Source organism: Elephas maximus, chromosome 7 (assembly GCF_024166365.1).
Source record: "Elephas maximus indicus isolate mEleMax1 chromosome 7, mEleMax1 primary haplotype, whole genome shotgun sequence".
Taxonomy (NCBI): domain Eukaryota; kingdom Metazoa; phylum Chordata; class Mammalia; order Proboscidea; family Elephantidae; genus Elephas; species Elephas maximus.
Window position 1 is genome coordinate 125,240,229 of NC_064825.1, and position 70,341 is coordinate 125,310,569.

Sequence of the window (70,341 nt, forward strand, 5' to 3'; positions counted from 1 at the left end):
AGAAAAGATTGAAGTTGTCAAAGGTTTCATTTTACTTGGATCCACAATCAACATCCATGGAAGCAGCAGTCAAGAAATCAAAAGATGCATTGCATTGGGCAAACCTGCTGCAAAAGACCTGTTTAAAGTGTTGAAAAGCAAAAATGTCACCTTGTAGACTTATGTGCGCTTGACCCAAGCCATGATATTTTCAATCGCGTCGTATGCATGTAAAAGCTGGACAATGAATAAGGAAGACCGAAGAACTGACGCCTTCCAATTGTGGTGTTGGCGAAGAATACTGAATGTACCTATGGACTGCCAAAAGAACAAACAAATCTGTCTTGGAAGAAGTACAACCAGAGTGCTCCTTAGAAGCAAGGATGGCGAGACTATGTCTTACACGCTTTGGACATGTTGTTAGGAGGAACCAGTCCCTGGAGAAGGACATCATGCTTGGTGAAGCACAGTGTCATCGAAAAAGAGGAAGACCTTCAATGAGATGGATTGACACAGTTGCTGCAACAATGGGCCCAAGCATCACAAAGATTGTGAGGATGGTGCAGGACTGGGCGGTGTTTCGTTCTAGTATGCATAGTGTCGCTATGAGTTGGAACCAACTTGACAGCACCTGACAACAACAACAACAATCTTCACAAATGCATATTGCCAGGCTTTTCTTCATGGAGTTGCTGGGTGGGTTTGAACAGCCAAACTGTAGGTTGGTAGCTGAATGCAAACCATTTATGCCACCCAGGGACCTTTAAGTAGCTTAAACAAAAACCAAATCAAACCTGTTCCTTTTGAGTCGATTCCAACTCATAGCAACGCTATGTTGTTGTTGTTAGGTGCTGTTGAGTCAGTTCCGACTGACAGCGACCCTCTGTGCCACAGAACCAAACACTGTCCAGCCCTCCACCAACCCCACAATCTTTGTTATGCTTGAGCTCATTGTTTCAGCCACTGTGTCAATCCATCTCATTGAAGGTCTTCCTCTTTTCCGTCCACCCTGTGCTTTACCAAGCTGCAACCCTATAGGACAGAGTAGAACTGCCCTATATGTTTTCCAGGGAGCGCTGGTGGATTCCAACTGTGACCTTTTGGTTAGCAGCCAATTTCTTACTTAGCTTAAAACTATAATTCTGGAATTAGTTTTCTTTTGCTACTGTAACAAATTATTCACAAAAGTGGTGGTGTGAAAGAATGCAAAATTAAGATTTTACAGCTCTGGAGACCATAAAAAACCAGCCTCATCATGTTAAAATCAAGGTGCTTGCAGGCCTGCGTTCCCTTTGGAGGCTCTAGGGCAGAATCTATTTCTTTGCCTTTTCTGGTCTCTGCAAGCATTCACTCTGTTCTGTAGCGTCGCTGTGAGTCACAATCGACGCCGCGGCAATGGCTTCAATGGGTATAAAAAATAAACTTTTGCCTAGGAGACTCTTGCACGACGGTCTGTGTTCTATTTTAACTGTTTCTCCCCTCTCCCACCTTTCACAATACTCCTTTCGAATAAAGTCTCTCCTTTCTAAATCCGGATTTTTATTTGAGACGGGGCTTCAAACATCACATTTCGCATTTGTACTAACAGTTTCCAAGGAAACGAGACCTCCAGTCCTTCCCAGCCAGGGTCTGATATTTAGCCCTTTCACAGAGCCGGGCTTTGCTTTGCGCCTGTAAAACAGCCGCTGTATTTCGCCACCCTCCCTCCCCCAAGCCCCGGAACAACCGTCTCTGCTTAACCACTGCGCCACCAGGGTACAAGCAGGAAAGGGCAGATGGGATGAGGTGGACACTAAGGTAAGTCAGGGGACAGGTGCTGCAGGGAACTCAGAGTCCCAGGGTGCCCAGGGAAATAGGATCAGAAAGGAGCTGGCAGAGCAGGGATCCCAGCCAATTCTTCGGACTCCAAAGCCTGTGCTCTAACCGCCCCGCGGCCGCTCCAAATGCTCTCCCGGGAGAGGGACGCGGTCACAGGCCGCACCAAGTCGGCGGCGATAAAAACTAGGCTGGGAGTCTAAGGCCACAACTCGGGAGAAAGTGACACCATACGGGGATCGAAATCACGTGATGTGCATGGGCCAATCCCAAGAATTAAAAAAAGGGAGAGGGGCGGGCTTATGCAAAATTCGCCCTGAAACATACTGACCAAAAACTACATGAGCACAAAAGCAAAGCAGTAAATAGCCCGATTTAAGGTCAGTTTCCAAAAGCCTAGCAACTGTTGCAAAGTAGCAATAATGAGGAATCTATATTAAGGATGGCACATTATTAAAAAATAAGCTAATCGGTGTGCAAGAAAGTCACCATAACTGTAAAAGAGATCGTGAGGGTAAGGCCAGCTGGGTGTAGGCATTATTGTTATCGCTTCTCGGCCTTTTGGCTAAGATCAAGTGTAGTATCTGTTCTTATCAGTTTAATATCTGATACGTCCTCTATCCGAGGACAATATATTAAATGGATTTTTGGAGTTGGGAGATGGAATAGGAGCTTGCTCCGTCCACTCCACGCATCGACCTGGTATTGCAGTACTTCCAGGAACGGTGCACCCCCCTTTCTTGGGGGGGAATTAATTTGTGTTTCAAAAATAAGAACTAACATTTGTGTGGGTTGTTTTTTGTTTACGCGCTGTTTTTCCGAGAGTTAAAAAATTTTTGACTGAAATATAGCAATAGTACTTGTATTTGTTACTGTCCAATTTTCTATAAGGAACGTTTTAAGAAAGTTGCGGTTTATTTAACTTCAAAAGGAGGCAGTTGTTTGTGGGGATGTGATGTGTTCTCTCTAGATTGTTTTTTGTTGTTGCTTGGTTTGAATGTCCGGATTTTTAGGTGGTAGTAAGTACTGCATTGTGTTTTGTGTGGCTGGAGTTGTAGGAGGGTGACTGGGTAGGCCGGGGTTGGTGTTCCATGGGGCCTTGCTGATGTTTTTGTTCTCAATTTGGTTCTGACTCATAGCCACCCTGTGTACAACACAAGGAAACACTGCTAGTCCTGCGCCGTGCCATCCTCACCGTTCAGTTGGAGCCCATTGTTGCAGCCACTATATCAGTCCTTGAGGGACTTCCTCTCTTTCGTTGACTCTCTACTTCACCAAGCGTCCTTCTCTAGGGTCTGGGCCCTGCTGATAACATGTCCAGAGTACTTGAGACAAAGTCTTGCCATCCTCACATCTATGGAGCGTTCTGGCTGGGCTGTACTTCTTCCAAGATATTTATTTGTTCCGCTCCACGACAGGAGCTAAAGATGTAGCAGTGAATTTCAGGGATTAAGAAAGGGCAGAGATGATAAATTCAATTCGGAACCTATTAAGTCGCTCCATAGGATTTTCAATGGCTGATTTTTCAAAATTAGATTGCCAAGGCTTTCTTTCAAGCCCTGTCTGGGTGAACTTGAGTGTCCAGTCTTTAAGTTAGCAGCCAAGATGACTTTCTGCCTTGGTTTCTCGTCAACTTCATTTGCCTTCTTTTCAAAGTGACAGTTCAGAAAACCAGGATTATAAAGTCAAGGTTTCACACCAAGGAAGCCATTGTAGTTCTAGAGGATTATACCCCCAAAAGACCCTAGAGCTAACTTTTAGATTTGTTGCAATAATTTTTAAGACATGGAAAAATTTTAGGTAAGAATACAAGTCACTTGTGTATTTATGACTCAGATGAACCCTTAAATTATTACCAATTAATTTGAAGCCCTGATCCTATTTCTCTTTCTCCTTGGAGGTAAAAATCAAATTCAGGAGAGTATTTTTCAGACTTATGTATGTATTTATACTTGTATGACCTATGTATGTATCTGTAAACATATGGTATTGATTCGTGTTTCAAATTTTTCATGTAAATGACATCATACTGTATCATTCTGAAAGTCTTTTATCAGTCAACACGTTTAAGAGTTGCTCATGTGTCTCAGTTATCTAGTGCTGCTATAACAGAAATACCACAAGTGGATGGTTTTAACAAAGAGAAATTTATTTTGTCACAGTCTAGTAGGCTAGAAGTCCCAAGTCAGGGCGTCAGCTCCAGAGGAAGGCTTTCTCTGTCAGCTCTGGAGGAAGGTCGTTGTCATCAATCTTTCCCTGGACTAGGAGCTTCTCCGAGCAGGAACCCCAAGTCCAAAGGGTGCACTCTGCTTCCAGTGCTGCTTTCTTGGTGGCATGAAGCCCCCAACTCTCTGCTCCCTTCCCTTTCCTTTGACATCTTGTAAGATAAAAGGTGGTTCAGACCACGCCCCGGGGAAACTCTTTACACTGGATCAGGGATGTGACCATAGGTAAGGGTGTTACAATCCCACCCTAATCCCCTTTAACATAACCTAATCTTGCCTCATTAACCACAGGCAGAGAGATTAGGATTTATAACACATAGGAAAATTACAGTCACAAAATGGCGGACAATCACAACCCTGGGAATCATGGCCTAACCAAACTGATACACATATTTTTGGAGGACACAATTCAGTCCATGACATCACGTTAATACATACAACTCTTGTTGACTCATTTTCTACTGCTGAAAACATTCATTGTATAACTATGCCTATTTTTTTTTTTTTATATCTAATAATATCTACTCTGTCCTATAGGGTCGCTATGAGTCAGAATCGACTCGACGGCATTGGGTGGGTTTATACCTATGTCCTGGAAACCCTAGTGGCATAGTGGTTAAGTGCTACAGCTGCTAACCAAGAGGTTGCCAGTTTGAATCTGCCAGGCACTCTTTGGAAACTCTATCGTGCAGTTCCACTCTGTCTTATAGGGTCACTATGAGTCGGAATCAACTCGATGGCGGTGGGTGGGTATTATCCTTAATAATAAAATAATAGTAATTAGTTTGTCTTTTACCTATTAACATGTTTGAATTTATATTTCGAACACTAATCCTTTGGTTATAGGATGCACAAACCCCTTCTCTAGGTCTGTGGCTTATTTTTTTTCTTTGTTTATGGTGCCTTATTGAAATACAGAATTTTAAAATTTCAAAGCCAAACGCATCAATGTTTTCTTTCATGGTTTATGCTTTTTGAATCTTATGAAAGCCTTGTTATCCTGCACTCAAAAGGTAGTCTTCTAGATTAAAAAAAAAAAAAATTTCCCTCCCCACCCCCGGCCCCTGAAGTTATTCATATACGTGGTGCAGGACCAATGTCTCTTTGTGTGGATACATAAGTTTCTCTAAGGCGGAGTGCACATTAGAATAGCCAAAGGAGCTTTGAAAAATACTGATTTCTGGACCTCATCCCAGAACCAATTACATCTAATTACAGCCTCTGTGGGTAGAATTTTACGCCCCTAGGTGGTTTTAGGAATCTTGGTGGCATTGTGGTTAAGTGCCTGGCTGCCAACTGAAAGATCAGTGGTTGGAACCCACCAGCCGCTCTGGGCTAGAAAGATGTGGCAGTCTGCTTCTGTAGAGATTACAGCCTTGGAAACCCTATGGGGCAGTTCCACTCTGTCCTATAGGGTCACTATGAGTCAGAATCCAGTTGACAGCAACGCGTTGGTAAGGTATCATCCTGTGGATCCAAAGACAGGCAGTTCTTGCCTCCTAGTGGACACACAGCACAGGGCGTATCTCTAAATTCAGAGATTAAAACTCAATTCCAGGTGAACTGAAGGAATCTTAAAAAGCCATCTGTTTCAACCGCTTCTCTTTGCAGTTGGAGAAGCTGACGCTCAAAGTCACACAGCTGAACTCAAACTCTACTCTTTTTGTTCCAAGTCCAGGGCCCCTACCATTACATCATCCTGTCACTTTTTTAGGGTACACATACTCCAACTTTGTCACCCGCCAGTCTGTTGTACTGCATTGGTTTGCATGTTGCTATGATGCTGGAAGTTATGCTAGTATTTCAAATACCTGCAGAGTCACCCATGGTGGACAGGCTTTAGCAGTTTCCAGACTAACACAGACCAGGAAGAAAGGCCTGGTGATTTACTTCCAATAAAAAACAATATGGATTGCAACAGAATATTGGAAGATGAGCCCCTGTCATGGATTGAATTATGTCATCCCAAGAATGTATGTATCAACTTGGTTAGGGCATGATTCCCAGTATTGTGTGGTTGTCCTTCATTTTGTGGTTGTAATTTTATGTTGAGAGGATTAGGGTGGGATTGTAACACCATCCTTACTCAAGTTAACTCCCCGACCCAAGGTAAAGGGAGTTTCCCTGGGATGTGGCCTGCACCACCTCTTATTTCTCAAGAGGTAAGAGGAAAGGGAAGCAAGCAGAGTTGGGGACCTCATACCACCAAGAAAGCAGCACCTGGAGCAGAGCGCATCCTTTGGACCCGGGGTCCCTGTGCCTGAAAAGCTCCTTGACCAGGGGAATATTGATGAGAAGGCCGACAGAGAGAGAAAGCCTTCCCCTGGAGCTGACAATCTGAATTTGGACTTTTAGCCTACCTTACTGTGAGAAAATAAACTTGTCTTTGTTAAAGCCATCCACTTGTGGTATTTCTGTTATAGCAACACTATGACTAAGACAGCCCCTTAGGTCGGAAGGCACTCAAAATACACAGAGGCTGCAACAATGGACTTTAGCATACCATCCTGAAGGTGGTGCAGGACCCTGCAACGTTTTGTTCTGTTGTACGTGGGGTCACCATGAGTTGGTGCCAACTCGATGGCATGTAACAACAGCAACCTACTCCATCTGTTTCTATAGACTTCCTCACCTTCTAGGGAACTACCACATTTTACACAAATAAGGAGAGCCTTCTGTGTTTGGTTATCGGCTTCGCCCCCCCCCCCCCCGCCCGCTGCGCCACCCCCGTCACTTTCTTAATGGTGCTCTGCTATTTTTACTTTATAGCAACCTGTGGAAGAATATTGGCATGGTAGCACTTGAGAGGGTGCCTCATGGGCATGAGGGGAGGGGAGGGAGAGCATGGCCAGCAATCAAATGCAGAAGGTGCGCGTTATTTGCATAAAATATCTGAGTTGCGCCCCTCCTCCAATTTGAAGAGGAATAGATGTTGATAACGGCTACGCCTTTCTCCCTTCTTGTCTGGCTGACTCAGTCAGGTGCCTTTCATATTTGTGGTGCCTCAGAAGATCACTCCATGCTTTGCCTCCCGTCCGATTGGATTTGCATCCCGGGGGCAAGTGTTCCCCTCTGTCCTCTCGTTATGCGTCTGATGTAATTATACCTCAGTAAAGTTTATTAAATAGGAGCCCTGGTGGTGAAATGGTTAAGCGTGTATCTACTATCTTAGTTTCGTCATGCTGCCATGACAGAAATACAAGTTGGTGGCTTTAACAAACAGAAATGTATTTTCTCATGGTTTAGGAGGCCAAAAGTCCAAATTCAGGGTGTTGGTTCTAGGAGAAGGCTCTCTGCCTCTCTGTCATCTCTGGAGGAAAGTCTTTGTCACTTCTGAGCTTCTGTTTCTGGGCAGTCTTCATGTGGCTTGGCATCTCTCTTCCCCCCATCTCTGCTTCCTCCTTGCAGGTTTAATCTCTTTTATATCTCAGAAGAGATTGACTCAAGATATACCCTACAGGGATACTGTGTCATTAACATAACAAAGAAAACCCAGTTCCCAAAGGGGATTATAACCACAGGTACAGAGGTTAGGATTTACAATGCATAGTTTGGGGGGACACAATTCCATCCATAAAATCTGTTAACTGAAGAACTACATCCCCCATTAAGAAATAAAGCATCGCCCGTCTTGCTCTCAGCTGCTAAACGAAAGGTTGGCATTTGAACCCACCTGGAGGCTGTAGGAGAAGACCTGTCCATTTGCTCCCACAAAGATTATAGCCAAGAAAAGCCTATGGGGCAGTTCAACTCTGTCACATGGGGTCACTATGAGTTGAAATCAATTCAAGGGCAAGCAACCACCGAAGCTGATTAAGCACACACACACACAAAGAGGGCCAGATCCTGGCATATGGTGGCTTCTCAGAGGTTCTCTGTGGAAGTAATACTAGCTCAGCACTGCCTACTGTATTGATTTCTACACAGAAAGATTTGGCAACCTTCTTAGGAGGCAGGACATGGGCTCAGGAGTCAGCGTCTACAGTTGGAATCTAGCTCTCCCACTTACTGGCTTCACAGTCTTGAGAAAATTACTTAACTTTTCTGAGTTGGTTTCCTCATTCATGAAAAAAGGATAATACTTTCTTTCAAGAGCTATTGAGGAGGTAAAAATGTTTCTAGCAGCATTCTTCATAATGGCACAGATTTGGAAACAACCCAAATCTCAAATGTCCATCAACAGTAGAAAGAATAAATTGCAAATTTTCACGCAATGGACTATTACATAGTAGCAATAAGAAGGAAGGAACAACAACAAAGAGTCCAGCCAAAGATGCCAGACAGGAGCAGACTGGAGGATACATTTTTATTTAAAAAAAAAAAAAAAAAGGCAAACTAAACAGTAATGTTTAGGGACTCATTCTTGGGCGGTAAAACTATAAAAGCAATAAAATCTTTATCATAAAATGTTATTTGTTTTTTTAAGGTGGTTTCTATGGAGGAGGCAATGATTGGGAGAGGCTTCTGGGAGACTGTTATTCTGACTCAGAGTGACCCCATGTGACAGAATAGAACTGTCCCATAGAGTTTTCTAGGCAGGGCCCTGGTGGCCCAGCGGTTAGACGTTTCCTGCTAACCAAAAGGTCGGCAGTTCAAATCCACCAGCTGGTCCTTTGAAACCCTATGAGGAAGTTCTACTCTTTGTAGGGTCGCTATAGGCAATGAGCTTTTTAATCTTTATGGGTGCAGACAGCCAGGTCTTTCTCCCGCGGAGCTGCTGGGCGGGTTCAAATTTTTCTGTCAGCAGCTCAGCGCAAGACTGGCAATGCTTTACTTCTTCACGGGGGCGGTGTCTTGGATAAACCAATAAGCTGTGTTATCTGTTTTGTGCACTTTTCTATGTGCGTGTTTTATTTCACAATAAAAAATATTTTTAACAAGAAAACTTCATTCAGGATCGGCTGGAGGAGTCTTAGGGAAGCCAGCACCGGCAGCACGCACCCCAAGCCCAGGTAGCCTGGCTACACACTACCAAAACTCGCACCCCAGCTCCCTAACGTCCAGGCGGAGAGGGTACAATTCCCGCTGGCACAAAGGACCTGGGTCGCGTCCCCGCCGCTCCGCGCTCCCTCGGCCTACATCCACTGCAAACCCCATCAGCGTCCTGGCCTCGGAGCGCCTGCGCCTGCGCCGGCGCGGACATGCCCGCGGGGCTCGACTGCGCGCGCGCCCCCTGCCGGAGATTCAACGCCATCGGCGCGCAGCGGGTGCTTCCGGTCGCGGCCCTATGGGAACCCGGGAGCCGACCAGGGGCTGCAGGCACGTATCCCTTTGCACCGAGTTACGTGTTCACTTTTAGAAATGTTCTAGTGCAAGGGTCAACAAACGTTTTCTGTAAATGGCCAAATAGTAAATATTTTAGACTTTGTGAACCGAGAGGCAAAATCTAGGATATTACGTAGACACTTAGGTTGTTGCTGGCTGCCTTGGAGTTGGCCCTGACTCATGGAGACTCCATTGCATAATGGAAAGAAACGCTGCCCGGAAACGCTGTCCTGTACTGCACCTTCCCCCGCGATCAGTTGTGGATACAAAAAAACCAGACCTGTTGCCATGGAGTCGATTCCAACTCCTAGTGACCCTATAGGACAGAGTAGAACTGCCTCATAGAATTTTTAAGGAGCGCCTGGTGGATTTGAACTGCCAACATTTTGGTTACCAGCCATAGCTCTTAACCACTACACCACCAGGGTTTCCAGCTGTGGGTAGGACGTTGTAATCCTTAGGGTTTTCATTGGCTGAGTTCTGGAAGGAGAATCACCAGGCCTTTCTTCCTAGTCTGTCAGTCTGGAAACTCCACTGAAACCTGTTCGACATCATAGCAACACCCAATCCTCCGCTGACATGAAGTATATGAGGTGTGTTGTCTGGGAATCAAACCCAGGTGTCCTGCATGGAAGGGGAGAATTCTGTCACGAACTTCTGATGCCCCTGAGCCACCAATCCCCCTTACTTACCGAGAGAGAAGACAAATTTCTGTAAGTTTTTTTATTGATGAAATTCAGAATATAACAATAACTGTGTACATGTATTTTTACTACAGGTCTGTCAAAAAACAAAACAAAAGAAAACTTTTTCGGGAGCAGAGATGAAGAGGATAACATTTCTCTGAATTGTGGTTCAAAGTTCGTGTTTCCTCTCATCAAAACTGCTGTAAATGATCATCTGTTAATACTGATCTGCAATAAGAGTTTTACCTACTTCATCTTTGAAATGTCTTTTCACACAAATACTGACAAATACAGATAGCAGTACCCGAACATGTGATTTTAATTGACCATATTCATCGCTTGAAAGGTACTTATAGAATTCTATTAGATTCTTCTCTTGATATTTGCCTTTTAATGGGTCATTACATTGCTGATTAATCACTTCCAGTGGAAGGGAAGGTGGAAGCTCCTCAACCACACAGTTAAATAGATTTTGAAATATGGAAATTTGCTTTGCACTCACATCAAGATCTGATAAATGCTGCTGAACTGTGATGTGAGCTGGGACAATATATCTGCTGCAAATTTGTATAGGAACGGAGATATCGTTTCTTGTTTCAATTTTTATTTATTTAAATAGGCTTTTGTACAAATGGCATGACAGGGGCATTGTCTGACCTCCCGTAACTTCACAAGGGGGAAGGAGAATCAAGGTCAACAGCCCAAGGCTGATTCCTATGAGGCGGAGGTCAGACATGCCTCCTCTCTCTGCATCTTTACCAACTCTGACACCAGCCATCCCTCCCACGGCACTCTGCTTCTCTGCCGAGTTTGATAATTCATTGCAGTGGCCACACAAAATTGACAGACAATACTCAGCTTATGGGGTGTATTAGGGAAGTAACAAGTTACAACTCAGGTTTAGGAATGCTCAGGACAGCCTCTTCTCAGCTGTGCCCACAGGCACGCCTCTCTCTCTGGCTCCTCGGCCTCTATCCTGCTCGGGCAACTGTTATAAAGCTCTTTTAGCTCTGCTGATAACTGCCCAGAGTCACCCCACTCCACCAGTAAGCCTTGGCCAGAAGGTGCTCAGCTCTAGCTCCCGCAGTTGGCAAACCTAGCTACACCAAGTGCCCAGAGGCACTCTACTGCTCCAGTAAAGCTCTTGCCCAAAGGTGTTCAGCTTTCTGCTCTGTGGGCCAGGAAGGCCATTGTGCTGTTTCCGGCTGGTCTCTCCTGCCGCTGTTTCTCTGCCATGCTTCTCACAGTCTACAATGTTACAGCTCTCTCCCTCACTCTCCTGGTTCCAGGAGCTTCTCAGCACAGGGATCTCGGGCTCCATTCCTGGCTCTTCTTTCCTGGTGATGGTGAGATCCTGTCCTTTCGCCTCTGGGATGGCTCATTTTTTTTTTTTTTTTATTAACTTTCATTGAGCTTCAAGTGAACGTTTACAAATCAGGTCAAACTATCACATATAAGTTTATATACACCTTACTCCGTACTCCCACTTGCTCTCCCCCTACTGAGTCAGCCCTTTCAGTCTCTCGTGACAATTTTGCCAGCTTCCAACTCTCTCTATCCTCCCATCCCCCCTCCAGACAGGAGATGCCAACACAGTCTCAAGTGTTCACCTGATACAAATAGCTCACTCTTCATCAGCATCTCTCTCCTACCCACTGTCCAGTCCCTTTCATGTCTGATGAGTTGTCTTCAGGAATGATTCCTGTCCTGTGCCAACAGAAGGTTTGGGGACCATGACCACCGGGATTCCTCTAGTCTCAGTCAGACCATTAAGTATGGTCTTTTTGTGAGAATTTGGGGTCTGCATCCCACTGATCTCCTGCTCACTCAGGGGTTCTCTGTTGTGCTCCCTGTCAGGGCGGTCATCAGTTGTAGCCGGGCACCAACTAGTTCTTCTGGTCTCAGGATGATGTAAGTCTCTGGTTCATGTGGCCCTTTCTGTCTCTTGGGCTCTTAGTTATGGTGTGACCTTGGTGTTCTTCATTCTTCTTTGCTCCAGGTGGGTTGAGACCAATTAATGCATCTTAGATGGCCGCTTGTTAGCATTTAAGACCCCAGATGCCACATTTCAAAGTGGGATGCAGAATGTTTTCATAATAGAATTATTTTGCCAATTGACTTAGAAGTCCCCTTAAACCATGGTCCCCAAACCCCCGCCCTTGCTCCGCTGACCTTTGAAGCATTCATTTTATCCCGGAAACTTCTTTGCTTTTGGTCCAGTCCAATTGAGCTGACCTTCCATGTATTGAGTATTGTCCTTCCCTTCACCTAAAGCAGTTCTTATCTACTAACTAATCAGTAAAAAACCCTCTCCCACCCTCCCTCCCTCCCCCCCTCGTAACCACAAAAGTATGTGTTCTTCTCAGTTTATACTATTTCTCAAGATCTTATAATAGTGGTCTTATACAATATTTGTCCTTTTGCCTCTGACTAATTTCGCTCAGCATAATGGCTTCCAGGTTCCTCCATGTTATGAAATGTTTCACAGATTCGTCACTGGTCTTTATCGATATGTAGTATTCCATTGTGTGAATATACCACAATTTATTTACCCATTCATCCGTTGATGGACACCTTGGTTGCTTCCAGCTTTTTGCTATTGTAAACAGAGCTGCAATAAACATGGGTGTGCATATATCTGTTTGTGTGAAGGCTCTTGTATCTCTAGGGTATATTCCGAGGAGTGGGATTTCTGGGTTGTATGGTAGTTCTAACTATTTAAGATAACGCCAGATAGATTTCCAAAGTGGTTGTACCATTTGACATTCCCACCAGCAGTGTATAAGAGTTCCAATCTCTCTGCAGCCTCTCCAACATTTATTATTTTGTGTTTTTTGGATTAATGCCAGCCTTGTTGGAGTGAGATGGAATCTCATCATGGTTTTAATTTGCATTTCTCTAATGGCTAATGATCGAGAGCATTTTCTCATGTATCTGTTAGCTGCCTGAATATCTTCTTTAGTGAAGTGCGTGTTCATATCCTTTGCCCACTTCTTGATTGGGTTGTTTGTCTTTTTGTGGTTGAGTTTTGACAGAATCATATAGATTTTAGAGATCAGGCGCTGGTTGAGATGTCATAGCTGAAAATTCTTTCCCAGTCTGTAGGTAGTCTTTTTACTCTTTTGGTGAAGTCTTTAGATGAGCATAGGGGTTTGATTTTTAGGAGCTGGGATGGCTCATTTTAAGCCTAGTGGAATGGCAAAACTAATTCCTTTGTTAGCGTTCCATATAGTTTATTTGAATAGTCCAACTCAATCATTGTGTGTGAGTCACAAAGACTGTGGCTAGAAGAGCCATATTAAGTAATTCAATGCACCACAGCTTTATAGAGCAGTTTTAGGTTTACAGAAAAGCTGTGTAGAAAGTACAGAGAGTTTCCATATACTCTCTTCCCCCTATACAGTTTCTTGTTTTAACTTTTGACAGCAAGGAAAGTGTATAAGGCATGACTTGACTTGTCATTCAAATGTCATCAAAATGACTTTATGGCAGTATGTGTTTTGCATATAAGTGCTGTTTTGTCATGTGATTTTTAGCTGAATTCATTAAGGAACGTTATTAAGTCTGTGTTGTTGTTGTGTGCCCTCAAATAGATTCCAACTCATAGTGACCCTCCCCAGGACAGAGTAGAACTGCCCCATAGGGTTTCCTAGGCTATAACCTTTACGGGAGCAGATTGCCAGGTCTTCTCTCCCTTGAGCCACTGGTGGGTTCAAACCGCCTACCTTTCAGTTACCAGCCGAGTACTTAACCATCGCGCCACTAACTTCCAAAGCCATTCATTGTTGTATAATAAGGATTGAGGGAAGTTCTCATTCAGAAAAATTACAGCTTTGGCCCTGACTTCAAAAAGGTCACACACTTTACCCCTGCTAATTCATTGAACTACTGTGTGGTAAGGCAAGTCAAGATAGTCAGCTTCTATGTCTGACACAAATTCACGGCACTGAAGATGACTAAGTTCATGAGAACAAGTGAAGTTCACCATTGACATTACTGGCGCAATAACACATGATAGATTCAAGTATTTTCTGGAAAAATACCTACTGATAAACAATACGATGACTAACCATGAGGTTTAAACACCTTATTTTCTCACAAGCTTTGTAAACTTGTCAGCTAAGTCTTTTCCACATGTTTTTACTGCCATCAGTTGTAACACATCTTAGCAGATTCTATTTCAGGTTGTATTGAATTAGTGCTTTCTTGATTTTGAAAATATTCTCTCCTATGGTTGTTCTGGGGAAACCCTGGTGGCATAGTGGTTAAGAACTATGGCTGCTGACCAATAGGTCAGCAGTTTGAATCCACCGGTGCTCCTCAGAAACGCTATGGGGCAGTTTTTCTCTGTCCTATAAGGTCACTATGAGTTGGAAGGGACTCAACGGTGACAGGTTTGGTTTTGGTTTTGGTATGGTTGTTCTGGAGTCCCTGGGTATGTATGAATGGTTAAGCACTTCACTACTAACTGAAAGGTGGGCAGTTCAAGCCCACCCACAGGCACCTTGGGAGAAAGGCCTGGCCATCTGCTTCTGAAAGGTCAGAGTCTTGCAAACCCTGAGGAGCAAAGTCCTATTCTGCAGCGCATAGGGTCATCATGAGTTGTAATCGACTTGATAGCAACTGATTTTTTGGATGTATGGTTGTTCCAAGGAGCCCTTGGGTGGTCCAAGCAGTTAACGTGAGCAGCTGCTAACCAAAAGGTTGGAGTCCACCCTGAGGTACCTCAGAAGAAAGGCCTGGTGATCTCCTGAAAAATCATCTATTAAAAATCCCGTGGAGCACGGTTCTGCTGTGACCTACATGGGGTGGCCGTGGGTTGGAATTGACTTGACAGCATCAAACTTAAGGTAATGCTAGAGATTTATTAGTCAGCCATACAATTTGAGAATTGGGTAACACTCATCATAAAACTGAGTGTTCCAAAGAAATGGGGCAGGATTGAGGTTTTTATAGTCTGGAAGTCAGGGAAGTTCAGCCAGTTTTGATCGGTCTTTCCGATATTCATCAAGATGTCCCTTGAAGTCCTTTCTTCTTTAGAAATGTCAGTTTTGCTAAGAAGACAGACAACACAGGTCTCCAGGGGGTCAGTGCCCGCCAAAGCAGGTTTCCAGATGGCTAGGCGCCTGTTAGCAATGTAGGGCGAAAGACACAGGATGTCGGTTATACACAAACCTAAAGAAACAAGCTAGTTATTAACCTCTAAAGTTTAGTTTATTTATTATCTTAAACTTCTGCCCTGTGAAACCAGGCATGGGCCACGTTCTCTGGGCTTGATGTAAGTGTCTCCATTTTGGTTTTTAGTTTCCACTTTGGCAGTTGGTACTGGTTATAGCTGTTCATTCAGATTATTTTGTATTTGTTTCCTAGGGCTGCCACAAAAATTTACAAACTTGACGGCTTAAAACAACAGAAATTTACTCTCTCAGAGTTCTAGAGGCTGGAAGTCTGAAATCAAGATGTCAGTGGGGCTGTGCTCCTGCCCAGGATGGGCTCTAGGGTAGAATCCTTCCATGTCTCTTCTAGCTTCTGGTGTCTCCTGGCATTCCCTGGTTTGTGGGAACGTACCGCTAATCTCTGCCTCTGTCCTCACAGGGCCGTCTTCCCTGGGTCCCAATGTCTTCTCATTTTCTGTCTCTTATCAGGACATCCATCATTGGATTTAGGGCCCATTCTAAGCCAGGATGACCTCGTCTTATGACGCTTACCTTAATTATATCTGCAAATACCCTTGGGTCCGATTAAGGTCACATCCTGAGGTTCAGAGCAGACATATCTTTTTGGGGGATGCAATTCAATTCACTACGCTATTCACAGAGGCTAACCCTTGAATCGCTTCAGCCTTGGCATTGACTCCTCAAAAGGACAATACCTGAGCAGTGTCATAACATCGATCAACTCATCAAAAGCCAAGGAAAACCACTCAAAGTCATTTGACTTGTTATTTTTTAATTGACTACTATATTCATTTCCTAGGGCTGGTGTAACAAATTACTACAAACTTGGAGGCTTAAGAAACCACAGAAATTTATCCTCTCACAGTTCTGGAGGCCACAATTTCAAAACCAAGGTGTGGGCAGGGCCGAGCTCCCTCTGAGGGCTCTAGGGCAGAATCTCTTCTTTGCCTCTTCCAGCTTCTGGTGGTTGCTGACCTCTTTGGCTTGTGGCCACATCACTCAAATCTCTTGCTTTCTCTTCGGTGTTACTCTTATAAGGACTTGTCATTGGATTTAGGGCCCACCCAGGTAATCCAGAATGATCTCATCTCAAGATACTTAATTTAATTACATCAGTAAAGATCCTTTTTCTAAATAAGGTCACATTCACAGGTTTCAGGGATTTGATGTGGACATGTATTTTGGGGGGGGGGTCATTTTTTAACCTACTAACTACTGATATTGGAGCCCCGGTGGCACAATGGTTAAGAGCTTTATCTGCTAACAAAAAGGTTGGCAGTTTGAATCCACCATCCACTCCTTGGAAACCCTATGGGGTAGTTCTACTCTGTCCTAGAGGGTCAGTATGAGTCGGGATCGACTTGATGGCAAAGGGTTACTACTGATATTGTTCCCAGTGTCCTCAACTCTTTGAGCGACTATTCTTGCTGAAAGGCTGTTTTATTTTTTTAATCTCTTTTTTTCCCTTAAACATTTTTATTTGTGTTTTTGGTGAAAATTTGCACAGCATATTCAGTTCCCACTTAACAATTTCTGTGCATATTGTTCAGTGACACTGGTTAGATTCTCCACATTGAAAGGCTGTTTTAGCTGTTTATTTTCTCTGAACACATATCTTTGGCTGTTACAATCAAACACGATTGAATTTACTCCCTACCTGTAAATGGTTTTCTTTGCTCCGCTAACAAATAAAGCACTAAAGAAACTTGCCTTGTTTGCAGCCAAATTTTCACCTTTTGTGAAGAAATCCTGCAGTGACGTGATATTCCATTTTAAATTTTCTAATTTTTCTGACCATTGCTTTCCAGCGAGTTGGGAACATTGTGATGAATGCTTAACCTGGTGATGCTAATGTATATTGTAGTGTTTGAGCACAGCTCAGTGTCACTGCACGCATTGTGGTGTTGGTGAAGGATATTGAATGCACTGTGAACTGCCAGAAGAACAGACGAATCGCTCTTAAGAGAAATACAAGCACATGCCCCTCGGAAGCAAGGATGGCGAGACTTCCGCTCGCTTACTTTGCGCATGTCCTTGGGAAAGACCAGTTGCTAGAAAAGGACATCGTAGTTGGTAAAGTGGAGGGTTGGTGAAGGTGAGGGAGGCCCTCTGTAAGACGGATTGACACAATGTGTGAAACAATGGGCTCGGACATAGCAATGATCGTGAAGATGGCGCAGGACCGGGCGACATTTTGTTCTGTTATACCTAAGATTGCTATGAGTTGGAGCTGACGCCATGGCAACTAACAACGGTGTCATTGCGTAATAAATACAATGCTTTGCCATCTAATTTGATAACAGAATCATTCACACTCTACTGTACCTTAAAAGCACAGCGTTCCAAGTCCAGTTTTCTTGTTCAGCGTGATAGGTATACACTGGGAACGATAAAATGAGAATTCTTGTTTGTAACGTTGATGGGACACACCAAGTCCATAGGCTGTAACAGGGATTCCCTAACTTAAAAAAGGAGGTGGCTACATAGCTCACATTCCTGAGTTTCAGGTTACACATTACCTAGCTATTTCTATTGGCCCTGGGAGTTTGCAATCCCCTAGCCAGAACCCACAGATGGTTTAAACAAGTCCGGGTAAAGGTGAACACAATTCTAACTTTACCATCTTGCCTGGGCTTGCTTGCTTGCTCAGGGTGGCTCTTGGCTCAACAGGCGGAGAAAAGCTTTGATTTTTGGCAGACTTCAGAGCTCAAGTTGTGTATTTGACTACAGCTTCTGGGTGGTGCAAATGGTTAACATGCTTGGCTGCTAGCAGAAATGTTGGAAGTTTGAGATCTCCCAGAGGCACGTTGGAAGAAAGGCCTGGTGATCTACTTCCAAAAAATTCAGTCAGTAAAGCCCTATGGAGAACAGCCTCATCTACTCTGAGACCAGAAGAACTAGATGGTGCCCAGCTACCATTACCAACCGTTCTGATCAGGGTCACAATGGATGGATCCTGACAGAATGGGAGAAAAATGTGGAACAGAACCTCAAATTCTTAAAAAATCTAGACTTACTGGACAAGTTGAACCTGGGGGAGTCCCCAAGACTATTGCCCTGAGATACTCTTTAAACCTGGAAACGAAACTAACCCCTGAGGTCACCTTTTAGCAAAATAACAGATTGGCTCACAAAATAAAGAATATCATCTGTGAATACCGTGCTTCTTTAAAAAATCATATGAAACCAAATGGTCAATAAGTACTTTAAAACAAGGGTAAGAAGGTAAGGGGGCAGGGAAGCAAGACTCATGGAAACGGAACAACCAGAATGAAAATAATGAGAATTTTCATGCTTTGTGAAGAATGTAACCATTGTCATTGAACAAGTTGTGTGGAAATTGTTGAATGGGAACCTAAACTGCTGTGTAAACCTTCAGCTAAAACACAATAAAGTATTACTTAAAAAACAAAACAAAAACCCTATGGAACAAAGCTGTATTCTCACATTCATGGGGTCACCACTGAGTTGGAATTACCTACATGGCAACTGGTCTACCTCAGAGGCCCTCAAATGTAAAGAGGCTGTTCCATGCAGCCAGTGGTTTCCAAATAGGGAAATATCTCTCCCACTGAGAGTAAAAATGGCTATTCCTGGTGGCACGGTGGTTAAGTGTTTGGCTGCTAACCAAAAGCTCGGCATTTGGAATCCACCAGCCACTCCTTGGAAACTCTATGGAGCAGTTCTACTATGTCCTATAGCCTCACAATGAGTCGGAACCGAATTGATGGCAAACAACTCGATGGCAACGGGTTTTTAAGAGATAAAAGGGGAGATGGGGAGTTCCCCCCCAAGAGGCAAACTAATTAAAAATTTAATCCCATGATTTTCATCTTAATCTCTTTTTCCCATTAGCTTTTTTTTTCTCCCCCAGTTTTTTTTTTTTAATTGAACTTCAGATGAAGGTTTACAGAACAAACTAGTTTCTCATCAAACAGTTAGTACACACATTGCTCAATGACATTGGTTAAAAACCCCACAACATGTCAACACTTTCCCTTTCTCAACCTTAGGTTCCCTATTACCAGCTTTCCTCTTCCCTCCTGCCTTCCAGTCCCTGCCCCAGGGCTGGTGAGCCCCTTTAGTCTTGTTTTGTTCCATGGGCCTGTTCAATCTTTGGCTGACGGGTGAACCTCAGGAGTGACCTCATTACTGAGCTGGAAGGGTGTCCAGGGGCCAAACTCTTGGGGTTTCTCCAGTCTGTCAGGCCAGCAAGTCTGGTCTTTCTTTTTTTTTGAGTCAGAATTTTGTTCTACTTTTTTCTCCAGTTCTGTCTGGGACCCTCTATTGTGATCCCTGTCAGAGCAATCAGTGGTGGTAGCCGGGCACCATCTAGTTGTACCGGACTCAGTCTGGCAGAGGCCATGGTAGATGTGGTCCATTAGTCCTTTGGACTAATCTTTCCTCATGTCTTTAGTTTTCTTCATTCTTCCTTGCTCCCGAAGGGGTGAGACCAGTGGAGTATCCTAGATGGCCACTTACAGGCTTTTAAGACCCCAGACACTACTCACCAAAGTAGAATGTAGAACATATTCTTTATAAACTCTGTATGCCAATTGAGCTAGATGTTCCCCAACACCATGGTCCCCACAGCCCTCAGCTCAGCAATTCAGTGCCTCAGGGAGTTTGGATGTGTCTATGGAGCTGCCACAGGCTTGCCTTGTACAGGTTGTGCTGGCTTCCCCAGTATTGTGTACTGCCTTACTCTTCACCAAAGTTACCACTTATCTATTCTCTATTAAGTGTTTTTTCACCCCTGCCCGTCCCCTCCCTTATAACCATCAGATATTGTTTCTTTTTGTATGTAAACCTTTTCATGAGTTTTTACAGTAGTGGTCTCATACAATATTTGTCCTTTTGTGACTGACTTATTTCACTCAGCGTAATGTCCTCCAGATGCATCCGTGTTATGAGATGCTTCACAGAGTCATCCTTGTTCTTTATCGTTGTGTAATACATCATTGTGTGTATGTACCCCAGTTTGTTTATCCATTCATCTGTTGATGGGCATCTAGGTTGTTTCCATCTTTTTGCTATTGTGAACAGTGCTGCAGTGAACATGGGTGTACACATATCTATTTGCGTGATGACTCTGACTTCTCTAGGATATATTCATGGGAGTGGGATTGCTGGATCAAATGGCATTTCTATTTCTGGCTTTCTAAGGAAGCGCCCTATCGTTTTCCAAAAAGGGTGTATCATTGTATCATTTCGTATTCCCACTAGCAGTGCATGAGAGTTCCGATCTCCCTGTATCCTCTCCAACATTTGTTATTTTCTGTTTTATTGATTCATGCCAGTAATGCTGGGTAAAGATGGTATCTCATTGTGGTTGAGATGGGGAGTTTTAAAGGAGTCAATTTCATATCATCTTGGCTATGTCCCATATGTACTCTTTCTTAAATATGATCTGCTCGAGAACATACCTACAATCAGCTAGTTCTCCTTCCCCCACCACTTTTATAATTGTCCTCCTTCATTTTAACTGAAAAAGGCAGACCTTAATCCATTAGAAAAGGGCAATGGTGGTTCAGTGGTGGAATCCTCACCTCCGATGCGGGAGCCCTCCCATAGTGACCCTATAGTGGCACAGTGGTTAAGAGCTCGGCTACTAACCAAAAGGTCTGCAGTTTGAATTCACCAGCCGCTGCTTGGAAACCCTATGAGGCAGTTCAGCCTGGTCCTATAGGGTCACTATGAGTCGGAATCGACTTGACAGAAATGGGTTTGGTCTTTTTTTTTGGTTTATATGGAACACTCAGATTCAATTCCAGGCCAGGGCATGTCACGTGCAGCCACCATTTGTCTGTCAGTGGAGGCTTACATGTTGCTGTGATGCTGAACAGAGTTCAGTGGAGCTTCTAGACCAAGACGGACTAGGAAGAAAGGTTTGTGATCCACTTCTGAAAATCAGCCAATGAAAACCCTATGGATCACAATGGCCTGATCCTGTTGTGCATGGGGTGGGCCATGAGTAGTGGCCAACTCATGGCAGCTATCAACAGTCTATCAGGAAACTTACTGAAGTGCATTGCCCTGGGGTGGAAAAACCCCTGGGGTAACAACCAATGAAATGATTTGAAATATTGATGTGGGTGTTGATTGACTAAGGGTTGGGTAGCATGTAGTTTTTTTGGAAACCCTGGTGGCATAGTGGTTTAGTTTAGCTGCTAACCAAAACGTTGGCAGTTTGAATCCACCAGGCACTCCTTGGAAACCCTATGGTGCAGTCCTACTCTGTGCTATAAGGTCGCTATGAGTCAGAATCGACTCCATGACAACTTTTTTTTTTTTAACATGTTCTTTTACTACTCAGTCGATTTCCAATTAGTTGCTTTTTTCAAAGAATAGCTCAGAGACTTTTTGTTATTCCTCATGAAAATTATTTACTCTCATGTGAGGGAGTGAGTTGGTAGGCTGAGTCAGATAACAAAGGCAAAACCTGGATTGATGAGAAGGGGGAAAGGGGAAAGGAAATAACTGTAGACAGTCTGAGAACCGTGACACTTGTTTGCACAGGGTTTGGGTGAATGATTAGCTGGTTGCCAGCAGAGAAGTCAGAGCCCTGGTGGCACAGTGGTTAAGTATTTGGTTGCTAACCAAAACGTCGGCAGTTCAAATCCACTAGCCATTCCTTGGAAACCCTGTGGCACACTTCTGCTCTGTCCTGTAGGGTCACTATGAATTGGAATCGACTTGACAGGAATGGGTGAGCTGAGAAGTCTGGGGGCAGCCACGGTTCAGTGGTAGAATTCTTACCTTCCATTCAGGAGACCTGGCTTTGATTCTTAGCCAGTGCATCACCTGTCTGTCAGTGGAGGCTTGTGTGTTGCTATGATGCCAAACAGGTTTCAGCAGAGCTTCCAGACTAAGATGGACTAGGAAGAAAGGCCTACCAATCTACTTCTGAAAATCAGCTTGTCTTAGTTATCTAGTGCTGCTATATCAGAAATACCACAAGTAGGTGGCTTTGACAAACAAATTTATTTCCTCGCGCTTTAGGAGGCTAGAAGTACAAATTCAGGGGACTGGCGCTAGGGGAAGGCTTTCTCTCTTTTGGCTCTGGAGCAAAGTCCTTGTCTCTTCAGCTTGTTTCCCAGTTCCTTGTAGATCTCCATGTGGCTTGGCATCAGTCTTCCTCCATCTCTGCTTGCTCACTTGCTTGTTTAATCTCTTTTTATATGTCAGAAGAGATTGATTCAAGATGCACTCTAAACCTGCCTCATTAATATAATAAATGTAACCTAATCCTGCCTTATTAACATAACCAACACAACCCATTCACAAATGGGATAATAACCACAGGCAGATATTAGGATTTACCACACATTTTTTGGGGACACAATTCCATCCAGAACACAGCCAATGAAAACCCTATGGATCACAATGGCCTGATTCCCAATGGATCATGGGGATGGTGCAGGGTTTTGTTCTCTTGTTTTTGGGTTCTCCAGAAAGTCTGGAGGGTTCAGCTGTGGCTAGGTCCACCAGTGTCCTCCCATCAGCAGCTCCACCTTAGTCAGGCCTATGCCATTTCTCTCCTTAGAATTTCTCAAATATCTTGATAAACTTGATAGTGTTATCAGCTGAATGGATTATTAAAAAATATCACCATGGAATTTTTGGCTTATAACTCAGATGAGTTTAAAGAATTAAGTGATAATGTGACAACTCTCCATATCCATTTATTTATGTCCCCCACACATCTGTCAGTTTGTTGTACTGTGGGGGCTTGTGTGTTGCTGTGATGCTGGAAGCTATGCCCAAACCCAAACCAAACCAAACCCACTGCTGTCGAGTCTATTCCAACTCATAGTGACCCCGCAGGACAGAATAGAACTGCCCCATAGCATTTCCAAGGAGCACCTGGTGGATTCAAACTGCTGACCTTTTGGTTAGCAACCAGGCTCTTAACCAGTACACCACCAGGGTTTTCAGAAGCTATGCCACTGGTATTCAAATACCAGCAGAGTCACCCATTGCGGACAGGTTTCAGTCGAACTTCTAGACTAAGACAGACTAGGAAGAAGGACCCGGCAGTCTACTTCTGAAAAGAATTAGCCAGTGAAAACCTTATGAATAGCAGCGGAACATTGTTTGATATAGAGCCAGAAGATGAGCCTCTCAGGTTGGAAGGCACTCAAAATACAACTGGGGAAGAGCTGCCTCCTCAAAGCAGAGTCGACCTTAATGATGTGGTTGGAGTCAAGCTTTCGGGACCTTCATTTGCTGATGTGGCATGACTCAAAATGAGAGGAAAGAGCCGCAAACATCCATTAATAAAAGCAACCTGGAATATATGAGGTATGAATCTAGGAAAATTGGAAATCGTAAAAAATGAAATGGAATGCATAAACATTGATATCCTAGGCATTAGTGAGCTGAAATGGACTGGTATTAGTCATACTGAATCAGACAATCAGATGGTCTGCTATGCTGGAAATGACAACTTGAAGAGGAATAACATTGCACTCATTGTCAAAAAGAACATTTCAAGATCTATCCTGAAGGGCAGTCCTGTCAGTGATAGAATAATATTCATACTCCTACAAGGAATACCAGTTAATACGACCATTATTCAAATTTACGCACCAGCCACTAAGGCCAAAGATGAAGAAATTGAAAATTTTTACTAACTTCTGCAGTTTGAAATTGGTCGAACATGCAATCAGTATGCGTTGATAGTTACTGGTGATTGGACTTCGAAAGTTGGAAACAAGGAAGAAGGATTGGTAGTTGGAAAACACGGCCTTGGTGATAGAAACGATGCAGAGATTGCATGATTGAATTTTGCAAGATGAACGACCGCTTCATTGCAAATAACCTTTTTTCACCAACATAATTGGTGACTATATACATTGTTATGGATTGAATTATGTCCCTCCAAAAATGTTTCATCTTGGTTAGGCCATGCGTGGTTGTCCACCATTTTATAATTTTCCTATGTGTTATAAATCATAGTCTTTGCCTGTGGTTAAAAGGATTAGGGTGGGATTGTAACATCACCTTTACCCAGGTCACCTCCCTGATCCAATGTAAACGGAGTTTCCCTGGGATATGGCTGTTACAGGGCAGGGCTCCCAGCTCAGGACTAAGCCCTGCTAGGTTCTTACTTTCTTCTGACCAAGAATGGCCAGGAGAGGCTCACAGGTTCCAGAGGAACAAAGGTTTATTAGGGACAGAGTAAAAGGCTCGCGAGGGAGAGAGGGAGAGGGGTTTCCACCAACGCTAGCCTGTAGTCTCTCAGTGAACAAAGGATTCCCTAGGGTTTATAAACAAACATTTTTTAGGTGGGGTGTGTGTGGGGGGAAGGCATTATCTTTACTCATTAGATGGGTGGAGATTTCCAGGAGAAGGGGAGGGATTATGAAAATCAAATGCGTGTGTGGATAGAATTCAAGATGGACTTCCTTGCAGTGGTTGTTGGAACCAAGATGGAGTCTGTCACAAAGGCTATCGGGATGTCAAACAGGAGTTATTCTGGGATGTTGTGCATGTGTGATGCCTCTGGATCTTGGTTCGAGGCCCGGTGAGGGGTCTCTGTTCGTGCTTGTCTCACGTAGAAGGTCGTTCATAGTCCAGGTTGATCTTTACTGCACATGCTCTGCACCTGGTGAGGCCTTGAAAAACAACTCAGGAGGATTATCAATAATTTATAGCTGGTCAAGCACACAGGGCCTTGAAATGTAGCCCCTTATCTTGTTTAAGCACCTAGTCTGTCAATCACAAATAGTTTTCCGGTGCCAGCAGCAAAAGTTATATGGTGGTCTGCACTTAGGTTTAGATTCAGAGACTAATTATAGTTGGTCAAGCACACAGGGCTTTGAAATGTAGCCTTTATTTAATCCAGCCAGCCCGATCTCTTCCCTGTCTCATGGCCTGCACCACCTTTTATCTCTCAAGAGGTAAAAGGAAAGCTAGCAGAGAGTTGGGGACCTCATACCACCAAGAAAGCAGCACCAGGAGCAGAGCGTGTCCTTTGGACATGGGGTCCATGCACCTGAGAAGCTCCTCGACCAGGGGAAGTTGAGGACAAGGACCTTCCTCCAGAGCCGACGGAGAGAGAAGTCTTCCCCTGGAGCTGATGCCTTGAATTTGGACTTACAACCTACTAGACTGTGAGAAAATAAATTTCTCTTTGTTAAAGCTATCGACTTATGGTATTATATTATAGCAGCACTAGATAACTAAGACACCATACTCACCATTATGTAGCTTATTAGGGATGCGTCTTCATTATCTTAGTGTGGCTATAACAGAAATACAAGTAGGTGGCTTTAACAAACATAAATGTATTTTCTCACAGTTTAGGAGGCTAGAAGTCCAAATTCAGAGCATGGGCTCTAGGGGAAGGCTTTCTGTCTCTCTGTTGGCTCTGGGGGAAGGTTGTCTCTCTTCCGCTTCTGTTTCCTGGTTCCCTGGAGATCTCCATGTGGCTTGGCATCTGTCTTTCCCCATCTCTGCTTGCTTCTTGTTTAATCTCTTTTATTTCTCAAAAGACATTGACTCAAGACACACCCAATGCTAATCATTAGCATGCCATTAGCATAAAAAAGATGACCTGTTCCCAAATGAGATTATAATCACAGGCATAGAGGTTATTAGTCAGTTCTGGCATCCTGCTAGGTTTAAAAAGATCAATTCCACATAGGTTGGGGGGACTCACTACCATCAAGAAGAACATGGAGCAGAGCATGTCTTTTGGACCTGGGGTCCCTGTGCTGAGAACCTCCTAGACCTAGGAGACAGAGAGAACTGTAACACTGGAGAGGTGCAAGATGGCATGAGACAGCCAAGACTGCATGAGATTTACAACACATAGTTTTGGGGGACACAATTCAATTCATAACAGGAAGTAACAGGCTACAACTCAGGATCAGGATCAACTTGGAAGTAACAGGAACAACTTAGGAAACAGGATACGGTTCATCAGTCAGGACAGTTTCCAACCAAGACAGCTCTCAGCTCCTTCTCTGCCATGCCTGTACGTTAGTCCCGCTCGGGCCGTTTGGCTCCGCTATCAAGTGCCCAGAGGCACCCCACTCCGCCAGCAAGCCTTCTGCCTCAAAGCGATCAGCTGTCTCTCTCTTTGGGTCACAAAGCTCACTGTAGCTGCCTTGTTCCGTGGGATGGAAAGCCACCACAGCCCTGTTGCTCCTCTCCTGGTTCTCATTGCTAGTACTATCTTATGCCATCTCTTGCAGTTTTGGCTGTCTCACGCTGCCTTGCACCTCTCCACCATTACAGCTCTGTCTCCTAGGTCTAGGAGGTTCTCAGTGCAGGAGCCCTAGGTCCAAAGACAAACTCTGCTCCAGGTTCTTCTTTGTGATGGTAGTGAGGTCCCCCTTGATCTCTGTGGGGTTGATCCTTTTAAGCCTAGCAGGATGGTAAAACCGACCAATCCCCTCAGTAGGCCACAGTCACCTAGTTTGCATAGTAATTGACCAATCCCCACAAGGGTTTTACACACCTTACTTGCTTAGTAAACTTTCCAATCCCTCCAAGGGTTTTACGAACTTTTTTTTGCATAGTGAACTGTCTATCCCTTTGTAAGACTGTGGCCTAACACATCAGCATTCTGGTAGAACTACAAACCCAGGGCCAGAAAGGCCATATATACAGAGAAACGCGTTGCACTGTACAAACACAGCCAAATGTGCTCTTTGGGGGAACTAAACCAAACAAAATCAGTTCCTATACAGTTGATTGCGCCTCATGGAGACCCCAGTTCTAGACTAAAACTGCTCCATAGGGTTTTTTTGCCTGTAATCTTTATGGAAGCATATGGCCAGGCCTTTCTTCTGTGGTACTGCTGGGTGGGTTTCAACCGCCAACCTTCAGGTTGATCGTCAAGCTCAAACCGTTTATGCCACCTAGGAATCTCTGGGGAGGGGAGGACGGGGTAAAATCGCCCTGGTTGAGAACCACTGCCCTAAAGACTCGGAGCCAGTAGGCTGGGACCCAGGTTCCTGTCGCCCAAGAGATGACAGACGGCTCAACACCCTCTTAAAAGCTGCAGAGATCGAAAAGATGCCACGTTGTATGGAGGAAAAAGCTTTACGCAGAAATAGCAAAGCAACACGCTCCAGGGCTGAGCACGCCCTCCGCGTCCAAGACCAACGCCTCTGCCTCGCTCTCTCCCTACGAACCCGCCCCGCTCGTCCCGGAGCCTTCGCAGTGCACGCTGGGGCTTGTAGTTTCCGGCGTGCGAAGCCCTGCGCGCACCTCCCTTAACACGGCGACTTCCTCTCTCCCCTGTCGGCAGCCGCTCCCGGAAGCTAAGGAGGCTTAAAGTTTCAACGCTTCCTCCCTTCGCCTCTTAGTCCCGCAGATTGCCAATGCAAGCAACCAATAGGCGGCCAGACTGGAGCTTCCTATTAGTTGATTGGTGTAGAGTTCTGAAGTGTCCCAGGCAAACTTGCCGGGGATTGGCTGAGCTTTCGGTTTTGAAAATCGTAGGTTTCGCCCGCGCTGAGCGGCCCCATTGCTTCTCCCTAGCTTCGAGCCTGGAGGCCCGGCGCCGAAGCGGTCTGGACGGGCCGGGGGCTGACTAGGGAGTACACCGGACTTGGATCGCAGCAGCACGTAGGAGACGCGGGACAGTCAAGTGAGTGCGCGCGGGCGGCCGGTGGGGTGGGGGTGCTTGGCGATTTGTTACCCCTCCCGCAGACCCCGGACCGGGGGCGTGACCCAGCCCCCGCCGCTTGTGGTCCCGGGAACGTAGGGTCACCTCCTCTTTCCAAGTGGCGAGGTGACCTGCCTTAGTCCCGGGGCCTGAGGTGACCCCCCCTTCCACCGAGGACCCAGGTTCCGAGAGAACACCCGCGCCCCGTTCCCTTTTCCCCCACCCCCTGTGCCTAGCACCGTGTTTTGTGCCTAGAAGGTTCTCGGTAAGTGTCCGTTGACTTGGTCGTGCAGGAAGCTCGAAACTGCTGGAAGATTTGGCGGAATCATGCCTTCTGGCGTTTCTGCACAGTTAGCCCCCCTCCCTCATCCGCCTGCAGTTGAGCAGCATTTTAAACTGACGTTTCCCGGGCCGATGCTCGCCCTTATCTTGTCAATCCCCCAGCACGCTTGCTGTCAGCGGTTCAGTTCCATCCAGCCACGGTGGGCTTCGGGTGGCGGTGGCCAGGGACCAGACTAGGCGCCTGTCTTTCAGAGGCCGAAATCTAGGAGGCGGCATAAGCACAGTTTAAATCCAGGCTGCACGCCTGACTTGCTGGGTGACTTTGGTTTAATTTCCTTTGACTTCAGTTTCCTCATCTGTACATGGGTGTCCTGCAAGGCTGTAACCAGAATTAAAGGAAGTGATGCGCGGCCTGAGCATGGACTAAAAAATAGGACTCAGTAAATGGGAGCAGCTTATACAGCATTACCACTGAGATGTGAACAGGGGAGGCAGAGGAGGGCAGTGGCAGCCTCTGATCTGGTGTGAGAGAAGTTGCCAGGGGCAGACCAGGGAATCGCAGACAAGCTCCCGCCTTTCTTGGTAAGGTGTTTGGGCACTGGGTGTTGGGCGCTGGTACTCTGAGTCTGTGCACAGGCTCCTAGACAGGCTGGCGATGAGGTTTTTGCTGCTCACCCCAGGAGCCCGATTCTTGGTACACTGAGTCCTTTCTCAGAGTCAACTCTTAGGTAACTTAAGGGGACTCTTTTTAAATGGTCAAGCTGAGGTCTCTTAAATACAAACTTCCCCCGTGCAAGAAGCTCAAACACTTTATTGGACTTTGTGAAAGAAGCTCTCACCGGAACTGCTGTTTCAAATAAATACTTAGAAAAAAAAAATTCTGGTAAGCTGTTACTTTTTGTAGCCCCTCTGTGAACCTTCGTTTTGATTTTGGCTACCTTAGAGAGTTGTTCTCTTTGCTGACTTTGCACTGGCGCCTTGCACTTTGCCAGGGGTCTGTCTGCTCAGGGGGCAGAAGAGCTGGGGGGAGCAGAAGGGATGGCATTGGAGAGGGCCATGCCCATCACTGTGGTTGGCTGCAGAGCAGAGGTCTCCATCCAAAGTCTCTGTGATCCTGCCCATGTGACTGGGCCCTGATTCACGCTATCCTTGCCCTGGGTGCTGGCACTTTGGAGGCAGATGGTGTGCTCTAACATGTTCATAATGAGCTCTTTTAGTGTCCCCGTGTGTGTGTATGTGTGTGTGTGGGGGGGGGGAGGGGGGCAGGGTTACCTGTAGGATGGTTATTTCTAGGTGCAGAGATTACAGGTGGATTAATTAATTTATCCAGTATTTTTTCTGTGTCAGGCTCTGAACCTTCAGTGATAAAGAAGACAGACAAGGGCTTCGCCCTTGGGGAGCACATGCTGAGTAGACAGAGATAGGCAGTAAGCAGGCAGATCAACAATAACCCAAGTGTCATGCGGAGAATTGAAATAAAGAGGTGGGATCATGGCAGGTGGGCTACTTGAGTTTGGTGGTCAGGTTCGCCCAGAGGACCTGAAATCCAAGTGATGAGGAATAAGCTGTACAAAATAGGGGACAGAACATTCCAGACTGAGGGCAGAGTTTGTTCGAGAACAAGGGCTAGGTGCCCAGAGCAGAGTGAGCAGGGAAAATCAGTCCAGAAGTCCCTTGAGACTGTAGCCTGACCTGGTGTTAGGCTCTCTAAAAGCCCAAGGGGTCATTGACTTATTCCTTTCAGGACCTTCTGTCTTAGGTGGGGAGGCTGAACTATGTGTGTTTCTCCTCAGTTTTGAAGGTATGGACCACTGCCATGGCATGAGACGTGCCCTTCATTTTTATGGCTTACGACTGACCACTCACCCATTCATTTGTTCTTCTATTCATTTACCCACTTTGGATATCTATTGAGCCTCAGCTATGATTATTGGAATGTTTCGTCCTTTACTGGGGTTGCTATGTGATGTAGTCTTAAGGAGGACACCCACCCTATTAGCTTTTTAAGAAATTAAGAGAAAATTGGTTTTGTGCTTCATCCCGCCCAATATCTGTAGACAAGTTTTCTCAAAAATAAGGTATTGCCTATCCACTCCCCCAGTGCTTCCCCATCTGTTTTTAGGGCATTTCAGCTCAAGGGAGAGGGCTTGGGAGGATCCTTGGAGTAGAGCATGTCTCTGGAACCCTATTTCCTTACTGACCCCCTTGGAATGCAGAACCCCTTCTGTTCACTGGCATCTTAAGAAGGCAGTTGGATTTGATGTTCTTTGGCCTGATGTCTGCGATTAGGTTGTGTGTAGGCACAGGGTGGCCGTGTCTCAGCCCTTACGTTCCTGGCCTGGAGAGTCTGCAGGCTTGGGCAGGTGGAGAGGGAGCCCGTGGGGGTTGCCGTTTCTCTCTGATGCAGAAAGGCAGTTGGCATTGCCCTGTCACCTTAATTCTTTTTCTAGCTCCTTTGTGAACCTTAGTTTTGATTTTGGCTTCCTTAAACGGTGCCCTCTTTGGATGGAGACCTCTGTTCTGCAGCCACCCACAGTCATGGGCATGGCCCTCTCCGCTGCCTTTGGTGTAACGGGAGGAGAAGGCCATTTGTGTAAGGGGGACCGTTGATATCAAAATTGACTGGGAAATGTGGACTTATGGGGACAGCTGCGCTCTTGTGTGTGTGTGTGTGTGTTTGAAAAGAGTGTGAGTAGAAAGGCCTTTCTTTTGCAAAGGTGAGGAGAGTGGATTGGTGTTTGGAATTCAGCAGCTGGGAAGTGACTGTGAGCAGGGAGGGGCCCTACTCCAGGTCCTGGGTGTCTTGCGGTACTGGCAGGTAGGTGCTGCAGGTGGGGCCTGGCAGACTCTTGCCCTGGAGAAGGCTCTGGTCCCATCCCTGAGCCGTTGTGACTCTTGTCCCTGCCTTCACCAGACAGTGCTGCCATGGGGACGACAGCCCCAGGGCCCGTTCACCTGCTGGAGCTGTGTGAGCAGAAGCTCCTGGAGTTTGTCTGTAACGTGGACAATAAGGACATGGTGTGGCTGGAGGAGATCGAGGAGGAAGCAGAGCGCATGTTCACCAGGTGAGGGCAGGGATCTAGGGGCGGGGCTGCTGGGGGTGGCCTGGTTGCTACGGCCTTGGGGACACAGCAGCCCCACTTCCCCACCTGACAGGCAGGACAGACAGCCTGTCCCTCCTGAGTGCCGGGTGTGCTGGGGGCCCGCCCTTGTGTAGCGGGAAGAGGAAGGAGATGCCTGGCAGCTGATGGTCCTGCCAGGGCAAGGACACCAGCACCTGTCACTGGAGGGCAGACGGGCCTTCTGACGTGAGCCTCTGGTGGCAGTGGGAGGAAGTACAAGCCTCTGCCCTCTCCTTCCCCCTGGTGCCCCCACTCCTTCCTCTTTGCCCAACCCTTTCCCAGAGACCCCTCATGCTGCTGGCTCCTTCCTCACACTTGGGCCCCTACTCTCACCCAGGGGTAGCCTAGGGTGGGCCTGGGGTGGGTGGGATGCAGATAGGGAGGAAGACTGATAGGGGGATGCTTAGCCTCTTCCTGGACTTCCTTTCTGCTTCTCCCAGCAACACTCATGGCATCCCTGTGCTTCTGGGTCTCTCATTGGACTCCCCCTTCCCTTCTTGTGATTTCCTTCAGACTCTCTGCCCTGTCCCTCTAGGTCCTTGGCAGATTCTGTGACTGGGTCTTGGGGTGTGGGGCTGACAGAGACTTGCCCAGAGCCTTTCCCCCCTGCATGTCTGCAGGAGGAAGCCCAAGTGCTGGGCAGGTGACTTGCACCTGGCCTTGGGGAGCTTCTCTGGTGCCAGTCGCCCTAGCTTGGCTGCCTTGTCAGGAAATGTGGGCGGGGGGGGCCAGGTGGGGGTGGGGGCCAGCAGCTCCCAGTCAGCTGCCAGCATCACCCTCCTTGTATCAAACAGAGAATTCAGCAAAGAGCCCGAGCTGATGCCCAAAACGCCTTCTCAGAAGAACCGACGAAAGAAGAGACGGGTTTCTTCTTTCCAAGATGAAAATAGAGACCCAGTTCGGAAAAGGTAGGAGGAACCGGAGGCCACCAGGAGCTGGGGCCAACTGAGTGGGCGGGGTCTGCCGAGGCTTGGTGCCCACTGGGCGAGTTTGATTCCGCAGGTGTTAATTGGGAGCCTGCTAACAGGAGCAGCCCCTGCAGGGGTGGGGTAGTAGTGGTATCACGTGGGTCACACTGAGAGGCAGGATGCTGGTGGAGGGGGAATTGAAAGCGTGACCCAAGACCATGGAGTCAAAGTGTGGCTGCAGTGTGCACGCATGCATGTGTGTGTGTGTGCGCGTGCGTGTTGGAGGTGGGGCATGTTTGATCTGGGCCTTGGAGGATGGGAAGGACTTACAGAGGTGAGAGAAGAAAGAGAAGCTGACCTTTGACTTGGGTGAGAATGACCAGAGATGTGGACCAGGCAGGTTTGTTCCCAAACTCTTGCCGCTGCTGTTGTTCTGGTGCCTTATAGGGGTAGCTGTGGGCTGCAGTACCAGGGCAAAGAGGCTGGATCTCGGGGTCAGGCAGTCCTGGGTGTAAATTCCAGCTCTGCCCCTTTGCAGCTGTATGCCCTGGGCTAATTTTCTGCTGGTCTGAGCCTCAGTTTCCTCTGCAGTAGGATAACGACACCTACCTCTCAGGGCCATCTCGTGGATTAGGAGAGCACGTGTAAAGTCCCCAGTGGGGTGCTTGGCACAGTGTGACCTCAGTCACTGGGAGCTGTCTTAGGGACAGTCCTTTCATAGGTATGAATTTAATCTTCCCAGCAGGACTGGTGTTATACCAGATTCACAGGTTGGAAGACTGAGGCTCAGACAGGAGTGGCTAGGGGTCACCTGGCTAGAGGTGGCAGAGCCTGGACTATACCCAGATTTTCAGCCTCCAGGCTCCCCCTGCTGAGCTGATGGCTCATGGTAAGACTGGTGTGCCCCAGATCCGTTTTGGGGTGCCCCAGCCCTGCTGGGAGCCCTGGTGGCACAGTGCTTAAGTGCTTGGCTGCTAACCAAAAGGTCAGCAGTTCAAACCCACCAACAGCACCGTGGAGAAAAGACGTGGTGATCTGCTCCTGTAAAGATTATAGCCTAGGAAACCCTACAGGGCAGTTGTACTCTGTCATGTAGGAATTGACTTGATGGCACCCAGCAACCACAAGCTGCCCTGCTGGGCCGCTGCCTCAACCTCTGCTCTGCCGCCTCCAACAGGTTATCCCGCAGGAAGACTCGGAGCAGCCAGCTGAGCTCCCGGTGCCTGCGCAGCAAGGACAAAGTGGAGAAGCTGGCCACGGTGGTGGGGGAGAACGGCTCCATCTTGCGGCGGCTGACCCGTGCTGCCGCTGCGGCAGCTACTGCGGCCTCGGCTGCTTCCTCGCCCACCCCTGAGTCCCCCACGACACTGACCAAGAAGCCCAAGAATAGCCCAGCCCAGTGCCAGCTGGTGCCCTTGGTGGAGATAGGTGTTGGCGAGCGCCAGAGTGCCGAGCAGTACCTCACCCAGATCAGGTCTGGCCAGGCTCCGTCGCAGGCTCCAGCCTCTCAGGGAATCCTAACATCAGACGAGGAGTCGATACCCAAGAAGCCAGAGGCCGGGAGACTGGAGTCTGTCACTGTGAGCTCCCTGATGGCCACCCCCCAGGGCCCCAAGGGCCAGGGGGTCGGGGCAGGGCGGTCGGCGTCCAAGCTCAGGATTGCACAGGCCTCTTCTGTCCCACACGACGTGCCTAGCTCTCCAGACTCTCCATGGCAGGAGCGGGTGCTGGCTCCTATCCTGTCAGATAACTTCTCAACACCGACAGGCTCCCAAGCGAACCCACGGCACAGCCTGATTGCCCCGGGCCCCCAGGCCTCACTGGCCAATAAGTACTCCGTGGTGGCTAAGCAGGAGAACACCGTCCGAAGGTCTAACAGAAAAATTGCCAACAAAGCCACCAAAGAGCCAGCCGTCTCTACCCGTATCATCTGTGAGTCAGGGCTCAGCAGTGGGTGGGGGTGCTGTGGGTGGTCCTTGCTGCCCCACTCAGCTGGAAGGTTCTGGGGGCATGTAGCCAGGAGCTGTCCATTAGAACGTTCTACGGTGGTGGCAGTGTCCCATATCTGTGCTGTCCTATACGGTAGCCACTAGCCACATGTGGCTGTGGAGCCCTTGAAATATGGCTAACGTGATTGCAGAGCTGGATTTTTAATTTCATTACATTTTGCTTAATTTATATTTAAATAGCCACACGTAGCTCATGGTATTGTATTGGACAGTGCCAATCTAGTCCAGTACTTTTGTTTTCGCAAATGAGGTCCAGGGAGGTGGCCACAGTGGCCGTGTGGTTGATGGCCGTGTTGAGGCTTGAACCTGGGTCTTTGGACTCAGGGTGAGCGTGTTCCACCCCTTTTCCCCCTCCCACAGAGGCACACATTCACCCTGTTGTGGGCTGCCTCCTGTCAGCAAAACTGGGTTTGGTCTGGAGATACGAATTCTCGTCACAGCAGGCCCTTTCTGGGGAGGCAGATGACTGAGTACCTGATAAGAGGCAGGAGGGGGAGAATCAAGGCGATTCCGGAGCTCGCTCGCCTGGGTTGAATCCCAGCTCACCTGTTTGCTTGCCCTGTGACCTTGGGCAGGCTATGGGAGCTTCTCTATGGGCCTCAGTTCCTCATCTGTTGACTGGGGACAATGATAGCATCACCTCCAGGATCCTTGTGAGGTTTCTTCCGTTAATGCCCGTAGGGTGCTTAGACAGGGCCTGGCATGTAGGAGGGCTCGGCGATGTTTGCTGGTTTTATTGTCATCAGATCCCAGCTCGGGACCGTTGCCCCAGTGGGAACAGGTAACGGAGCTCTGAGAGTCAGGGCCGGCTGCATGGAGGGGTGGGGTCTGAACAGGATGTCTCGGCTCTTGCAAGGTGGAAGAATGTGGGGAAGGTATCCCTGCAGAGGGAATGGCTTGTGCAAAGACCCGGAGGCATGAATCAGTGAGTGATGGTGTGTCTGGGGCCCCTTGAGGAGCTTGGGCTCCATCCCATTGAAGCCAACGATGTGGCCAGTGACAGGTCTCAGAAGAGCCCTGGCACTGTGGAAAATGGCCAAGTGGAGGAACGGGAAGGAGGCAGGGAGATCAGGGAGAAGCTGCCATCAGGGCAAAGGCAGTAGGGCTGATGGAGGAGATGGGCCCAGCTCTATGTCCACGTTTGCCTGCGCTTTAAGATTTATAAGCTAAAGGGTGGTCTGAGTTGGTCCCCCTGGCAGCACTGCTAGCCTGTGAGGGCTTTCCCACTTTCGGAGGGAGACAGACGGATGTAAGGCAGTCACAGAGCCTGTCAGCTGGGAAGCTGAGCCTTGAGTCCCACATGTTTTATCTGGGAAGCAGGCTGCTTCTTGAGGAACCTCGTGGAGAGCCCCAGGGTGGGGCCTGTTGGCAGGTGGGAGCAGTCACCTTGGTAGGTTTCTCTCTGGCCCCTGCCAAGTCATACTGCCTGGGGAAGGCCTGCTCCTAGCCTGCGCTGGGACTCAGGGGCTTGGGAAGATGCAGCCTGGGCATGTGCAGATGTGCAGCGTGGCACACTTCCCGTTTTGGATTCTCGGAAGGGCCTGGATGGTTCAGATGTGCCCCGGAGGTTTCCTGAGGCCTGAATCAAATCCAGGAAAAGCGTGGAAGTGGCAGGCGAGCCTGGAGCAGCAGAGGAAGGACAGGGCAGGGTTGGGAGAGAAGCTCTAGACCCCTGTCCCTGCTTTTGGGACAGAATTCCCAGGGGTGCAGTGGTTAAGAGCTTGGCTACTAACCAAAAGGTCGGCAGTTCAAATCCACCAGCCAGCCGCTTCTTGGAAACGCTACGGGACAGTTCTGATCTCTCCTGTAGGGTTGCTATGAGTTGAAATTGACTAGAATTGACTTGACAGCAACGGGTTCCCAGATCTGCTGCTCTAAGCCTTTGGTTGCTTGTCCCCTTGGCCCCACCCCTCCACGCACTGACCCTGTCTGTCTGACTCCCAGCCCAGTGCTCAGGTGGAAGGAAGAGGGCAAGGAAGGAGGCACCAAATCATGGAGGGTAAGCCCTGGAGCCTCACAGATCGTAGCTGGGTGCCCTAGGGCACACCCCTTCCCCCAGCCTCGGCTTCCCAAGCTGTAAAAGTGGTCAGCTGTGCCTCGAATGGGAATGCAGATAAAGTGCCCAGTTTAGTGCTCAGACGGGGTACATGCTCAGTGAATCTCTGAGAAAACCAAACGGGGTAGAACAGGCTGCATCCTGGAAGATCGGTGGAGGTGTGGCCAGGCTGCCCCTGGTGAGGCGCTGCAGGGGTGTGGAGTGACAGGGGAGAGGGGGCTTCCTGGAAGGCTCTCCTGAAGCTCAGGCTCTGGGGCTCGGCTGGGTGGGCAGCTCTGCGTGGGGTCTTTGTTTGGGTTTCCCCAGGAGCAGCCCTTGAACAGGGATTCAGTGCAAATCTTTAATTTTGGAGGGGAAGGAAATACCTACAGCTAGAGAGTGAGGAGGAGTCCTGGTGGCGCGTTGGTTAAGTGCTGGCCTGCTAACCAAAAGGTTGGTGGTTCGAACCTACCAGCCGTTCAATGGGAGAAAGATGTGGCAGCCTGCTTCTGTATTTATTACAGCCTTGGAAACCCTATGGGGCAGTTCTACTCTGTCCTTTAGGGTCGCCATGAGGTTGGAATTGACTTGGTGGCAGTGGATTTGATTTGGATTTGGGGAGTAGGCATGTGAGACCCAGAAGAGAAGCCTCCAGCACAGAGCAGGCACGCTCAGTGGCTCCTGATGCCATGGGGAAAGCTGGGGATACCCACGTGGGGTTACCCCTTGGGGAGAGGGAGCTGCAGGGTGGGACATTACCCTCTGCACCTGTGGCCAGTTGCCCAGAGAGGGCCGCAGGCAAAGAGATGGGTGGGGCAGTAAGTACACTGGTAGGTGGGTGGGCTCTGAAGTGGTTGGGCAGCGGGCAGCTGCTTCACAGTTTCCAGGGTCTTGATTTTAGGCGAGATTTCTCCTTGGGTTCCCCCAGCTACCTCCCTGCCTGCCGGATTGGCACTGAAATCTGAATGGTATACTGGGACCCTGGCACTTAACATTCCAGAGAGATCCTGTGCTGTTGGAATTGTCGTGTGGTCATCCTCTCACCCTGAGCATCAGATTCTCTTCTGCCCCTCGCCAGCGAGCACTTGAGTAGGGCCGGCGAGGCCTGGGAAGATGATGGGAGGCATAGCTTCAGGCCACAGACCCCTTAAGTGGAGGCCTTCTCCAGCCATAACCGCCAGCTGGGCCCCTGCAGCTGCTGCTCCTCACCCCATACCCGGCTTCTTCATACCTTGGAAGGTCCTGGGTGCACTTGTCTCTGTGGCTCTCCCTGTTTGCTACTCCAGCTTCTCTATCTTCCCTCTTCTCCTTAGACCCATGGGTGCCCTCTGGTCTCACCCGGGTCACTTCCCCAGCCTCACCTCTGGCCAAGTGTCCTGGGGCTCAGGGTGCTCTAGCCCAGCCAGTCTTCTTTCAGTTTCTAGAGAAAGCTACACTCTTTCCTGCCTCATGGCCTTTGCAGGTGTTGTTCCTTCCACCCAGACCAGAGGTTCTTGGCTTTTCAGTCCCAGTGCCTGCTTGAATTAACAATTACTGAGGACCACAAAGAGCTTTTGACTATAAGGGTTGTATCTGTTAGTATTGACTGTATTAGAAATTAAAACTGAGGAATTTAGGAAGTATTAATTTATTTAAAAAGAAAAATAACAAGCCCATTATATGTTAACAAAGATTTTAATTTTTTTAGACAGAAAAGTAACTTTTTCAAAATAAAAAATTCAGTGAGCAGACTGGCATTACTCTACATCTTTACCAATCTCTTTAATGCGTGGTTTAAAAGAAGACAGCTAGTTTCTCTATTCAACCTGTTGTATTCTGTTGTTTGGCTTGAAGCATATGAAGAAATTCTGGGTGCACAGATATGTAGTTGGAAAAGGGAAGAGTATTTTAATAGCCTTTTCAGATAATTGTGCATATTCTTTGTTTCTACATCCAACTCAACTAGTGATAGATGGGTCTTTTAGCCACGTGTGATCATGCATTGCTCATTTGGAAAATACTGTTTTACTGAGGTGTTGACTTCCAAATGTCAACATACTTCATTATATAGTATCCAAAAAAAACCTCACATTTATTTCCTGATCTCATCAGAAAAGTCTTTAGGTATTAAGAAACTGTGAAGTTCGTGGTGGTGGAGACACATTTTTCAAAATTCTGTTTTTGGCTTGAAAGTTCAGGTTTTCTTTTTCTTTTATTATTGGGAACAGATACCATTAGTTGTTTTACTTTAAGTGACAGGCTGACTTCATTTGTTTTTAGAAAATGAATCTGCCATATACCCAAGACTGAATAACTGCAGTTTGCCAGCCATTCTTTCCATTAAAAATAGCCTGTGAAAAACAAACAAATGGCTAGTTTAGCTGGCAACTCAAGACAGTCACATGAGTGCTTTTCACGGAGACTTTGGTGTGTCACAGAACAGTACTTTGCATACTTCCCATTTTGTCCCACAGAATATTACAAAGACACGTGCTCACATTTAGACTTAATGAAATGAATACTTTTTATCCCTTCATCAAGCACATTCTGAAGTGAAACTGGACATTTTTTTGCTGTGCGTATGTGATGGGGAAGAATGCATTGGCTACTAGTACAGTTTGATGTCACTGCCTTGATGTATGTTAACACACTGGCAGTTTTACCTACCATTGCTTTTGCAGTGGCAGTATAAATGTCGACACAGTGAAAAGGGCAAATAATATTTTAATATTGTGGTGAAAATAGTTATGACCTCGTGACTCCCCAGAAGGGTCTGGGGGGCTCCCAGGGGTCTGAGAATACGCTTTAAGAACCAATGGCCTGGACATCCTTCTCCCTCCCACTCCTGCCCTTTTGCCTGTAAACTCATTCTACGGGTCTGATCCCCCAGATAGCATGCCCCTCCCCCCATTCGGGGCTTTCAGACCCCTCTGCTCTTTTCTGTCACCCCATGTATCACAGTGTTGTTTATAGGATAACTCGATGATCGTTATCTAGACCTAGTATTGGCTCTGTCAGTTCTAATTACCACTGCATCCCCAGGGCCTGGCGCAGGGCCCAGCACATAATGGGCACCCAGTGAATGCCTCTTCAGTAAATAAGCTGCTTTGCATCTGGCCACATGCTAGGAGCTGGGGGCCTGGAGCTGAGTCAGACATTGTGTCTCTTCCCAAGATACTCCCAACCCAGTGGAGGAGCCACTAGGAAGTAGCAGGAGATGTGAAACTGATAGCTCCATTGAGTTAAGGATGCTAGGAGCCAAGGAGGTGATGAGGCTGAGTGCTCAGAGCAGTGGGCAGGGCCTCTGTCTGGTGAAAGGAGGGGGCCATGTGGTAGAGAGGGCGTGGCCATGGAAGAGGAGACACTGCAGGAGCCTGATTTGCTGGATCTCTCAGGATAGCACCCGGGGTGCTCTGGTTGGTTTGGTTAGCTTCTTTTGTTTGTTTTCCCCTTAGGTCACAGTTACCTGGAGAGGCTCCTGAATGTCGAGGTGCCCCAGAAAGTCACGTGAGTTCAGTTCTGGGGCTTGGCAACCTGCCCCGGGGTTAGCACCAGGGATCTGTCCTCCGCCTGGCTGCACATGGGGCTCCCCTCTCGCTTTGGAGCAGAGGGCCAGAGCTTGGGAAGGAGGAGTGGGATGACTGGGCAGACCTGCTGGCTTGGCTGGCCCAGCGGAAAATGGGGAGTGGCTTATTGGGCTGAGAGCAAAGGTGGAGCTGGGGTAGGGCTTAGCTCCCCTGTCAAAGCTCTGATGGATGTGAGACGAGCTGGATTTAGATGCAGACTTCCTCGGTTTCCTAGTGGCTCCAGGGAGCGACGGGCTTTGGCGCCTATGCTTCTATCCTCCTTGGGGTCTGTGGGTTTGTGGCTCAGGCCAAGCATCTGATGTGGACCATGCCTGGGTCCCTACCCTAGGGGCTGGTGGAAGGGCTCCCTGTGGGGAGGTGTCTGGGCTCGCTGGGCAGTCCTGCTAATGCCTCCTGCTTTCCTTTCAGCTCCGAGCAGAAGGAGCCCAGTTTGGAGGCAGAGCCTGTGGAGGCTACGGAGCTGGAGGTGAGGAGGGTAGTCCAAGGAAGAGGACTTGGGGGGCTTCGAGCTCGTGCCCAGCACCACACTGGTCCTGGACCTTGAGTCCTGGGTGGAGTGCCCTAGAGTCTTGTTTTTCCCACAGGCCCCCAAGAATGGAGGGAGGACCTCATCGCCCCATAATGCCACCGAGATCGCCATTAGTACACCCGGCGGCCAGGAGTCACCCTCTGAAGGACAGCATGGTGAGTCTTCCCCACCTGCTGTGCACAGATACCCACAATTTGCTTGCAGCCTCAGCCTGAATTTCTCTCTGGGGCCAAGGAGGCCCCATTTTTTGGCCCTATAGGTAAATGAAACCCAGGAGGTGTATCGACCTCCTTTGCATCTCTAGGTTTTATCTCCCCCCTTATGGCTGGAGCTGCTGCTGAGTGCCACGTGAGTGGCCCTGGCTGGTAGGGCAGGACACTGGAGGGGCCTGAATATGTTAGGGCCTTGAGCTGCATGCCAAGGGGCAGCGGGCAGAACCATGGCCGGGGGGCCGGACACCCGGCCTCTGTCTCCATTTACCTTTGACATCACAGGCCCTCTCCTCTAAAGAGAGCAGGGAGGAGTGTGCCCCAGAGCTGGGCAGAAGGGCCACGGGCTCTGGGAGCTGGTCTGTAGCCCTACCAGGCTGCAGGGGTGTCCTGGAGTCTTTCTGGGAAGGGCACTGCAGCTGTGAGGTCTCAAACGTGGCTGCCCCCATCTTTACGATGGGGTCAGGGATGATGGCCAGCCAGCCCTGCAGCTCCCAGGGTTGGTGCAAGGACCTGTGTAGTAAAGGAGGAAAAAGGGCCCAGGGGAGTGATTTTTTCCAGGGGGTGCTTCTTCCCAGCAATGAAACAAAACAGATTGACGCCTCAGCCCGCCAAGCTGACTCTGCATTGGGAGTCTTGTCCTCTCCTGTCATGTCAGCACCAGCTGAAAGGGCCAGGGTGCGAGTAGGGGTGACCTGTTAGCACATGCACCTGTGGGAATGCTTCCACCGCTGCAACAGGCTACACACAGCTCTCACTGTTAGAGGGGGGCGGGCCCCGGGTTGGGGCAGCCTCGATTGGATGGTCCTGCCCTTCCTGTCACAGGGGCTGGGCTCGGGGGTGAGGGCTGTACGGGTGGAGGTAGCATGCTGGGCCTGGTTGCCCACAGATTTCTTGAGGCCAGTCAGTGCTGAGGCTGATGCTTTTGCCACTGGCCACCCTGGTGTCCCTTCCCCAGCCCCTCCACCACCCCTGTCCCGCTGCATCGTCCTTGTAGCCTCCCCTAAATTGCTGTCTTCACAGAGGCCAAGACTGAGCAGACAGATGGGCCCATGGAGCCGCCTCAGAGTGCCAGGTTTGCATCCAGGAAGGGGAATGTGGGTGACTGTTTCAAGGGCCCCAGACAGGTGTGAACCTTGATGCCAGGCTTAGGGCCCTCCACTACCTCAGCTGGGGAGTGGCCTCGGGTTCTGATGTAATGAAGCAGGTGGCCCACGTGTGCTGGCCTGGGAGCTGGCCCTGCCCTTCTGTGTCCTTCTGCCTCTGTGACCTTGGGCTGGCTACTTCCCTTCTGATGGGGCAGCAGAGGGCCAGTCAGGGAGACCCCACCTCTGGAGTCCTATGAGCTGGGCCCAGTTTTATTCACAGGTGACCTTTTGTGGGGCGTGATTGGGGCTCCAGGAAGGGGCTGGGGTTGGTCTACCCGTGACGCTTCTGCCACCTGCACCCTGGCAGGAGGAAACGCAGCTACAAGCAGGCGGTGAGTGAGCTGGACGAGGAGCAGCACCTGGAGGATGAGGAGCTGCAGCCCCCCAGGAGCAAGACCCCTTCCCCACCCTGTCCGGCCAGCAAGGTAAGCGGGCACCTGCTTCCCTGAGTGCCCTGGCCTGGCCTGCCGAGGCCTGACCCCGGCCCGTCTGCAGGTGGTGCGGCCTCTGCGGACCTTCCTGCACACTGTGCAGAAGAACCAGATGCTCATGACCCCCACCTCCATGTCCCGCAGCAACGTCATGAAGTCCTTCATCAAGCGTAACACGCCCCTACGCGTGGACCCCAAGGTGAGGGAGCCTGCTCCCCAGGCCAGGCTTCGTTTGAGCTGGTGCAGTGTGGTTGAAGGCCCCATCCTGTACCCAGGGTGGCTGGGAGTAGTCTGGGCAGAGGCAGATGTGGCCTGGCACTGGTCAAGAGCCAGCCTAAGCCTCTGTGACCGTGGGCTGTCCTGACATTTGGGGATGTTGTCCTGACCTGGGAGCCCTGGACTGCAGACTCTAGGCATGGCCGGCTCAGGGTGACCCTGGGTCTTGAGCCCTGGTCTGAAAGTTGCAGAACCGACTTAGCAGCCTGTCGGCACTGCCCACCCTCCCCACCCCGTGGTGGTTTGAGTGGTTAAGGTGAGGGGCACACGCGGACATGTTGCTCTGGGGGCTGAGGGTCAGCTGAGATGAGAGGTGGTGTGGTGCCATGGCAAGCGCCCAGCAGGCCTTGAGCAGACTCGCTGGCACAGCCAGAGTGTGACCGCTTCCCAGGATGTGCCCAGCCCAACATTAATTGATGGCTTTTTCCTCCTCTCCCTCCACAGTGCAGCTTTGTCGTAAGTAAAGCGCTTTCCTATCCTTGTAACATAGCTCCACCTAGCACTTACCCCTGTAGCCTTTCCCTGCGTAATTGATGGCACCTGTAGAGATGCTAACACTGGGTGGTGGCGCTAACGAGTGATGGGGGGTGGGAGGTGTATAGAGTCGCTGGGAGGCTGGCTGAGGTGCCCGGACATCTGGAGCTGGATGTCCCCCTCTGCAGAGCCTGGCCTCTTTGACCTTGACCCTGCTCCCAGGGGGATGGATCCAAAAGGGGGTGTGACCTGCAGCTATTCACCTGGGCCACCGCTTGAAGTGTTCTCCACAGCCATCTCCCAGCAACCAGCTTCCCCGCAGGGTCTGTGGGGCTGTGAAGAGAACAGATGAGTTGTTTCTGATCCCCAGAGCCACTGAGATTTATCAGGCCACCAGCTGAACTATGCCTTGAAGTGGCAGAGCCATAGGGGATAAGGAGGTCTGGGTCTGAACGGTGGTTGGTGGTGGGGTCTTGCTGATGATGGTGTAACTCAGTGGTAGCCTCTGGGAACCAGGCCACTGTTCTCTTCGCAGATACCTCAGAGCTGAGCTGAGCCAGCTACCGGCCATGAGTGAGGAGCCGTGGGGAGCTGGTGCCTGCACAGCCTGTGCTCCTGGCTCCCTGGGGTCTCTGCACTAGTTGCCAAGGCTGCAGCCTGTCCATCCCTTCAGCTCCCACAGATGCTCTGAAGGGATTCCCGCTTGGCCATACAGGGATGCCCTGTGCAGCGGGGAGGGCTTCTGCCTCCAGCCAGGGCAGAGCAGCATTGTCTTGGGGCTGGCAGGTGGGAGGGGCTCCCAGCAGCTGGACAGGCAGGACCTGACCTTGTAAGGGGGTTGGTCTCTGGGTGGCTGAGGTGGTGGTGGTGTGCCTTCCAGTGTGTCAGTAAATGGGCCACGCGGTTTTACGGCACCTTTTCTCCTGCCAGGCCCCTGCTAGGCACCTGGGCCCACAGCAGTGAATGAAACCCATGCTTGCTCCTCCCATGAGGAGAAGCGTCATGCATGCTTCCACCCAGAGACCGAGCAGAGCCTTGCAGCCTCATAGTGATGAACCAGAGGCCTAAGGAGCTGCACTTCCCTCCTCTGGGGAGTCGGGGCCCTTGGACGGGGCATCTGGTGGGCATGGGGCAAGCCTCAGTTAGGAGACCAGGGGCCTAGGAAGGGCGCAGGGGTAAACACGGCAGTTCAAATCCCAGCTCCTGCCTAGGGGCCCTGGACACATTTCTTAACCTTTGGTCCTAAGTTTCCTCAGCTTCTTCATAAGGAGGCCAGTGGTTACTTCACAGAGATTTGATAAGCCAGAGAGTAATGTGTGCCCAGCAACTAGCACCAAGCTTGGTGTGAAGTGACCATTTGATTGGTGGCGGAGAGAGACTCTGTAAATCTTTACAGATGTAGACCGCCGTATTTTTCTCCCGAGGAGTGGCTGGCGGGTTCAGACCTCTGACCTTTTGGTTAGGAGCTAAGTGCTTTAACCAGTGTGCACCAGGGCTCCTAATTCATTCTAGTGATGTGTTTTATTTGGTGTATTTACATTTAATGTTATGTTTGGATTTAGGTCTACCATTTTATTATTTGTTGTCTGTTTGGTTTTTTCTTGTCCCCCTCCCTTGCCTTTTTTGAGGGTTATTTGAACATTTTTTAGTACTGTGTTTTTAATATTATGATTTTGACTATATCGTCTCGTGGAGTTGTGGTGTACTAGGCATTACTTAAGGAGCCCTGGTGGCGCAGTGGTTAAAGTGCTCCACTGCTAACTGAAAGGGAAGGTCAGCAGTTTGAACCTACCAGCCGCTTTGCAGTTGAAAGATGTGGCAGTGTGCTTCCGTAAAGATTTAAAGTCTTGTAAGCCCTGTGGGACAGTTCTCCTCTGTTCTAAATGGTTGCTATGAGTCAGAATCTACTTGATGGTAACGGGTTCGGTTTTTGTGTTTTTAGCCTTTTCACAGTCAATTTAGAATCACTATCTCACCAACTGAGTTGGAATGTAGAAACCTTCTCCTGACATAGTTCCCTTTACTCTCCCCACCATATGCTGCAGTTGTCTTATACGTTAAATCTACGTGTATTGACTACACCATCAGACAATGTTGTAATTTTTGTTTTCAACATTTTAAAGCACTCAAGAGGAAATGAATATTTACCCAGCTGTCTGCCATTTCTGTTAACTCTCACTCATTCCAGATGTTTCATGTTTCCTCCTGGTATCATTGCCTTTCTGTCTGAACAACATCCCTTAGTAGTTCTCTCAGAGCAGGTGTGCTGGCAGCGGGTTCTCTAGTTTTCCTTCTACCGAGAATGTCTACTTCACCTTCACTTCTGAAGGATATTTTCACTGGCCTTTGAGTTCTAGGTTGACAGTTCTTTTCTCTTAGCACCTTAAAATTGTGCGCCTCTTCTGTAGGTAAAGTTTAGGCCACAAGTTCCAACCTGTCTCCCGTGGAGTGCTGTTCCAATGTTACTTCAGATTTCAAAGTCTGCGGTGATGTTTGCACCTGCCCTGGGTGTGCACCCATCAGGGCGTAGGTTGGGACCTGGAAGTGCGCTGTTAGTTTGGTCCTCACAGTCTTTGGTGTGATAAATAGGGTCAGGTCCATACAGCTGCAGTTTGGGGCTGTCTCAGTTATCTAGAGCTGCTACAACAGAGCCATGAGATGGCTTTCATCAACAGAAGTTTATCTTTTCACAGTTCAGGAGGCTTGAAGTCCAAATTCTAGGTGCCAGCTCTAGGGGAAGGTCCTTATCTCTTCTGAATTTCTGCTCATAGGCAATCTTCATGGAGCTTGATACCTCTCTTCCCCCACTTCTGCTTGCTTCTCTGTACCTAATCTGTTCCCTTTTTTATCTCAAAAGAGATTGACTGAAGACATACCCTATACTAGTATTGTCTTATTAATGTGACAAAGAAAACCTGATTCCCAAATGGGGTTCTTTTTTTTTTTTTATTTCTTTCATTCAGTGTTTTCTTTAATTAAATTTTTATTGTGCTTTAAGTGAAAGTTTACAAATGAAATCGGTCTCATACAAAAACTTATGTACACCTTGCTATATACTCGTAGTTGCTCTCCCCCTGAGACAGCACACTCTTTCTCTCTACCCTGTATTTCCATGTCCATTCAGCCAGATTCTGTCCCCCTTGGCCTTCACATCTCCCCTCCAGGGAGAAGCTGCACACATAATCTCATGTGTCTGCTTGATCCAAGAAGCTCACTCCTCACCAGTATCATTTCCTATCCCACAGTCCAGTCCAATCCCTGTCTGAAGAGTTGGCTTTGGGAATGGTTCCTGTCTTGGGCTAACAGAAGGCCTGGGGACAATGACCTCCAGGGTCCTTCTAGTGTCAGTCAGACCACTAAGTCTGGTCTTTTTACGAGATTTGATGTCTGCATCCCACTGCTCTCCAGCTCCTTTAGGGATTCTCTGCTGTGTTCCTTGTCATGGCAGTCATCGGTTGTAGCCGGGCACCATCTAGTTCTTCTGGTCTCAGGCGATGTAGTCTCTGATTTATATGGCCCTTTCTGTCTCTTGGGCTCATAATTACTTTGTGTCTTTGGTGTTCTTCATTCTCCTTTGCTCCATGTGGGTTGAGACCAATTGATGCATCTTAGATGGCTGCTTGCTAGCGTTTAAGACCCTAGACGCCACTCTCCAAAGTGGGATGCAGAATGTTTTCTTAATAGCTTTTATTATTCCAATTGACCTAGATGTCCCCTGAAACCATGGTCCCCAAATGGAATTCTAACTACAGTTATAGTAGGATTTACAACATACTGTTTTGGCTACACAATTCAGTCCATAATGGAATAAGCCCAGGAGTTTGCAAACAGCCTGATGATATCATTTTCCCAATCTCTCCAGTACTTTCTGGTTCGCTGGGGCTTCCCCCTCTGTCCCCCAGCCAGGAACCTGGGACCTGGGTTATCCCGCTCGCTGCAGGCTTCCCTGTCTGCCTTCAAGGTCGAGTAGCGAGGAGACAGAGAAAGAAGAAAGCCGCAGGGTTTTACGCCAACCTTTTGGGATCACAGCTCCCTAGACTGGAGAGAAAGGTTCTCCTCCTTCCATAGAGCTTTGACTCTTGTGGGTCCTTCTAACTTCCACTGCCACCGTTGTCATAAGACTGCTTGTGGGGTGGGGCGTGAGAGAAAGGAGAAAAGAGAGAAAAACAAATATGGGATTTCTGTACTCTCTGTTAGAAGTTCTCGTCTTGCTTCTTGAGCCAGAACTTGACGGCTTTCCTGGAGTTTGCTACCTGACCCCTTCTGGGTTTTGGGCTGCATTAAGTTTAGGCTGGGAGGAAAAAATGGAAAACTCCTTGGCAGCCAGTAGTGCTTTGAAGTCTAGTCTTCTTCCCTCATCTGCCTGCTACTGTTTGGTTTTCAGAGGCCTCAGATGGTGGCTCCATGCATTCTATTCAGGTTTTATAGCCACTTTGGGCAGGAGAGACAGCGCAGAGTGTTTATCTTTCTTAACTGAAATTAGAATCCTAACTCTCCATCTTTAGGAGGGTTTGATTACTTTGGGGCCGGATTTCTGGGTGGGAATGTACCTTCCAGAGGCCAGGGGAAGATGAACAGTGACCACTGTGGGGAGAGCAGGGCCAAAGGGTTCTGGGGAGAGCCAGGTGGGTTGGAGGGGTGGGGCCCCAGCCTGGGCCCTAGCCTCCACTCACATCCCCTGGCCATTCAGGTGTAAGGCACCAGTCTTGTCTGGGGCCAGGGTGGCCTTGGAGCCCCCATCTGTCTCTGCTGGTTGTCCAGTGCTATGGCCGTACCGCCGGGGCTTTCTTGGCCTGCTGAGGAGGGTGGTCCCGGCATGGTTCTACTGGACAACCAGCTAATACTTTAAAAAAAATTCTTTTTAAAATTGCTAGAGTGACATAGCCATATCCTAGGCAGTCTGGAAAATAAAAGGAAAAAAATAACCACCCCTGATCTATCTTGCCACTTTAAAGCGACCTCCCTTGGCATTTGGCTATATTTTCTTTTGTTCCCATTTTCTTTCAACTATCATAGCTGATACAGACGAAAGAAAATATATATGTGTGTGTACACGTGCACATTAGAAAGCATAATAACGATCTAACGCTTGGGTATCTGCCACCCTGTCAATATTACATTAATCTTACTTTCAGAGCTGCCTTTCCCAATCTCATTCTTTGTTCTCTTTTCAAAGGCAGCTTTTACATAGTTATCCTCGGAGCCCTGATTCTTGTGCTGTCTGTGGCTTGGCTGGACTCAGTCAAGGGCACTCATGACTCAGGCCCTTGGGAGGCCTTTGGATCTCCTCGGGAGGAGAAGCTGAAGCCCCAGGACTTGGTCCGGGTGGAGTGGAGGGCATGTTTAGGGGGCAATGCTGCTGCCTCTAAGTGGATGAGAGTGATAAGATGCTGCTGCTGCCCATCTGGCTGGGGGCTGCTGGGTGACCGCTGGGCAGCCCTTTGGGTTGGGAGGTTGTCTTGGGCTGGCTGTGTCCCTAGCCCAGCACTAGCTTTGTGTGCTCACGCCCCACCCTCCCCAGGAGAAGGAGCGGCAGCGCCTGGAGAACCTGCGGCGCAAGGAGGAGGCAGAGCAGCTCCGCAGGCAGAAGGTGGAGGAGGACAAGCGGCGGCGGCTGGAGGAGGTGAAGCTGTAAGTGTCCCGGCCCCAACCGCTGCTCTGCCCCGAGTCTCGGCTGGGTACCCCATGACGGCCCTGTGCCCGCAGGAAGCGTGAGGAGCGTCTCCGCAAGGTGCTGCAGGCCCGGGAGCGGGTGGAGCAGATGAAGGAGGAGAAGAAGAAGCAGATCGAGCAAAAGTTTGCTCAGATCGATGAGAAGACAGAGAAGGTGTGTGCCTCGGGCTGATGGGCGGCCAACTTTGGGGTGGGCTGCACCCTGGGGGTAGCCAAGCAGTTCAGATCTGGTGGCCTGCAGGTTAGGCCTGGACCCCTGGGGAAGTTATGGGTTGGATGCCCAGTATTTCTGCCCCATGGGGCCTGGAGTCCACTCTGAGTCCCGTGGGGGGTTGAAGGTCTTGGCTCGTTCACCCAGCAGCCCTTTTTGAGTGGGTGCTCTGACGCTTCCGGGCAGGATCAGCTTCTGGAGCCCTCTGCCCTGGACTGTGGGGAAGGAGCGGGTTTGCTGGGTGGTGGGTGGCCTGCCACGCACAGTTCCAGACCCCATTCTGCAGGGCTGAGTGAGCAGGAGTGCTCAGTGGGCACATGGGGCGGGGGCTCTGCAGGCCAAGGAGGAGCGGCTGGCAGAGGAGAAGGCCAAGAAAAAGGCAGCGGCCAAGAAGATGGAGGAGGTGGAGGCACGCAGGAAGCAGGAGGAGGAGGCGCGGAGGCTTAAGTGGCTGCAGCAGGTGCGAGCGCAGGTGGGCAGAGGGCTGGGGCGTCAGGGAAGAGGTGGGGCAGGATGGGCTGTGATGACTGGGGGCCACCAAGGAAGGTTCTGCTGGGCCAACCCTTTGTTGGCTTGATCTTGGTGAATTGCTTTGCTTCAGACCCAGAAGGAGGTCCAACAAAAGCTTCTGGGATGGCGACGGTAACAGTGACCTGCCTTCCATTTTTTGTAGCAGTGGCAGTTTGAGGGCTAAGTGCATGGACTCTGAAGCCTGACTTTTCTGGGTTCCAGTCTCAGCTCTGCCATGTATTAGCTGTGTGAACTTGGGCAGGTTACTTGACCTCTCTGTGTTTCCATTACTTCCAGTAACAGTGGTATCTTAGTTATCTAGTGCAGCTGTAACAGGAGTGCAAGTGGCCAGCTTTAACAAACAGAAAGTTATTCTGTCACAGGAGGCTAGAAGTGTAAATATGGAGCGCTGGCTCTAGGGGAAGCCTTCCTCTGTTGGCTCTAGGGGAAAGGTCCTTGTCTCTTTTCAGCTTCTATTCCTTGGTTCCTTGGTGATCTTCGTGTGGCATAGCAGCTGTCATCCCCCGTCTCTGCTTGCTCCATTGCTTGTTTAATCTTTTATACCTCAAAAGAGATTGACTTAAGACATATCCACACTAATACTATCTCATTAACACAACAAAGAAAACCCATTCCCAAATGGCATTATAACCACAGGTATAAGGGTTAGGATTTACAACAGGTGTTTGGGGGACACGATTAGATCTATAACAAGTGGTAACTGCTTTATAGGGTTGTTGTGAGGATTAAATGTGTTAACACACGCGAAGTATGTAGAATGTTGCCTGGTGCTTGGTGAGTGCTGTGTACGTGTTTGCTGTTAGTATCCACACCCTGAACGCTATGTCTGCATGGTCATCCTGGGACGGTCAGTCTTACGACTCCAGGGCATACCAGTCTGTCATTAGGGGCTGGTATTACTTAATGGCTAAAATTTATTGAGTATTTACTATGTGCCAGGCGTGTTCTAAGTGTGTTACATGTCTAAACTCAGCAGCTCCATGAGGTGTAAGTATTGCTGTTCCCATTTTATAGGCAAGAAAACAGGCCAAGGGTTAAGTGGCTTCCCTAGTGTCACACAGCTGGTGAGCCTGGCCCTAGAGTTTATACTCTTAACCGCTTAATAAAAGAGGTTGTCACAAAATGCCGTCTCAGGCTGATTGTGGAGGTTTTTGCCGGGCCTTGTGTGGGGTGTTCCGTGGCTCAGCCCTGCTGGCCTCTGATGCTGGCTGACGCCAGAGGGGTCGGGCTGCCCTGTGGGGCCGGCATTCCACCCTCCCGCCAGCCTCCCCTCCCCACTGGATGTCTCCGGCCCACGCCTGGCCAGAGGCCCTGACCTTGCTCTCTGTCAAAACCTCAGGAGGAAGAAGAGCGGCGCCACCAAGAGCTGCTGCAGAAGAAGAAGGAGGAGGAGCAAGAGCGGCAGCGGAAGGCCGCCGAGGCCAAGAGGCTGGCCGAGCAGCGGGAGCAGGAGCGGCAGCTGGCCGAGCAGCGGGAGCAGGAGCGGCAGCTGGCGGAGCAGGAGAAGCGGAAGGAGCTGGAGCGCAAGAGGGAGCGGGAGCGGCTCCAGGCCGAGAGGTGAGGGCAGCCCGAGGCCAGGCAGGCGGCCCACTGCCCACAGGTGACCCCTGCCATTCCACCGCGCCTCCGCCCTGTGCTCCCGCGTCTGTGGGGATGAGCGAGCCGTGTAGCGAGCGGCTGCCCGGGTGCAACTTGTATCTTCACTTGGCGGCTTGCAAAGAAGGGCAGGTTTTTCTGGGCTCCAAACCCACTGCCCACAGCGGGGGCCGCCTGAACATGGTGCACATTGGCTACAGGGGACTTGGGGCAGTGGGCAGGTCAACGGGGGCTTTGTCTTGGTTTTGCCTTCAACCACCTGTGCCAGCCCCTTTGGTTCATTTTTTTCTTCAGTTGACGTGGGGCAGGTTGCGCCAATGTTTCTCAACAGGGATACTGTTTGCATTTGAATCGGGAGAGTTTTTTGTGGTGATGTTGGTACACTGCAGGACTTGTAGTATTCTTGGCCCCTGCCCACTAAATGCACCTCCCTGGTGATGATGACAATGCAGGTTGTCGCTCTCCCCTGATATTTCCAGACCGTTCTGCAGTGAGAGCTGTGGGCCAGATGATCCCTGAGTCTCCAGACTGGCAGACGCAGGGTTTTCTGCAGTAAATAGGAACTCCACCACGAATCATACAGGTGTAGCTGGGGCCTACCCTGTGCCTCTTGTGCTGGACCCTGGGCTGCAACCCACTTACTGCTGGCAGGAGATACGTGGGATCCTGTGCCCGTTAGTAAGGAGCCCTGGTGGCACAGTGGTTAAGTGCTCAGCTGCTAACGGATAGGTCAATGGTTCCAACACACCAGCTGTTCTGTGAGAGAAAGATGTAACAGTCTGCTTCTATAAAGATTATAGCCTTGGAAACCCTATGGGGCAGTTCTAGTCTGTTCTACAGGGACGCTATGAGTTGAAATCGGCTCAAGGGCAACGAATTTGGGTTTTTTTTGCCTGCGTGTAGTCAGAACACTATGCCCACGTGGTTGTACAGACACACAGACATACCTAGACCCAGGCCCAACAGCCACCCTCTCTCCCGCTTCCACCTCCCAGGATGCACACAGGCCAGGAAGGCTGGGCAAGACTTTTGTCTGTGTCCATCTTTATGGGTGGAAGAGTTGAAGACAGAGGGTCGGACAGGGCGGGGCTTCGTTAATTGACTGGCACAAAGGTGGCCCTGGTCCTGTGGGCTGAGCCAGAGAGAGGAGCACTTGGCTGACTTTCCTTGGCAGTAGGAGGGGAAGACGGGGGGGGTGGTGACTAATGTGTTTTAGGACTGGACGGGTGTTGGCAGTGCCAGCAACTTTGTGTGGAATTGGGTGATGGTGATGTGGCTGCAGCCATTGTTGGGCACGGTTCCTTGTTGAATCCTTGCCTGAAGCCCCCTCTGGGGTCAGAACCATCAGCTCTGTTTCACGGAGGAGGAAGCGGATTGAGAGATGTTAAATGACTTGTTCAAGGTCATCAGCTAGGAAGTTGTGGAGGTGACTCCAAGGCCGATGAGCAGCTCGGAGCCAGTGTCTGGCCTGCAGGGTAGGATGATGCTAGCAGAGCATTGCATTTGTATCAGCTGGTGCTGGGGAGGTAACACGGATTATCTCATTGAATTCTGGTGATGACCCTGGAAGAGAGGAGTTCTGATCCCATTGTACAGAAGAGAAAAGTGAGGCCTGGAGACTTGAGTTGCAGGGAAGAGTAGGGGTCAGATTTTGGTGGACTCCAAAGCTGGGCTCGACTCCTGCTCCTTCAGCCCTCTGGATGAAGCGCAGCTGTTGACTCTAAGCCAAGGTGTGCGTTCTGCCGTTCCATTTTCCCAGGCGGGTCCTGGTGGGCCTCCTGGCTTCCCTGGAAGGGACAGAGCCTGGCCTTCAGTTCCTGCTCTGACGGGCTCTTGCTTGGTTTTCAGGGAGGCTCAGGAGAGGGAGAAGGCCCTGCGGCTGCAGAAGGAACGAATGCAGAGGGAGCTGGAGGAGAAGAAGAACAAGGTAAGGGGTGTCCTCTGAGGGGCTGGGAGACTGACTGGGGAGGCATGATCTGCTGACTCCTGGTGCAGGAGCTGCCTCGCTGCCATGCTGTGTGGCACTGGAGGAGGGAAGGGCACACCCTTGGCTTTCTAACACCCCTGCTGGTGCTGGGCTCCAGGAAGAGCAGCAGCGCCTGGCTGAGCAGCGGCTGCAGGAGGAGCAGGAGAAGAAAGCTAAGGAGGCAGCAGCGAATAGCAAAGGCCCGAACGTGACCATGGATGTGCAGGTGAGGCTGGCCCCAGAGCTGAGACGGCCCTGCTCTGATTATTCTCTTCCCTGTAGCCGGGCAGCACGGACTGCATTAGGACCCTAAGAAAGAGAAAGGATACAGTTGACCTCATTGGTTTTATTAGTCTTGATGCATATATTCTTTCTTAATCTAAAAGTAGAATTTGTTGTAAAAAAACAACTGAACTTTCTAAGAGTCTAAAGCTAAAAAAAAGTACTCAGAAGTAAATTCTGTTAAACCTGGTATGTATACTTCTAGATTTTACATATATAACCATTTCACACACACAGTTGTGGGCACACACACACACATGCATGTGTACGCACATATTTTAGAATGACTATAGAGTATACATAGCATTCGGCTGCATGATTTTTTTTTTCCCTTAATGTAGACATCTGTCTATGTCAGCATGTATGGCGCCTATTTTTAATGGCTGTGTAGTATTCCTTAGAGGAGCCCTGGTGGCTCAGTGCTCATGTGCTTGGCTGCTAACTGAAAGGTCAGTGGTTCGAACCTACCCAGTGGCTCTGTGGGAGATAAGACCTGGTGATCTGCTGCCATAAAGATGACAGCCTTGGAAACCCTGTGAGGCACTTCTACTCTGTCCTATAGGGTGGCTATGAGCTGGAATTGACTCCATGGCAACGGGTTTGATTTCGGGTCTTTTCATGTGTAGTGTTTGGATGCAGCAGAATTTCTTTAGCCAGCCCTTCTTGTTGAGCATTTAGGCCATTCCTGGTGTTTTGTGGTTAGAAACAAAACATAGTATGAGGAAGGATTTTCACTGCAGCATAGTTTAAAATGTTGAAAACTTGGAAATTAGCCAAATGTTCATCTGTAATGGATGGTTAAATTACAAATCACGGAGTGTCCAGTGGAACAGCCTGGGGCCGTTAAAAAGACAGAGGTGAATCTATACCTGCTGAGCTGGGGTGGCGTTTGCAACGTACTTTAACAAGTGAAAGGATACTAGAGAGGAGTGTGTGTGGTTTGACTCGTTGACACTGAAAAGTGGGCCCTGGACATTTTCATTTTGCTCGTGAAGTGGGGGTGGTGACAACAGCCCTGATGCCTCCTGGTTCTGCCTCTGTACACTGGCCCCCTGGGGTGCAGGAAGCAGGGGGAGGAGAGCTGATGGCCACATTGATCTTTTCCAGTCTCCAGTTTGTACCTCTTATCAAATGACTCCACAAGGGCGCAGGGGGCCCCCCAAGATCAACCCGGATAACTATGGGATGGATTTGAACAGCGATGACTCCACTGATGATGAGGCCCACCCTCGGAAACCCATCCCTGCCTGGGCCAGCGGTAAGCAGCGCCCAGAGCTCCCCAGGAGACTTGGGTTCCACCTGTGCCTTCTAGGACACTGGAGGCGATGGGAGGTTATTGTGCCCGGGGGCTGGAGACTTAAGGTGTTGGCCTGGGCACCGAGCCTCCAGCAGGCTTTGGGCATGGGGCCAGGGAAGGTTGGGCCCCTGGGGCCAGTGGGCTCATCTGAGGACCAGACCTTCAGGGTTGTGCTCTTTTGTTGTCAACAACTGTAGGAATTGAGTCTGGCCCTGGGACAGGGATCGTCCTGGGTATTCTAGCTTGGACTGTAGGCCCCTCGGAGGAATCCTGCCCAGCAGGATGATGAGACTGGATCCAGATACACAGCTGGGGGCGGGAATAGTGCTAAGGTGGTAATGGGTTTAGGCTAAGAGCTGGAGCTGGGAGTTCCAGCTGGCTGGAGAAGGCAGAAAAGGCCCTGAGGAGGACGGGGGGCAGTGCTTGGGCAGGGTTTGACCCCAGAGTTGACTGGCCCCAGCATTGAAACAGGAGTGTGGTGAGTGTGACTGTGCTGCTTCAGGCCTAGGAGCAAGGCCTGCTGGGAGTGGAGTGGACAGCCAGTGCACGCAGTGGGTGCTCTACTAATTTTGCTGAGCTGGAGGCCAGGATGGGGTGCAGACCCCTGTCCCAGAGGGAAAGGCCGGGAATCCCACAGAGGGTCAGGGCCCTACAGAAGACCCTCTCTTATGAATTTCCCTTCATTTGAATCAGTAGTCTGACTTGGTCTCCTTAACTGCTGGTGTCAATTTGTGAGGGAGGTGGCAGCGGGCAGGGGTCAGTGTGGCTCTGTTGCTGAACATCATAGTTGTCTGTAGACAGCTTACCTCGCCTGTGAAACGGGGTGACAGTAACCCCCACCTGAGGGGGTATATTGAGGACAAAATGAGCTGTACAGTAAGACCTGTGAGAACCAGAACCTATGTAAGGCGGAAACCTCTCAGAGAAGGAAAACGCAAATATTTGCCACTAAAACAACTGATAGAAAAGTGGTGAGACTGCACCCTATCAAAGGTGGAAAACTTGTGAGACCCAGAAAAACAAGGGAGTCCCGTCGCGTTTCGGCTCTCACAGGTTTCACTGGATGTGGAAAGCATTTGCAACCGTGCCTGGTACTGAGCAAGCGCCAGGCGTGTGTTTCCTGCTCCTGATGCCTAGGGTCCTCGTCACCTTGTTGGCAGGGCTGTACACCTCCATAGCTTCAGCCTGGTTGGGGAGAACAGGTGCCTCCTTCCCGGGTAGTCGTGGGGTCCAGGGCCTGGCCCACATAAGCCTTTGAGGACTCGTGTTTAGGTTAAGCCACCAATGAGAATGTGAAATAAGAGTGTTATCAGGGGTTGGTGGTGAGGAGGCAGGAGGAGGCCTCCATGAGCCTGCTGGGGCAGAGGGTGACAAGGGCCTGTGGGTGGGGCAGGGAGAAGAGGGGCTCATGGAGAGCCACAAGGCAGTGACCTGCCCTCCTGTGTCCCCCTGCAGGCACCCAGCTCAGCCAGGCCATCATCCACCAGTACTACCACCCCCCAAACCTTCTTGAGCTCTTTGGGACCATTCTCCCACTGGACTTGGAGGACATCTTTAAAAAGAGCAAGCCTCGCTACCATAAACGCACCAGCTCTGCCGTCTGGAACTCGCCACCCCTGCAGGGCACCAGGGTCCCAGGCAGCCTGACCTACAACCTGAAGAAGTACTGAGGCCGCCTATGGGCCTTCTCGGGCAGTCTCAGCCCCTGCCTGTGTCTGTCTGTCTGACTCTGTATTGGTCTGGTGCCCTCCCACCTGTGTTCCATCCCTGAGGGTTTAGTCAGGTAGATAGAAATGTCCTCTGTGTGCCAGGTGTTTCTACTGCAGGTGGAAGGTGACCTCAAGCCTCTTTGGAGGCTGGGCTTGGTGGGTGGCTGGGAAGAACCAGCCCCAACCCCGCCTGGCCTGCAGGCAGCACTCTGTAAATAGGTTGTTATAATTCAGCTGACTTTTAGCCTCTAGTATTTGAAAGCTAGATTAATAAAGTATATTCTTTCAAGCCTGCTGTGGATATTGTGAAGACTGGGGGCCTCACCTTAATGCCCTGGGCCCTGGCCCTGCTGCTCTGTGTCTTGGGCCCCTGGGTAGCTTGGAGGACCAAGACACTGCTCCTTCACCTGGGGTATGTGTCAAGATCACCTGGGTGTCCAGGTGATACTTGTTCAGTATACCTGACTGGCAATCTCAAACGTTCCTAACTTCCCCAGTATCTTTATACAGCCCCTGGACAACCCTGGAGATGCACTGGTCTCTTCAGTTACTTTCAGGGCAGGTGCAGACGCTTCCTGTTTTTGTGGGTCGGGAGGAAGACCTGAGGAGGAGATCAGGAGACCTGGGCTTTTTTTTTTTAATGATTTATTTTTGTCATTGAGAATATACACAGCAAAAATACACTAATTTGACAGTTTATACATGTACAATTCAGGGGCATTGATTACATTCTTAGAGTTGCACGACCATTCTCATCCTGTTTTTTGAGTTGTTCCTCCCCCACTAACATAAACTCACTGCCCCCTTAGATTCCTATCTAATCTTTCTAGTTGCTATTGTCAAGTTCATCCCATATAGATAGTTCTTAAAAGAGCATAATGCTCAAGGAAGACATTTGTTACTAGTTAAGTTAAACTATTGTTTGGTTTTAAGAAGATTTCAGGGGCTATTTTTAGTCTGGAAACCCTGGTGGCATATTGGTTAAGTGCTATGGCTGCTAACCAAAAGGTTGGCAGTTCAGATCCACCAGGTGCTCGTTGGAAACCCTATGGGGTAGTTCTACTCTGTCCTATAGGGTCACTATGAGTCGGAATCGACTCGATGGCAACAGTTTTTTTCTTTTGTTTATTTTTGGTTTAAGGTTCAATGATTATCTCAGGACAATAGTTTCAGGGGTTCAACAAGCCTCCATGGCTCCAGAAAGTCTGGAGTCCATGAGAATTTGAGATTCTGTTCTACATTTCCCCCTTTCTGAACAGGATTCTTCTATAGAATCTTTGATCAAAATGTTCAGTAATGGTAGATGGGCACCATCCAGTTCTTCTGGTCTCATGGCAAAGGAGGCAGTTATGTATGGAGGCAGTTAGCCACACAAGACCTGGACTGTTGATATAGCTCTGCCTTAGACAATCCCTCAGCCTCCTGTGCCTCTGGCTACCCCCTTGCTGCATGGCTGGTGAAATGACTTGAGAAATTGTGTCTGCTGCTGAAGGTGAAATCTGATCCGAAAGGGCCTCTTGAAAATGCCTTGGTACCATAGCTTGCAGGCAGTGAGATGTTTCCCCCAACAAAGCCAGGAAGCCACTTGTCCAATGCTTAGTACCAATTTAAGGCAGCTTGGTTCTGTCCACTAGCAGCCTGCTGGGTTCTAAATGTTTGAGGGTTGGCGCTTGCCATCTCCAGCCCCTATAATGGAATGGCAAATTATGACCACATCAAGCTGTAGTCAGTTTTTGTAAATAAAGTTTTATTGGAGCACACCCATGCCTGTTCATTTGCCTATTGTCTATGGCTGCTTCTCTGCTAGGAGGGCAGAGTTAATGTCCTGCAAAGCTGAAAATACTCTCTGCCCCTTTGCAGAAAAAGTTTGCCGACCCGTGCTTTAGGACAAAATAAAGGCTAAATATAAGAGTGTACAAGTGAGGAAATAGCACATACCCATGACTGAAGGCTGGAAGATTTTACCCATGCAAAGAAAAACGTTTTATGGTTTATTCAAATATGGTGTACAATTCCAGTTCTATATGATATCCTCTGACTAGAACCTGTTGAGTGAACTGGTGAGTGTGTCTTTGCCAAAAGCCACAATGTCAAGATATCACCTATTGTAGCATATTTATTTAGTGCTTGGGAAAAAGTTGTTATTCGGAAACAAAGGTAGCTCTAGCTGCTCTTCATTCTCATCAGTACTTGGTATTGCTAGTATTTTTTAGCCATTTTAATAGGCGTGTAGTGGTATCTCATCATGGTTCCCTAATGGTTAATGATGGTGAACATCTTTTCACGTGCATACTTGCCACCTGTATATCTTCTTTGGTGAAGTGTTTGCTCAAGTCTTTTGCTGACTTTTTAATTGGGTTGTTTGTTTACTTATTGTTAAATTTGAAGAGTTCTTTTTTTTTTTTTTAATTGTACTTTAGATGAAGGCTTAGAACAAACTACCTTCTCATTGAACAGTTAGTATACATTGTTTTGTGACATTGGTCACCAACTCTACGACATGTCAACATCTCCCCTTCTCAACCTTGGGTTCCCTATTGCAGCTTTCCTGTCCCCTTCTGCCTTCTAGTCCTTGCCCCTGGGCTGGTGTGCCCCTTTAGTCTTGTTTTGCTTTATAGGCCTGTCTAATATTTGGATGAAGGGTGAACCTCATGAGTGACTTCTTTACTGAGCTAAAAGTATGTCTGGGGGCCATACTCTTGGGGTTTCTCCAGTCTCTGTCAGACCAGTAAGTCTGGTCTTTTTTTTTTTTTTGTGAGTTAGGATTTTGCTCTACATTTTTCTCCAGCTCTGTCTGGGACCCTCTATTGTGACCCCTGTCAGAGCAGTTGGTAGTGGTAGCCGGGCACTCCACTGTGTATATGTACCATAGTTTGTTTATCCATTCATCTGTTGATTGGCATCTAGGTTATTTCCATCTTTTTGCTATTGTGAACAAATGCATGGGTGTGCATATGTCTATTTGTGTGACAGCTCTTATTTCTCTAGGATATATTCCTAGGAGTGGGATTGCTGGGTCATATGGCATTTCTCTCCGTAGCTTTCTAAGGAAGCGCCATATCGTTTTCCAAAATGGTTGTTCCATTTTGCATTCCCACCAGCAGTGCATAAGAGTTCCAGTCTTCCCGCAGCCTCTCTAACATTTGTTATTTTTTTGTTTTTTTGATTCGTGCCTGTAATGTCAGAGTGAGATGGTATCTCATTGTGGTTTTGATTTACATTTCTCTAATGGCTGGTGATCAGGAACATTTCCTCATGTGTCTGTTAGCCACTTGGCTGTCTTGCTTGGTGAAATGTCTGTTCATTTTCTTTGCCCATTTTTTAATTGTATTTTTTGTCTTTTTGTTGTAGAGGTGTTGGATTTTCCTGTAGATTTTAGAAATTAGACCTTTGTCAAATATAATCGCCAAATATTTTCCCCAGTCTGTAGGTTCTCATCTTACCGTTTTGGTGAAGTCTTTTTATTTTATTTATTGTGTTTTTAGTGGAAGTTTACAATTCAAGCCAGTCTCTCATACAAAAACTTATATACACACCTTGCTAGGTAACACTAGCTGCTCTCCCCCTAATGTGACAGCACACTCCTCCTCTCCACCCTGTATTCCCCATTTCCATTCATCCAGCTCCTGACCCCCTCTGCCTTCTCATCTCCCCTCCAGACAGGAGCTGCCAACTTAGTCTCATGTGTCTATCTGAGCCAAGAAGCTCACTCCTCACCCATCATTTTCTGTCTTATAGTCCAGTCCAGTCCCTGTCTGAAGAGTTGGCTTTGGGAATGGTTCTAGTCTTGGGCTAACAGAGGGTCCAGGGGCCATGACTTCTGGGATCCCTTCAGTCTCAGCCAGACCATTAAGTCTGGTCTTTTTACGAGAATTGGAGGTCTGCATCCCACTGGTCTCCTGCTCCATCAGGGATTCTCTGTTGTGTTCCCTGTCAGGACAGTCATCGGTGGTAGCCGGGCACCATCTAGCTCTTCCAGTCCCAGACTGAGGGAGTTTCTGGTTTAGGTGGCCCTTTCTGTCTCTTGGGCTTATATTTACCTTGTGTCTTTGGTGTTCTTCATTCTCCTTTGCTCCAGGTGGGTTGAGACCAATTGATGCATCTTAGGTGGCCATTTGCTAGTGTTGAAGACCCCAGATGCCACTCACCAAAGTGGGATGCAGAACATTTTCTTAATACATTTTGTTATGCCAATTGACCTAGATGTCCCCTGAAACCATGGTCCCTAGACCGCTGTCCCTGCTACTCTGGTCTTTGAAGGATTGGGTTGTATTCAGGAAACTTCATACCTTTTGGTTTAGTCCAGTTGTGCTGACCTCCCCTGTATTATATGTTGTCTTTCCCTTGGTGAAGTCCTTATTTTATTTTATTTTATTGAGCTTCAAGTGAAAGTTTACAAATCAAGTCAGTCTGTCACATATAAGTTTACATACATCTTACTCCGTACTCCCACTTGCTCTCCCCCTAATGAGTCAGCCCTTCCAGTCTCTCCTTTCGTGACAATTTTGCCAGCTTCCCACTCTCTCTATCCTCCCATCCCCCCTCCAGACAGGAGATGCCAACACAGTCTCAAGTGTCCATCTGATATAATTAGCTCACTCTTCATCAGCATCTCTCTCCCACCCACTGTCCAGTCCCTTTCATGTCTGATGAGTTGTCTTTGGGGATGGTTCCTGTCCTGTGCCAACAGAAGATTTGGGGACCATGACCGCCGGGATTCCTCTAGTCTCAGTCAGACCATTAAGTATGGTCTTTTTATGAGAATTTGGGGTCTGCATCCCACTGATCTGCTCCCTCAGGGGTTCTCTGTTGTGCTCCCTGTCAGGGCAGTCGTCGATTGTGGCCAGGCACCAACTAGTTCTTCTGGTCTCAGGATGGTGTAGGTCTCTGGTTCATGTGGCCCTTTCTGTCTCTTGGGCTCTTAGTTGTCGTGTGACCTTGGTGTTCTTCACTCTGCTTTGCTCCAGGTGGGTTGAGACCAATCGATGCATCTTAGATGGCCACTTGTTAGCATTTAAGACCCCAGATGCCACATTTCAAAGTGGGATGCAGAATGTTTTCATAATAGAATTATTTTGCCAATTGACTTAGAAGTCCCCTTAAACCATGGTCCCCAAACCCCCGCCCTTGCTCCGCTGACCTTTGAAGCATTCATTTTATCCCGGAAACTTCTTTGCTTTTGGTCCAGTCCAATTGAGCTGACCTTCCATGTATTGAGTGTTGTCCTTCCCTTCACGTAAGCAGTTCTTATCTACTAATTAATCAATAAAAAACCCTCTCCCTCCCTCCCTCCCTCCCCCCCTCGTAACCACACAAGTATGTGTTCTTCTCAGTTTATACTATTTCTCAAGATCTTATAATAGTGGTCTTATACAATATTTGTCCTTTTGCCTCTGACTAATTTCGCTCAGCATAATGCCTTCCAGGTTCCTCCATGTTATGAAATGTTTCACAGATTCGTCACTGTTCTTTATTGATGCGTAGTATTCCATTGTGTGAATATACCACAATTTATTTACCCATTCATCCGTTGATGGACACCTTGGTTGCTTCCAGCTTTTTGCTATTGTAAACAGAGCTGCAATAAACATGGGTGTGCATATATCTGTTTGTGTGAAGGCTCTTATTTCTCTAGGGTATATTCCGAGGAGTGGGATTTCTGGGTTGTATGGTAGTTCTATTTCTAACTGTTTAAGATAATGCCAGATAGATTTCCAAAGTGGTTGTACCATTTTACATTCCCACCAACAGTGTATAAGAGTTCCAATCTCTCTGCAGCCTCTCCAACATTTATTATTTTGTGTTTTTTGGATTAATGCCAGCCTTGTTGAAGTGAGATGGAATCTCATCGTAGTTTTAATTTGTATTTCTCTAATGGCTAATGATCGAGAGCATTTTCTCATGTATCTGTTAGCTGCCTGAATATCTTCTTTAGTGAAGTGTGTGTTCATATCCTTTGCCCACTTCTTAATTGTCTTTTTGTGGTTGAGTTTTGACAGAATCATGTAGATTTTAGAGATCAGGCGCTGGTCGGAGATGTCATAGCTGAAAATTCTTTCCCAGTCTGTAGGTGGTCTTTTTACTCTTTTGGTGAAGTCTTTAGATGAGCGTAGGTGTTTGATTTTTAGGAGCTCCCAGTTATCGGGTTTCTCTTCGTCATTTTTGGTAATGTTTTGTATTCTGTTTATGCCTTGTATTAGGGCCCCTAGGGTTGTCCCTATTTTTTCTTCCATGATCTTTATCGTTTTAGTCTTTATGTTTAGGTCTTTGATCCACTTGGAGTTAGTTTTTGTTCATGGTGTGAGGTATGGGTCCTGTTTCATTTTTTTGCAAATGGATATCCAGTTATGCCAGCACCATTTGTTAAAAAGACTATCTTTTCCCCAATTAACTGACACTGGTCCTTTGTCAAATATCAGCTGCTCATACGTGGATGGATTTATATCTGGGTTCTCAATTCTGTTCCATTGGTCTATGTGCCTGTTGTTGTACCAGTACCGGGCTGTTTTGACTACTGTGGCTGTGTAATAGGTTCTGAAATCAGGTAGAGTGAGGCCTCCCACTTTCTTCTTCTTTTTCAGTAATGCTTTGCTTATCCGAGGCTTCTTTCCCTTCCATATGAAATTGGTGATTTTTTTTCTCTATCACCTTAAAAAATGACATTGGAATTTGGATCGGAAGTGCATTATATGTATAGATGACTTTTGGTAGAATAGACATTTTTACTATGTTAAGTCTTCCTATCCATGCGCAAGGTATGTTTTTCCACTTAAGTATGTCCTTTTTAATTTCTTGTGGTAGAGCTTTGTAGTTTTCTTTATATAGGTCTTTTACATCCTTGGTAAGATTTATTCCTAAGTATTTTATCTTCTTGGGGGCTACCGTGAATGGTATTGGTTTGGTTATTTCCTCTTCGATGTTCTTTTTGTTGATGTAGATGAATCCAAGTGATTTTTGTATGTTTATCTTATAACCTGAGACTCTGCCCAACTCTTGTATTAGTTTCAGTAGTTTTCTGGAGGATTCCTTAGGGTTTTCTGTGTATAAGATCATGTCATCTGCAAATAGAGATGATTTTACTTCCTCCTTGCCAATCCGGATGCCTTTTATTTCTTTGTCTAGCCTAATTGCCCTGGCTAGGACTTCTAGCACGATGTTGATTAAGAGCGGTGATAAAGGTCATCCTTGTCTGGTTCCCGTTCTCAAGGGAAATGCTTTCAGGTTCTCTCCATTTAGAGTGATGTTGGCTGTTGGCTTTGCATAGATGCCCTTTATTATGTTGAGGAATTTTCCTTCAATTCCTATTTTGGTGAGAGTTTTTATCATAAATGGGTGTTGGACTTTGTCAAATGCCTTTTCTGCATCAATTGATAAGATTATGTGGTTTTTGTCTTGTTCTAGTTATGTGATGGATTACATTAATGGTTTTTCTGATATTAAACCAGCCTTGCATAGCTGGTATAAATCCCACTTGATTGTGGTGAATTATTTTTTTGATATGTTGTTGAATTCTATTGGCTAGAATTTTGTTGAGGATTTTTGCATCAATGTTCATGAGGGATATAGGTCTATAATTTTCTTTTTTTGTAATGTCTTTACCTGGTTTTGGTATCAGGGAGATGGTGGCTTCATAGAATGAGTTGGGTAGTATTCCGTCATTTTCTATGCTTTGAAATACCTTTAGTAGTAGTGGTGTTAACTCTTCTCTGAAAGTTCGGTAGAACTCTGCAGTGAAGCCGTCCGGGCCAGGGCTTCTTTTTGTTGGGAGTGTTTTGATTACCGTTTCAATCTCTTTTTTTGTTATGGGTCTATTTAGTTGTTCTACTTCTGAATGTGTTAGTTTAGGTAGGTAGTGTTTTTCCAGGAATTCATCCATTTCTTCTAGGTTTGCAAATTTGTTAGAGTACACTTTTTCGTAATAATCTGATATGATTCTTTTAATTTCAGTTGGGTCTGTTGTGATGTGGCCCTTCTCGTTTCTCATTCGGGTTATTTGTTTCCTTTCCTGTATTTGTTTAGTCAGTCTAGCCAATGGTTTATCAATTTTGTTAATTTTTTCAAAGAACCAGCTTTTGGCTTTGTTAATTCTTTCAGTTGTTTTTCTGTTCTCTAATTCATTTAGTTCAGCTCTAATTTTTATTATTTGTTTTCTTCTGGTGCCTGATGGGCTCTTTTGTTGCTCACTTTCTATTTGTTCAAGTTGTAGGGACAGTTCTCTGATTCTGGCTCTTTCTTCTTTTTGTATGTGTACATTTATCGATATAAATTGGCCTCTGAGCACTGCATTTGCTGTGTCCCAGAGGTTTTGATAGGAAGTATTTTCATTCTCGTTGCATTCTATGAATTTCCTTATTCCCTCCTTGATGTCTTCTATAACCCAGTCTTTTTTTCAGGAAGGTATTGTTCATTTTCCAAGTATTTGATTTCTTTTCCCTAGTTTTTCTGTTATTGATTTCTAGTTTTATTGCCTTGTGGTCTGAGAAGATGCTTTGTAATATTTCGATGTTTTGGATTCTGCAAAGGTTTTTTTATGACCTAATAATTTTTTTTTTTATTTTAATATGTGGTCTATTCTAGAGAATGTTCCATGTGCGCTAGAAAAAAAAGTATACTTTGCAGCAGTTGGATGGAGAGTTCTGTATAAGTCAATGAGGTCAAGTTGGTTGACTGTTGTAATTAGGTCTTCCGTGTCTCTGTTGAGCTTCTTACTGGATGTCCTGTCCTTCTCCGAAAGTGGTGTGTTGAAGTCTCCTACTATAATTGTGGAGGTGTCTATCTCACTTTTCAATTCTGTTAAAATTTGATTTATGTATCTTGCAGCCCTGTCATTGGGTGCATAAATATTTAATATGGTTATGTCTTCCTTATCAATTGTCCCTTTTATCATTATGTAGTGTCCTTCTTTATCCTTTGTGGTGGATTTAAGTCTAAAGTCTATTTTGTCAGAAATTAATATTGCTACTCCTCTTCTTTTTTGCTTATTGTTTGCTTGATATATTTTTTCCATCCTTTGAGTTTTAGTTTGTTTGTGTCTCTAAGTCTAAGGTGTGTCTCTTGTAGGCAGCATATAGACGGGTCGTGTTTCTTTATCCAGTCCGAGACTCTCTGTCTCTTTATTGGTGCATTTAGTCCATTTACGTTCAGCGTAATTATAGATAAATAAGTGTTTAGTGTTGTCATTTTGATGCCTTTTTATGTGTGTTGTTGACAATGTCATTTTTCCACATACTTTTTTGTGCTGAGACATTTTTCTTAGTAAATTGTGAGATCCTCATTTTCGTAGTGTTTGACTTTATGTTTGTTGAGTCGTTACGTTTTTCCTGGCTTTTATCTTGAGTTATGGAGTTGTTATACCTCTTTGTAGTTACCTTAGTATTTACCCCTGTTTTTCTAAGTAAAAACCTAACTTGTATTGTTCTATATCGCCTTGTATCACTCTCCATATGGCAGTTCTATGCCTCCTGTATTTAATCCATCTTTTTGATTATTGTGATCTTTTACACATTGACTTCCGTGATTCCCTGTTATGACCATTTTTTTTTTTAATTAATCTTAATTTGTTTTTGTGATTTCCCTATTTTTTATTTGAGTTGATATCAGGATGTTCAGTTTTGTGACCTTGTGTTGTGCTGGTGTCTGATGGTTTTCTGACCAAACAATATCCTTTAGTATTTCTTGTAGCTTTGGTTTGGTTTTTGCAAATTCTCTAAACTTGTGTTTATCTGTAAATATCTTAATTTCGCCTTCATATTTCAGAGAGAGTTTAGCTGGATATATGATCCTTGGCTGGCAGTTTTTCTCCTTCAGTGCTCTGTATATGTCGTCCCATTCCCTTCTTGCCTGCATGGTTTCTGCTGAGTAGTCTGAACTTATTCTTATTGATTCTCCCTTGAAGGAAACCTTTCTTTTCTCCCTGGCTGCTTTTAAAATTTTCTGTTTATCTTTGGTTTTCGCGAGTTTGATGATAATATGTCTTGGTGTTTTTCTTTTTGGATCAATCTTAAATGGGGTTCGATGAGCATCTTGGATAGATATCCTTTCGTCTTTCATGATGTCAAGGAAGTTTTGTGGCAGGAGTTCTTCAACTATTTTCTCTGTGTTTTCTGTCCTCCCTCCCTGTTCTGGGACTCCAATCACACGCAAGTTATCCTTCTTGATAGAGTCCCACATGATTCTTAGGGTTTCTTCATTTTTTTTAATTCTTTTATCTGATTTTTTTTTCAGCTATGTTGGTGTTAATTCCCTGGTCCTCCAGATGCCCCAGTCTGCATTCTAATTGCTTGAGTCTGCTCCTCTGACTTCCTATTCCGTTGTCTAATTCTGTAATTTTATTGTTAATCTTTTGGATTTCTACATGCTGTCTCTCTATGGATTCTTGCAACTTATTAATTTTTCCACTATGTTCTTGAATAATCTTTTTGAGTTCTTCAACTGTTTTATCAGTGTGTTCCTTGGCTTTTTCTTCACTTTGCCTTATTTCGTTTCTGATGTCTTGAAGCATTCTGTAAATTAGTTTTTTATATTCTGTATCTGATAATTCCAGGATTGTATCTTCATTTGGAAAAGATTTTGATTCTTTTGTTTGGGGGGTTGTAGAAGCTGTCATGGTCTCCTTCTTTATGTGGTTTGATATGGACTGCTGTCCCCGAGCCATCACTGGGAAACTAGTTTTTCCAGAAAATCAGCTAAAATAATGCAGTCAGATCCCTATCAGAACTGCCTTTGGATTATAACCGCCACCTTGTTCCCTGTAAGGATGAAAGTCTGAGATTTGGATCATATATGCTTGGCTGTAGCTGGTTCTGTGTTTTTAGTCCAATTAGGGGTGGATTTTTGGTCCCTGGGTTTTTTTTGGTTCCTTCTCTCAGGCCGAAAGAGTGGGTTAGGAAAAGACCAAAAGAAAAAAAAAAGGGGGGAAGAGCAAAGCTGCCGCGAAGCCTGAGCCGTTCTCCCTCTGGCTCAGGAAATTCCAATGTTAATGAAGCCGCCTGGGGAGGGTGGGGGAGGGATCAGAGAGATAGGAGAGTAGCACCTCAGAATATAGCCAGAGTTGTCTTGCTTGGAATGACTATTTTATCTGAGATTCCCGAGGGGCGTGTCGCCTATGTGTGCTGGCTGTGTGGAGATTGCCCCCGGGGATCTGGCCCACTGAAGCCGCGGTCAGATCCTCCGCTGCCAGTCCCATGCCCAGCGTCAAGGTTCCCCTGCTGGGACGCTGCATCCCCGACTCCAAAATCAGTCACTGCCTCCCGGGGACTTCTCGTCCCGCCAGCCACGTCGCCGCGCTGCCCCCGCGAACTGGCTAGGCCCCCTCCCGGGGTTAGTTCAGGGGAGTAGAGCAGCTCCCCGTGCTTGTGCCGTGACAGCGCCCAGTCAAATGCCCGGCGGCACGATTCCCCGGCTGGGACGCTCCTCTCCCAGCTCCAAGACCAGTCACTGACTCCTGGGGACTTCTCCCACCGGCTGCGTCGCCATGCCGCTCGCGCAAACCGGCTGGGCCCCCTCCCGGGGTGAGTTCAGGGGGGTAGGGCTGTGCCCCTTGTTTGCGCTGTCAGCTCCCCTGGGCCCTGCCCTAAATCGGTCACCAAGGTTACCTGACTGGGACGCTGGCTCCAGGCTCCGAAAACAATTGCTGCTTCCCTGTATTTGTTCATTTTCCGTCTCTAAATCTGTGTTTGTTGTTCAGGGTTCGTAGATTGTTATGTATGTGATTGATTCACTTGTTTTTCCGAGTCTTTGTTGCAAGAGGGATCCGAGGTAGTGTCTACCTAGTCCGCCATCTTTGCACCATCATGGTGAAGTCTTTTGATGAGCATAAGTATTTAATTTTTAGAAGATCCCAGTTATCTAGCTTATCTTGTTGAGTTTGTGTGTTGTTAGTTATGGTTTGTATCCTGTTAATGCTGTGTATTTGGGCCTCTGCATTGATCCTATTTTTTCTTTGATGACCTTTATAATTTTTGGTTTTGTATTTAGGTCTTTGATCCATTTTGAATTAGTTTTTGTGTATGGTGTGAAGCATGGGTCCTTTTTCGTTTTTTTTGCAAATGGACATCAAGTTTTGCCAGCACCATTTGTTAAAAAGACTGTCTTTTCCCCATTTGATGGGCTTTGGCCCCTTGTCAAAGATCAGGTGACCATAGGTGGATGGATTTACATCTGGGTTCTCAATTCTGTTCTGTTGGTCAATGTATCTGTTGTTGTACCAATACCAGGCTGTTTTTTGACTACCATAGCTGTATAGTAGGTCTGAGGTCAGGTAGTGTGTGTCCTCCTACTTTATTCTTCTTCACTGGTGCTTTTCTTATGCAGGGCCTCTTCCCTATCCATATAAAGTTAATGATTAGTTTTTCCATCTCTTTAAAGAATGCTGTTGGTATTTGGATCAAGATTGCATTGTATTTGTAGATTGCTTTGGGTATAATTGGCATTTTCACAATGTTGAGTCTACCTGGAAACCCTGGTGGCGTAGTGGTTAAGTGCTACGGTTGCTAACCAAAGGGTTGGCAGTTCTAATCCACCAGGCGCTCCTTGAAAACTCCATGGGGCAGTTCTACTCTGTTCTACAGGGTCACTATGAGTTGGAATTGACTCGACAGCAGTGGGTGGGTGAGTCTACCTATCCATGAGCATGGTATGCTTTTCCATTTATGTAGATCTCTTTTGGTTTCTTGCAGTACTGCTTTGTAGTTTTCTTTGTATAGGTCTTTTACATCCCTGGTTAGATTTATTCGTAAGTATTTTATTTTTTTAGGGATTATTATAAATGGTATTGTTTTCCTGATTTCCTTTTCATCATTCTGTTTATTGGTATATAGGAATCCAATTGATTTTTGTATGTTTATCTTGTAAAGAATTCTTTATATATGGTGAACACAAGTCTTTTGTCAGATATTTGCAGTATTTTCTCCCAGGCTGTAGCTTGTCTTTTCATTCTCGTAACAGTGTCTTTCATAGGGCAAAATTGTTAACATTTGAAGTCCAATTTATCAATTTTTTCTTTTCTGGATTTTGCTTTTGGCATTATATCTAAAAAGATAGTTGCCTAGTCACAGGTCTTAAAGTTTTTCTCTTATTATTTTCTTCTTGATGTTTTATAGTTTTACATATTAGTTTAGATTTGTGATCTATTTTGAATTTATTTTTCATAAAGTGTGAACTTTTTTTTTTTTTTTTTGGCATATGAATGGGTGTCTAATTGTCCCAGCACAATTTGTTGAAAAAGACTCTCCTTTCTCCACAGAATTTCCTTTGATTCTTTGTCAAAATTCAGTTGGGCCTGTATGATCAAGATTACTGTAGCTTAGTAATAAGTCTAAAAACCTGATAGTATGATTCTTCCAACTGTATTCTTTTTCAAAATTATTTTGGCTATTCGATCTACTCTGTATTCCAGTATAAACTTGAGAATCAGCTGTTTGCACATACACAAAAAAAATCCTGCTGGAATTTTTATTAGAATTGCATTAAAGCTGTAGATAAATCTGGGGAGAATTAACATATTTACTATCATGAGTCTTCTAATCCACGAACATGACACATTGCTCCATTTATTTATGTCTGATTTCTTTCATCAGCATTTTGTAGTTTTCAGCATACAGATCTTGTACATGTTTTCTTAGATTTATACCTAAGTATTTCATTTTTGGGAAGCTATTGTAAATAGTATTGTTTTTCTAATTTTGACTTCTACTTGTACATTGCTGGTATATGGAAATAGAACTGTTTTTTGTGTGTGAGCTTGTATCCTGCAGTGCAACTAAAGCAGTACTTAAAGGGAAATTTATAACACTAAGCACCTGGGTTAGAAAAAAGAAAGGTCTCAAATCAATGACCTTAGCTTCTACTTCAAGACACTATAAAAAGAAGAGCAAATTAAATCCAGTGTAAACAGAAGGAAGGAAATAAAGGCAAAAAGCAAAAATCAATGAAATAGAAAAGAGAAAATTAATGAAACCAAAATCTGATTCTGTGAGATAAAATTGATAAACCTCTATCCAGACTGATCAGGAGTAAAAGTGAAGACCAATTGTCAATATAAAGAATGAGAGAGGTGATTTTTGTGGATATTAAAACAATAAGAGACTATTATGAGAAATTTGTGCAACAAATTTGAAAATTTAGATGAAATGGACAAATCCCTTCAAGGATACAAATCATCTCAGTTAGCTCATGAAGAAATAGAAAAAAAAAATAGCCCTATATCTATAAAAATAATTGAACTTGTGGTTAAAATCTTCAAAAAACAAACAAACCAAACCAAAAAACCCAACAACGCAACAACAACAAAAGCAAAACACCTCAAGGCCCAGATA

At 47.3% G+C, this 70,341-nt stretch overlaps 1 protein-coding gene and 1 non-coding gene across 4 annotated transcripts; both read left to right on the forward strand.

Moving 5' to 3' along the window:
• The first annotated feature begins 2,339 nt into the window (after positions 1 to 2,339).
• LOC126081282 (U2 spliceosomal RNA) lies at positions 2,340 to 2,530 on the forward strand. The gene has a single exon (XR_007518329.1). It is a non-coding gene; the product is annotated as a U2 spliceosomal RNA (small nuclear RNA).
• A 25,060-nt stretch (positions 2,531 to 27,590) lies between these two features.
• On the forward strand, positions 27,591 to 57,974 carry INCENP (inner centromere protein). Of its 3 annotated transcripts, XM_049892196.1 has the most exons (19): positions 27,592 to 27,754; positions 30,969 to 31,119; positions 31,971 to 32,084; positions 33,262 to 34,016; positions 39,563 to 39,614; positions 40,103 to 40,160; positions 40,279 to 40,378; positions 41,456 to 41,507; positions 41,888 to 42,005; positions 42,076 to 42,210; positions 42,732 to 42,743; positions 48,283 to 48,392; positions 48,468 to 48,588; positions 48,983 to 49,105; positions 50,516 to 50,733; positions 52,621 to 52,699; positions 52,857 to 52,964; positions 54,128 to 54,278; positions 55,773 to 57,974. In XM_049892196.1, the coding sequence occupies exons 2-19, from the start codon at positions 30,980 to 30,982 to the stop codon at positions 55,985 to 55,987; spliced, it is 2,661 nt and encodes an 886-aa protein (XP_049748153.1). In that variant the 5' UTR covers positions 27,592 to 27,754; positions 30,969 to 30,979; the 3' UTR covers positions 55,988 to 57,974. The 3 variants fall into 3 exon arrangements, with proteins under 3 accessions (XP_049748154.1, XP_049748153.1, XP_049748155.1); XM_049892197.1 differs by lacking the exon at positions 42,732 to 42,743 and having other exon boundaries at positions 27,591 to 27,754; positions 30,973 to 31,119; positions 48,983 to 49,117; XM_049892198.1 differs by lacking the exon at positions 42,732 to 42,743 and having other exon boundaries at positions 27,593 to 27,754.
• The last annotated feature ends 12,367 nt before the right edge of the window (positions 57,975 to 70,341 follow it).

Coding starts and splice junctions, on each gene's coding strand:
- INCENP (XM_049892197.1), top strand. CDS start 30,980: ATGGGGACGACAGCCCCAGGGCCCGTTCACCTGCTGGAGCTGTGTGAG. Junction 31,120..31,970: donor GCAGAGCGCATGTTCACCAG/GTGAGGGCAGGG, acceptor TGTATCAAACAG/AGAATTCAGCAAAGAGCCCG. Junction 32,085..33,261: donor AGAGACCCAGTTCGGAAAAG/GTAGGAGGAACC, acceptor CGCCTCCAACAG/GTTATCCCGCAGGAAGACTC.